Source organism: Mchenga conophoros, linkage group LG18 (genome assembly GCF_057382185.1).
Source record: "Mchenga conophoros isolate Kocher_MC1m ecotype Shallow Benthic linkage group LG18, M_conophoros_male_GT1.1, whole genome shotgun sequence".
Classification (NCBI taxonomy): domain Eukaryota; kingdom Metazoa; phylum Chordata; class Actinopteri; order Cichliformes; family Cichlidae; genus Mchenga; species Mchenga conophoros.
Genome location: NC_140543.1, coordinates 29588641 through 29658946, shown reverse-complemented (window position 1 = coordinate 29658946; position 70306 = coordinate 29588641). Strand labels below are relative to the sequence as shown.

Below are 70306 nucleotides of genomic sequence, written 5' to 3'. Positions count from 1 at the left end.
TTGCACTTTCTACACTGTTAGAGTACAATTTTGACCTTTTTGAGCAAATGCAGCATTAAAAAGCCCTAGTCAATTGCATTAATAAGCAAAATAGACAGAAACTAAAGCAGAGCCAAAAGTAAACTATACTGTCCATATACGCCATCTGTGAAACACAAACAGTTAAACCCCAAGTGAGTGTTTCTTCTCTTCAGTAACAACTTTGATTGGCAGATTCAACAAAATTTAATTTTAGTTATATAGCTCCAAATCACAACAATACTTGCCTCAAGGTGTTATATATATATTAATGTAAAAACGCTACAAGGAGCTAACCCTGAACAAGAACTTTGCAACAGTGGGAAGGAAAAACTCCCTTTTCCTTTTAACAGGAAGAAACCTTGGGCAGAACCAGGCTCAGGGAGGGGAAGACATCAGCAGTGACCGGTTTGTTGAGGAAGACATGAGAAAAGATACACAGTGGAAGAGAGTCAGAGGTTAATAATGACGATTAAATGCAAAGTGACATGTAAGTTAGTGAAGAAGAAACCATCAGTGCATCATGGGAAGCCCCAAGCACTCTAGGTCTACTGAGGTGTAACTAAAAAGGAAAGTTTTATGCCTACATTTCCATCTGAATGCTAAACTTGGTTGATATTTGTGTGTGATTATCTAGCTAGTAACTTTGCCATATGACCCCTATAATTAGTAAAAATCATTCCCTCTTTTCCAAAAATGTCACAAGTTGCATAAACACATACAGTCTGGTACATAAATAAAAAGTCACATATAATTATACACGTGTATTTTGTTGATTTATTTTATTGAGTCTAAAATACTGAGTCAAGACAAGACTATAATGTCCCAAATGTATATTGCAGGAAACAGAACATGTAGCTCTGTTCAGACGTGGTTTGGTATGGTAAAAAAGATACTGGAACAAAGACCATATGTTTTGTGTGGAAAATTAATAGAAAAATTACATTCAGTTACAAACAGTAACAATTAACAGTTCACAAAATGATCTTAGTAAGCACGTACGTCCATGGTAGCCTTGTTATGGAAAGCAATAGGAACATGTTGCAGGTCACCCATGCCCGATGGATTATCCTGTAGTTGACAGAAAGAAGAATGAGTGATCTGATTAAAAACGATCCCTGATAATTGTGTTTCTTAAAGAATGTAATAGATCAGAGATAGCCATGATAATGGGGGCTTACAGAGAATCTCTCTTTCATCTCCTTAAAGTGTCTAAGTTCAGAATCCTCCTCTAGAAAGATGATATGAATGAACAAATATGAATGCAAATTAGTAGTCAGATAAATTTAATGCATTTTTATATCATATAAATCTATATAGAGGATTTGTGGCCGATGCATGCACAGACACACACACTTCATAATTTAAAATTCAAAGGAATATGAAGTTGCCTTACTGTGCAGTATCCACAACTTTCTTGCCAATACAGCCAAGCCCACAAGGAGCAGGAGAGACGAACACACCGCTACAGACTCCAACATGTAACTAGGAAGCAGGCACAAAGCAGACTGAGCAGACAACCCACCTTCAACATCCATTAAAGTGAAGATAAAGAAGTGCTTGACATTTACCGGTGACTGCTCCAGGACTCCTTAGTGATGGGTTTGGGTGGAGGGAGGTACACAGCAGACTGACTCGGAGGAGGTGGGGATGTCACAGGCTCTGCTATTGAAGGTAAAGATATTGTAGCGCTAAAAAAATACTGTAACAACTCTGTACATATGCTGTGATAGGTGAAGAGTGTTTGCAGCGTCCTGACATCAATATTGTTGATAGGTGACTTTTAATAATCAATACCCCCAAACAAGTAGAGACTTGAGAGCTTCTGCCATCTGTCACAAACACATATTGATCTTTAAAGCTGCTTCTTCTCAATTCAGCAGCTGCAAGGTGACATGGAGAAAATGCCAAGCAATCACGCAAATACCTAAAATGCATGATTTAAAATGCTAATAGGTTATCCAAATGATAAGCTATGACCATTTATTTGTCTTGGAAATGTTGCTTTTCCTCTAACCTAAGAACACAGAGATGGTAAATATGCCTTTAAAAATGAGCATGTAAGGACTGTGAAAAATGGGAAGGGTCTTAGTATGTTTTCTTTAACTTAAAACAATGCTGTAAAATGACAGTATGTATGTTAAAATCATTCGCAACCAATGACACACAATAATGAAACAATCTCTGTTTAGCATTTTAGTTCATTCTACAGTTAGGGAGAAATTTCATGTCTACAGGCTGTATCGACCAAATATTCACTTCGAGCAATGATAAATATTATATTAGGGCATGGTTGTTTTTAATAATTTTTTTAAAAATCATATAAATATTTTTTTCCTGGTCATTTAGCTAAATGTCAAGTTTTGCTATTCAAATTAACACTAGGCTGCATTTTAGGGGTGACATGTTAGCGAGGGACTAAAATGAAAGAAATGTCAACTGTGTTACCTGTTACCATGGATAACACAGTCGACAGTCTATCATGACTTAGACTTATTGTCATATATAATTTTGTCTTGTTATTATTATGACTAAGAAATTACATGGTACATGTGATAAAAGTAGAAGAGATTTACATAACTGACATAAATATTATTATAATGTTGAGGTTTAGTGCTGAATAAATAATCACACTCTAACTAGACCTCACTACCAGATGAAATGAGCATTTGTTTTCAACATGATCTGCATTGCCTTCAGAAATACTCGTTTCAACATAGCAATGATCTCATAGTATGACTCATTTTGATGTGACGCGGTGGTTTGAAAGGATGGGCTCCAGCTGACATTTGTGTAATCTGCTCAATAACGAAGTAAGGTTGGAAAACTGAAAAGAATTGCTTTCAATCATTGCATTCACAGTGTTACAACGGCAGCATACATTATTAAACAGAGTGTTTTAAGTTGTAGGGAGATGAGGTTACCTTCACATGCTGATTTTGAGAGAAGCACTTAATATTTATAGAAACACAGAGAGAAAATAAAAAGGTTTTTATCTGAATACAGGTTTCTCTTTTCCTCTTAATGCATGCCGTCAGCTGTGTGGTTCCTGTCAGTTGTATTTCTTTTACCGCTGACTGTGTTACATATGACTTTTGTGTCATAAATCTTTTAAATGTTGGCTGAACAGAAATAAAAATATCGGGGTACATTTCTAGAGAGGGAAGTCTTACATAAGGATGTTGAATAACTCTAAACTCCCTGCGATGAAAAAAATATTCATCCTTGATGATATCAGCACACAGAAAATCCATAATGAAGCTTAAACTTCACAGTTTCAAGTCAGTTAGACAGTGAAGTTCAAAAGTGTAATTTGTTATGTATTTTATGTCCAAAAAATGAAAGGCTCTTTATCAACTTACTAGTAGAGGCGCGTGGTGTGACCTGAACCTGTACAGCTACTTGCTGCTGCCCTGCAGAACATAAATACCAGCCGGCATCTCTCATCTGCAGCTTCTTTAAGGTTACAGTGAAAGTCCCAGTTCTGTCATCGCTGATGGCCACTGAAGTATCTTCGTAACTCCCTTCAGAACCCGCCGACAGACAGGAGCTCCAGCCTCCGCTCCGACACCACTTCTTCTCACTTTCTCTGTTGGCAGGCAGTCACAGGGGAGTCAGTGAATGCTCACTGTCCACCAGCGTTTGACACCAGTGGAAGTTTCCGGACAAATTCCCACATTTACTGAAGTGTGATCAGTTCTTCTTTAAGGACAGTTCTAAGAGTTTTAAAGGATAAAATGTGGATAAAATCCTCCAAAGCAAAACCAAATACCTGAATCTTTCACTGTAAAGGCATTGAACCGTGACACTACTTCCTTCTTCCCCACTCACCATGCCGTTCTCGACTGACATACCTGCAGAAATCATGAAAATGCAACAAACTTCTTTAAAACTGTGGGTGAAGAAATGTTTATCAAACCTAATATTTCTCCATTACTCACCGTGAATAACTTTCACTTTAGTGTAAGCAACATCATCGGCCTTCCACCCGTTACCTAATTCCACACCACACAAGTACCACCCAGACTCCGTCTCTTTCAGGTTGTTCATGGTCACTGTGAACATCTCCTGGGCCGGGTCGTCAAAAATGCTCACTTTGTCTTTACTTGGATTGGTCGAGGAGGTCTCGTCAGTTCGAGCCAAGCTGGTGCAGAACTCTCTCATGCTCCCACGACACCAGTACTTGACATGGTTAGCATACTTAGGGTCATATCGACACGGGACAGTGATGGAGCCACCCTCCAGGACACTAACCTCGTTCTGAGTGGTCACCCAGCAGGGAACAACTGATAAGAAGTGGAGATCATTCAATGTTAAACACCAATTTGAAATGAAACTTTCAGTTATGACACAACCTTAATATAGCAGTTGCTCACATTGGACACCTGTTATCTATAAATGAGATGTGGGGAAATGTAGCCTTTGGCAACACTTGTACCATATTTATCGCTTCAGTTTCCTTTGTTATGAAGCACATTTCCTGCTTCAACTTCCCTCTTCATACTTCTCATTCCAAAATTGGATTATCCCTTTATAATACACAGGCTTTTGAAGGCCTGACAAAATAAACATCAAACATACTGTTTGCTAAAGGGCAAACTGTACAGACGATTGGAAGATTTGCAAAAACACAAAAGCCCTCTCCGGCTCCTTGCAAGCTTTTAACAACCTTCTAGTCTGTCTTAAACAAACGATTAATAACAGAAAAGTCATAAAATTGCAAAGAGAAGCAAAGCCTAAGGAGTATCATACATTTTAGCAAGAGTATTTGCTAAAAGCACAGCAGAGAAGTGAGGAACAGGCGGCACAGACCATAAATTATCTTTGTTTTTTCCAATTATGTGAAGCAGAAAACAGCTTGAAAGTCTTTTTTGTCTGACTTCTCTATTCAAATGCACACAGTCACAGTGAATACCTGGGATCCATGGTAACAGGCTGAGCGTGAGTATAAAGAGTCGCGGCATGTTTCCACTTCAAGTTTGACGCTTAACAAGAAAGTGTTCTCTGCTGCGCAAACACAGACTGCAGGTTCCACAGAGTGTCAAATTCCCCTTTGTCACGTGACAATTGGCTGGATCCAGATGCTCCAGATGTTAACTGCATAAATGCCAGGCAGATTTTATTGACACTGTTCACCTACTGTGGTGAACACTAAAATTTGAATAAGATTAATGTCATGCTGATGTTAAATCTATCTTCTCTGTAGGAAACCTACTCCTTGTTTCTCAGCTCATGTATAGCCTATATATAAGTATATAGGTATTTTTCATGTTTGTCTTTGTTGTGATGAGAGATGGGAAGTTTAATCCCAATCATAGCAGTTTTCTAAATAAAGCTAAAGGTAATGAACAGTTAGCTGTGCTAGCATAAAGACGAGAAAACAACCACATCATCTTGGCAATGTCGAAAGGTGATCTGGGTGGCGGCGCATTAAGTTTCACTCATATTTTTTACATATATGCAGGAATGCACGACACCTATAAAAGCAAAACATGATTTTTACACAGTTTAGTTCTTGCATGTCCTATTTTGCTTTCTGGATCCAGCTGCAAATGGATTTTGCATAAAACATCCAGCCATGTAAGGTATCATCAATCGTATTGTCTAACTAAACAGCACATTTTTGTTTCCCCTAAAGAGACTGTCATTCAAGGTTTAGGCTTGTAACTTAAAACATGACATACTTAGCCTTTTTATTTTTACAATAACGTTATTCCTCCTGACAGGCACATACTAAGCCTCTCCCTTCCATAGCTGGGGAGAATTCATTTGGCAGGCTGCAGTGAAATTACTTGATTCTGGTCCCTGAAAACCTTGGATATGGTCCAGTCTTCATTTGTCGGATTAAGCTTCAAAGCACAACCCCCTCAGACACTGAATTAACAAACAATTATTCCAATCCTTTCAATTTGCTCTGTGAAGGATGTCCCTAAAGCCCCACTTGCTCTTTTGTTGTTGCTTCTGCTACAAAACCTTTTATGGTCATCTATTTCCTGGAAAGATTTGGGATGATCTCAGAAGTGAAACTCAACTTTTTGCCCAGTTTGACCTTTCTGGAGAAATGAAACCTAACATTTCCCAAAGTTACTATTTTCAGATCCCTAACCCATATCCTTGTATTGCTTTGAAAACCGTGGCAGACTGTATGTCTTTTTGTATCTTACAAGAAATTTCAGACTGATGAACTTGATAAGAGGGCATGTTGATAAAAGGAAAACTTATTTTAATAGCTTTTCTCAGATTATTTGAAATCTTTGACTTTGCTTTTAATGTTTATGATGTCTCTTTATAATATGTCAAATGGTAAGCAGCTGTGCTTTTATATAGATGAAAACAGAATACTGTAATAATGCCTAATGCTTGTCTTTATTTTTGTGACTCTGGTATTCTTTGTGGTGTGATTGTTAGACAGGTTCAAAATGCAGACTGTAAATGACATTGTTTTCTACACATTTACTCTTCAAATGTGGTTTAGTCATTTTCGAGTAAAGTGTAAATGTACTAGTAAAAGTTTGTATTATATAACAAAACATTACAACTGAATAGTGGCCAAGGTTATTTAAAGACTAAATCTCAGTCTTATTGATTGCATACAATTACTGAAATATTGCTGTTGGTAGTGTTATACAATGAAGTTTTTGTGTGTTTGCATGTTAGGAACTGTTGTGGCAGATTTCTTTTCTGATGCATTAATCATATATGATTAATGCATTATAATATAATATAATTATAGTCATTATACTATAGCCATAATCATAATCATTATAATATAATGATTCATGATATATGACTTTAATCATATCACATTAGTAATAGCAATATCACTTTCTTACTTTAGTATAGCAAGATCACTCCTGTCACCAGTTGTATGTTATCACAAGTGGGCCCCAGGTTTTATTGCACCTTCACAGTGGACCCATTGTAGACTTGAAGATCTCCAGACACCCTGCTCAAGGGAGGTGACGGATGGTCGTAACTTAGAGTGGGAGGCGGTCAAGGATGAGCTGGACTGAAGGTATAGGGATATGTGATGTGTTGTGCAATGTTCTTTGAGAGTGTCTGTGTGAGATGTGAGGGCAGAGGCCAAATTTCAGAGATCATCCTAGTTTTTGGCTGGGATGATTCTCTCCATATTGAAATATGTTATTAAACCACTTCAAAACGCTCGCTGGGGGTGTTTGCAGGTTATTTAAAATTTCCACAATAGAACCAAGTATTCAAAGTACAATGAGCCTATGATTTTAGTCATCCAGATAATAGTGGTCTAAAGTGCTCGAGTAGATAACAGCTGGAATTAATTTAGGATCTCAATAATGTACTTCTAGCTGAAGTTCGGGACAAATCGCGTTCCTTTTCATCTCAATGCGGAACTTTAAAGTTCTACCTCATCGTCCAGCCCAGAGGCGATCATGACCAATTGGCCAATCCACCACCTTTCATTGTTTATACCATTACAAAAAACAAACAAACAAAAAACAAAAAACATCGGCCCGTAAAAATGAAAAATCACCGGGCATTTGCCCGGTATGCCCGATGGCCAGTCCAGCTGTGGACGTTCTCCCCTTTATAGTGATGGAGGAGACTAGCGAGGAGAGAATATGTAGTGGAGGAAGGCACAGAGAGAGCTAGCTCCGGGCTACAAGACAGTGCCAAACCTAAAAAGAGTGCTTGTGGTCAAAAATAAAGCTTAAACCACATCAATTGTACATTGTGTGGGTCCGGTCATTTCACAAGTGTTTTGACTGCCAAGTGTAAAGTTTAGTGGAGTGGGGATTAAGGTGTGTGTGTGTGGTGGTGAGGGGTCAGTTTGACTCGGCCACAGTTACAAAAATGAACTGTTCATATTTCGGCAAGATGTTGTGAAAATTTTCTTTCTACCAACTTAGTGGGAACAGTTTGGGGATGGTGCACGAACGAAGCAAGGTCCATAAAGACATGTATGACCGAGTTTGGTATGGAATCATTTGACAGGCCTGCACAGTCCTGACCTCAACCAGACAGAACACCTTTGGGATGAATTAGTGTGAAGACTGCAAGCAAGGCCCTCTTGTCCCATACTGGTGTCTGCCACCAGAAATGCAATTGCATTCTGGAATATTCCCATAAACACACATAGCTTCTAAAACCCTATGGATTAAGATTAAAATGACATGAGTATTACCAATTACCAAAATATAGTATGCATGAACACACACATCCACACATGTGCAATAACACTAAGTGCAATAATCTTTTCTGGCATCGTTGTATTTTTACTCAGTTGTATATAGCATTTGTATTCTATTTTTATCTTATTGTATATTTTATTCTATTTTATTCTACTGCATATAGTATTTTATTTTATTCTATTCTGTACAGTTGTGTACTGCATTTATATTTATTGTATTCTAATTTTTGCTTCATAACTTTGCACTGTCCACTTCCTGCTGTGACAAAACAAATTTCCCACGTGTGGGACTAATAAAGGTTATCTTATCTTATCTTATGAAATTCTGAAAAATATGGACACATAAAAAATCTTTAAAGATACAGTAAGTAGTTTTTTGAGTGTATTTGACAGGAACATAGTAACATTGCACAGTAATCATTAGTATTTAGTTACGTCTACCAACAAGTTGATGTATTCAAAATACATAGTAGGCGCAGATTTCTGGAAGCTGCCATGTTGCCCTGCCATCTTAAATACAGTAGCCAAGATAGACATAGCTGTTCCACCTAATCAGGTTTAATGTATGTGGCCACATATGTAGTATGCCACAGGAAGAGGAGAATATAACTTGTAGGCATTTGTGTGGCATGGGGATAATTTTTAATTTGTGTCTACATCCTCAGAGTTCAGACTTATGAAGGATCATACCGATGTTTTATTGTCAGGGAAGGGGTCACTTTCACCAAAGAAGCAAAGATACGAAGGAAAGAGACCATGCAACTGATAAAACATTTTCCTCTTCCTCCTTCCACCTCAATCCTCATTTCCTAAACGTAAGTCAGGAGTCCAACACATCAAAATTTGCATAAACATACTCATTTATTCCAGACATTTTCACAAACAATGTCAGCAGATTAGATGCAAAACCTTCCCGTCTTTAGGCAGCTGACAACAAGCTGGGTAAACAATAACAACAGGTGCTTATGTCAGCTAATGTTAATCCCTAAAATTCACACTTTACCTGTGATAAATAGTTTGATTACATTCTCACACTGTGTCTCATTAAGTGTGCAGCAATCTTAGATGCACTTCAAAGACAGTTTTACTACCGCCAGCTAACTGCAGCTAATCATCAGCGTTTACTGACTGAAGTTTAAGAAATCCTCAGCAACTCAGTTACTCTGTTATCATTCAGACAGAGTAACTGTCTGAATGATTCATTTTGGACTCCTTTCACAAAGTAAATAGATGCCGACGCATATTGACAGCTGAAGTAAACAGTGGACTGACAGCCTACACTCACTACAGATGAATGGTGGCCAGAGTTGTTTGTCTTACAACAGCCACTGTAGCTAGGATTATGCACTTGAATTAGAAGGGGGGAAAAAACAAAATTCAGTTGACTGCAGTTTTCAACCTACTTACACCTACTGGTGATATTTTTCACACTGTAACACTGTATTTCAGTTCACATGCAGGCTTTCTAGTCTACTCCAGATGTCATGCGCGATAAGAGTCCCAACCTGAACATATCTGCATGCCGAGTGATTGTTGTAGCAACAGCTAGTATACATACTTAAAATGTACGAAATTTCAACTCAATCTGAGAGTATTTATGTGACTTATCATGTTCACTCAGTCTAAAGACCTGTTTAATGCTGAATTGCAACGCTTTCATTATAAAAAGTATTTCATAAGAGTTTCATTAGGTTGCAGTGTGATGAATTTAGATGTTCAATCACAACACAGGAACGTCTCACTCAATGTGAAAAGTCCAGCTCTTATCAAACCAAAATTGAGTCACAGTCACAATCAAAGCCCCATCAAGTGACAACAGGAAGTCAACATTATTAGATAAACATGAACTGATATGCATGATGTATGCACTGTATTCTATACATGTTATACAGCAGTATTCTTTGTGCATTTATAATGTTCCACATTGGTCACATGAGGATCACTGCTGCTTGTATCTTTAATTCCACCAGGGACTGTTTATCTTCCAGTAACCTTTACCTGCCCTGTACCCATGACAGGTCCTATAATGAGAGAATGATGACACATTTATATTTAATATGTAGAGACAGGTAGATGGACTGCCTAACTGCTTGTCATAAAGTCAGCACAGGAAGAAACTCAGATCTGACCTTTAAGGTTTCTGAAACATGGCCTGATGTACTCGATTCTATTTTTCATCTCTGCATGCACCAGGAGGGGGTTTCATTTCCAGTTCAAACACCCCCACAAACTCACACGCTAGCTGAAATGTACCCTCGGGTCAGTGTTTTCTGTGACAAATATAAGCCTATATTGGCTCTGCACAGTTTAAAGCAATTTTGGTAGGAATGTGTTTGACTCAATCACTTCTCCCAGAACAAGTAATAGAAGCAAACCCTCTCTTTGCTCTGGGGGTAATGTTCTCGCTTTGCCCTCTCTTAGCAGAAATAGGGCAGCAGGGAAATGCAAGTTCCTCTGCCTTCGACTTGGAAGAAAGAAATTATGCAGTCTGTGGGAATAACAGAATAATATCTGCAAAGTGCGGAGTGGTGGGGAATATTCTCTTCCAAGTGAAAACAGATTTTACCAGGACCTACATTAAAAATGGACATGAGAAAAAGTATCTTAAGTATTCTGAGTGAAATAAATAGTCCTATGTATAAATATCAAGGGCTATGATATAAATGTGGCTTACATGTATAAATAAATATCATGTAAGCCACAGTGACAACAAGACGATTAACTGCTTATCTTGTTTCAGTGCAATCTTCTGCTGGGAAACCTTGGTCCTTGCACTCGTGTAAGGCCTACTTTGACACTGAGCCTACAGAGCCCAGGTTGTGACACTTAGAATTAAATGTAGTGTAAGAAATACTAATCCTAATAGATTCACTTCAACATTGAAAGGATTGTGTGGGAGTTATGGTCCTTCTAGTGTCGCTGTTTAAAGGTAATTGGACACTTGGATGCATTGTACCTTGAAAAGTGAAGGCAGAGAAAAGGTGGAGAGAACCCCAGGTGTCTGCAGTAAAGGTCTGTGAGGGCATCTCCAGGGAAAACACAAAGTGTCTGCAGATATCTAAGACTTAAAGCAGTCATTCACCACATGCTTTTCAATAAGAATTATTAAATATCACTTTGGATGTGGATCTCTGCAATTATTCTCAGACCCCTAAATTCTGCAGTAAAAATTGCTGCATTTTTATGGAAGACTTTTCAATACTGCCGTAAATCCACTCCAATTAAAACTGAGACTTGGCACATTAATACAGTATGCATTTCTTTATGTAGAACTGAATATGCTTAAGCTTAGATCCCGAAGTTAGAAAGAAAAAAAAGCGAGGGGAAGAAAAAGAGACATTTTGGACTGTGGCATAAAATGGAAATGCACAACTTCTAAAGATGTGAGTTCCACCACTGAGCCTGGAGTCCTTTGCCACAACCATTTGGATGTAGTTTTCTTCCCTGCTATCCTTGAAAAGAAGAAAGGATTTCTCTTTGCAATAACTAGCACTAAATGGTAATTTGAAAAGCCAGATTTGGACAGTACTACTTTTTATGAGAAGCTGCAGAAGAGGGGGGGGGGGGGGGGGGGGGATGCACAGATATATAGTGCTGTGCAAAAGTGTGGAGTCATCACTAATTTCTTTATATTTTGCAAGGAAAATGAGAAATAGGAAGCATGTGTAAATACATACGGAAATACAGCACATAATGCAAATAAGGGCCTTGTATAATCCTAACAAGCTTTAAAGTCAATATTTAGTATGACCACCTTTATTCTGCAACACAGCCTGAACTCTCTCGGGCAAGCTTTCATCTAGCAGTTCTCCGGGCTTCTTGAAGGCCATTCAAAGCTTTTCTTTGGATGTTGACTGCCTTTTGTTCTGGTGTCTATCAAAATGCTCTAACACCGCTTCAATAACATTTAGGTCTGGGCTCTTGGGAGGCCGATCCATGCTTCACGGTGTTCCATTACGTGTTTTTCCATCCAGATATGCTGTAGCGCACTGACAGCGTGTTTGTGATGAGTGAAGAATGAAGTGTTCCCAATCAGACACATTCCAGATGGTATTAGATGGTGAATCAAAATCTAATGGTATTTTCCAGCATTCATAATACCATCAAGTTTGACAAGATCCCCAACACATCTGGCTGGAATTCCACCATCAAACCATGGCATAGCCTCCATTGTGTTTTACAGATGGCTGTAGACACTCCCACACATACATACTGACCACAGGACCTGTTTACAGCCCAGTTCTTGTGTAATTGGTACACCTCAGCCTTTCCCTTTAAAATATTTGTGATGAGGCTTCAGTAAACTGTAGGTGTGCTGAGGAGACATCTCTCATATCCTATGTCAGGTCTTTCCTGAATTTTTTCCTATTTCTTAAAGACATGATTTTCAGATACAGTTCATTTGCTGTAGATAGAAGAGGCAGGCAGGAAAAGCTTTTGTCTTCCACCTGTCCAATTTCAATACATATTTTAAGGACACACTGCGCACCATGCTGAGATATACCAAGCTATTGCTTAATGCCGCTTTGATAATCACCTCGTTGGAGCAAAAATACAATTTTATGCCTGTCAAAGTTTTCTTCTGCATTTCTTAGTAGATTCTACTGAAGAAATTGGAACAAATTGTGTTTTGCAACAGGCTGCTAATAACAAATGCCTAAAGATACACTTTAAAAGTGGTTCTCTGTTCTGTATTACCTGCAGACAATGGTGCCTCATCCCTTGAGTTAGGTGCCTTTTTATGCTTGAATGATTCATAGGTCAGTGTTAAGCGGTTTGAAAAAGGAAAACCAACAACGGAAAACTTTGAAAGGGCTTCACAAAGCCAGGAGAGCTACTGCTCAAGGCCACTTGTAAAAAAAAAGAAAAAAGAAAAGAAGAAATGTAAGAAAGTGTAACAAAACAAGCACAACATAAAGCAATGAGGCATGACTCAAGACTTGTTTACAGAAATGCATCAACATAGCACTTTTTGCTATCAATCACAGACCTAGCTACTTGTTAAATCTAATTACATAAAAAAAAAAAATTATAACACACACACACACACACACACACACACACACACACACTGTTTAACAAGGCCACCATTTCAGTTGTTTTTATTTCTTTGTGTCAGTGCAAAAAAAGGGAATGCTGGACAAATGTTTACATAAAAAATGTTTCCATAAAAGTAGAAAGAAAAAAAAAAAATAGCACTGCATCGTATGTGACCAGATCCGACTTATTCGGTGAGGATGGGATAGTCCAGATCAGCGGGGAGTTTAATAACTTCTTCTCGTCGCGATCTGTAGAAAAAAAACAAACAAAAAACGCGGCGTTTGTGTGAGACAGCAAAGTTATGAAAGCAAAAAAAGAAATGACACATTGTGACCTTCCCAGCCAGCAGCAAGTCTAAAAATTTAATATCACCATTTTCTAGTAAAGCAAAAGCAATATGTGTCATCATGTAGTCCTCAGAGAAGCATCTCATCACATGTACTATCTGCTGTGCTGTTCCACAGAGAATGAAGTGACGAACTGGCAATAACGTCTAATGTGACAGAGCACCTGAAGGACAATATATCTGTTTACTTTTCACTGACAAAAACAACTCAATATCCACAGACACATATGGCAGATTTAGTCTGGATATTTTGTACAATTTCTACAGTTTCTCATCGTGGAACACTTAGACGCACTTACATGTTTGCCTCAGCCAATGAAATTCATCACAACGAGATGGAGGACGGTGTGAGCGAACAGGAAGTCGGCGAAGGCTCTCTCTGGGGAGATGGACAGAAAATCTCCTTTGTTCTGTGGGTTGATCTGGATACGAAGACACACTGAAAAACAAACAAGGGATTAAGTATCAGCATGTACCTCTTTCACTTGTCAATGCACAACTGCAGTGGGGCTACAGCGGAGTTTTTTTTCCCCATGATAATTTAATAGTTTTAATATTAGGGTTAGTTGTTTAGTAGTTAAACACCAAAAGTCAGACAGCCTAATTTTTTCAAAATTTTCAGCTCGTTACCTGTTTTTGCATTTAGATGGAAATAGGAAGCACAGATACTACGCAGTATAGCTGAAATAATTCACTGAATAGCTGATTGGTCAATGCAGACTGATAATTTCTCCATTTTTGTCATCCTAAAAACACCACACCTCCATCACATTTATAAACCAATTAAATTCTCATACTTGTTAATGTCCAACATGAGTTGTAAAGGTCAACCGATTTATCAATGGGCTTAATTTACTGACTTCTAGTAGCCATTTGAAGAGCCATTGGTTTTGGATTTCATACCTGACAATATATGAAAATCTGATATAAAGTACTGATAGGAGAAACACCCTTCAATCATGTTATGATTACTGATGTTATATAGTGTGTAGACCAGAGGGCACTCTGCAACTTCTTGTTGGCATCATGTGTGTTTGTAATGCCACAAACAACTAGCAGCTGACAGAAAAAGAAATTCGAGTTCACCAACATAAACCTCTGGTGGTTGCAGCAACGGCAGATCTTCTAATGGCTAGATATACAGATATATGAGCCTATGTATTTATGTTTTTCCAGATGGACAAAACAAACAATTTCCACTAACATATGCTAGGTGTACATATGTATTTACTTCTTTACACTCAGGTCAATCCAGCTTGAAGCTAACATGGTGAAGGGTGTTTCTCCAATCAGTATTTTTAAAAATTGTATTTATCGTCCATTACAAATGCCAATGCCGACAGCATAAATCAGTGAATTGATACTAATGGCCACTTAAGGCTGGCTCCAAAAGCAAGTCAATGCCCATCTTAAAATCCCGAATTTTACTGTATTTTTTTATTTTTTATTTTTAAACAGAATGCTGGCTGTCAGCCAGGGATACCCCTCAGCCTCTTACTAGATGCACCAATGGAATGAATTTCAAAATCCTACATCAACTTGTTCTCAAGTTATCACATTCACAATATTTTCAATTGATAAAATTGCTTCATTCTGGAGTTTTCACATTCACAAACATGGGTGCCCGCATCAGCTTTTCAGGACAAAGAGGTAAAAAGTTTACAGCACCGAACAAAAAACTTTTTTAGCTTCTATGCATGGGTTCCCCTTCACAGCAGCTAAACAGTGGGTTTTTTTTGTTATTGTTATTTCCCCCCCCCCATCTCCATCTGTATTATAAAACAATCCACCATGTTTGTGCTTTTGGTACCTTGAGCATTTTAATAAGAAACGTATGAAAACCAATTCAAAATCTCTGCACACCTGAAGGGCCGACAGTGTCGGAGGAAAAAACGTCCTCATATACAACTAAACGTAACCCTACACACTGTCTCAATTACAGATGAACTTTTATTGTTTTAATGGAATTACCTGACAAACGAGCCTATTCAAAATAGACTTGGTTTGTGGTTTGTTTTTATTTCTGATATTTTTAATTCTAATATTTTATTACTTGATTAAAATGTGCTTATTTACGCTAACAGTTTGAACCAAGCTTGCTAGTGTTGGCTAATATTTTGGCACACTATGCCATCATCCAAATAAGGTGATTGTTGGCTTTACCAAAAAAAAAAAAAAAAATATGGCAGAGGACAAACGTAATATTTTGGCTTGTATATGCAGAGCCTACAAGTCAATGGTCCAAATCACTGTGTGACCATCTAACATTTAGTCTTTGAGTCCATGGCCTTTCCATGCACCTGCGGTGGACAATCCTGAAAGGTTCAGGAATACGGGAATGTATGAAAACTGCTTAAAGCACATTTTTCTAGGTGCAAAATAAGCATCTGTGCAGCCTTGAAAATAATGAACCAATGACACCCAGAGAGCTACTCGGGAAACACGTGTATTCATTTCGTTTTAATATTAACTGAAGTCACGCTACTAGTTTAGCATAGATAGCTAACTTGTGCCTGAGTGCACGTTCTGGATCACCCCTTTTTGTAAAAAATAAAATAAAATTACCAGCGACACGTTTAATCGAATAAACACTTACCTGCGAGAATAAAAGCACCCACGCAAGAGATGAAGCCCGAGAGAAAGCTATTGAATGGAAAGGTGCCGACGAGGAGACAGTAGAGGAACTGCAGGGCTCCAGTTAACAAGATGTACAGCAGATATGCGTCCACCACTTTGAGTTTGTTGGGCGTCGTGGTGCCGTACTCGTCCAGAAACCGAGAAATAACAGATATCACTGAGTTCGACATGATTTTGGCCGTCTAATTAGCAGAAAATTACTCAGGATTTTGTTGCACGAAACCTTTTCCTCGGTCGAATAAGTGACGTGTCCCAATAAACCGGAAACGGACGTGGTGTTGCACGTTATACGTTCCGACCAAATCGGAACGAAAAGCCACAGAGTAGAGCACGGAGATGTAAAAATAAGACAGATGATTTTCTCTGCTGCTATCTTGAGTTGTAACGATATTAAGTTGTTATTTCTCTCTTTTTATGGCTTAATTTGTGACCTCAGGCTGTGTGGTGGTCAGCACAGTAGATAATAGAAAAAAGAAAAATGAAGAAAAAGATGAAAGGATATGGAGGCTGAAAGTAGAAATATTGAGAGTATCAGTACCAACCGTAGTATTGGTATTTATACTATTAAAACCCACCCCTAATCGCAACCCCCGAACGTGTGACTTTTTTTTCGTACAGTTCGAGCATCATTTCGAGAGACGATCTTTGTGTTTGATCAGCTGACGTAGGAATGTACTTGTTACAAAACATTAGAAATTAGCATACAACAGCTGAGTGTAACTTGAAAGCAGAGGAGACAGAGCGTGTTATCAAACGTGATCAGACTGAATGTAGTCACCGGAATATGCCCACCAATGGATAACCCTGCGACCATCGCACCTGTGCAGAACGATTGTGAAACAGAGTAAGTAACTTAGCTTAATGCAGCCGAATACAACCATTCACAAAACGCTGCTAGTCGCCTTTAATCAAATGTTACTTAAATCTCGGAAGACTCGCTGTATTCAGACGCGTTTTGGGCTCTGGGCGGGATGAACTGTAAGACTGTGCTGTGTCATTGTTTGTGAATCGGTCTCTAGCTTCTTTTAATGTAAAATGTAGATGTTGCCATGGTCTTTGGCACGTTCTGTGTGAAATTACTCTTGGAAACATAAAGGCAAATACTAGTATGGCAGAAAGTTATTTAACAGTTAGCTTTAAGTAACAAAGACATACAAAGTTATAGTAAAATGATGGTAAGTGTAGTCTACTGTTGACTTGTGAAGGTAGGTCTAATAAGGTAATCATAAGGTAGGTAGGACTCTATTGGAGTGTCACCTGCACTCTTGGCTAACAGGTGCGTTCTACTTGTTATTGGCTGACAACAAAAAAAGGAGGAACAGGGGTGAGTGTGACTTATCAAAATGACTCAGCAAAGATAAACTGCTTTGGTGAATAGGTGAAAAGCTCCTGGGATGTACCTGATGTAATGATGACAGAAGCAGAAACGCGATCCTGTTCTTTTTGTACCTCAGTGTAGAAAAAAAAATCTATTATTCTAAAAATGAATGCTAATGAGAATGGAGGTAACCAGGATTTACCCCACCACCATCAGTCCTACAAGTCTGACTTTGATTAACAGCATGATGAAACGTGACTCTCGGCTCTGGCTCTGTACCACTCAAGTGTCAAGTGCATTATCTATGCAACATTATTTGCATTTCAAATAGTGATAACATTGATTTTACTTGCTTGGTTTTGCATCGGAGGAATTTGTATTGTGTTTCTACTCCACTATCTAATATCCCTTCATTCTTCAAATGTCTTTCTCTCATTCTGTCCTCGTCAGGACAAGTTCAGCTTGGAGCTGGTGGCCTTCCTGGCGCCCTACCTCCATGTCCCTTTTGAAGACAACTGAATCTAAGATTCTTGCCTGTAAGGATATGTTGATATTAGCTGGGTGATTACATAACAGGAAATGATATATAACTGTTTTTGTTTAAGACTTTAACCCTAATGATTATTCCTTCTTGTCTGGTAACATCAGGTATTCAGAATGATCTATGGGCCAGATTTGTGACCCTACAAAACCAGTACCGGATATGGACTCTGACCATCACCAACAAGGCGGTTCGCAAACCTGTAGAACAAGGTTGAGATCTCAGCTCCCCTTTTCGTATTCTTTGTTTGATTATAAGCAGACATAGCTGTAAAGTATGAATTGTCATAACAATGGCGTAATACATCATTCTTTCCTGTTCCTGTGTTACCTGTAGTGCCTAAGACTCCACTGGTAATGGTTCATGGCTTTGGAGGAGGGGTGGGTCTGTGGATCAGGAACCTAGACGCCCTGAGCCGGTCAAGGCCCGTCTACGCGTTTGACCTCCTTGGTTTTGGCAGGAGTTCCAGGCCTCCCTTCCCTTCAGATGCTGCCGAGGCAGAGGAGCAGTTTGTGGACTCCATTGAACAGTGGAGGCAGTCTGTAGGCCTGGAGAACATGATTCTGCTGGGACACAGCCTGGGGGGTTACCTGGCAACCTCGTATGCCATTCAGTATCCATCTAGGTAAGAAAGCTGATGAAATACGCAGTCCATCATCTGTGGTCAGAATTACCTGTGGCTTACATTAGTCACTAGTATTTGAATTACGTGCGTCACATGTGTCATGTTGAATATTAACCAGGCGTGGCCATAGCAACATAATAAACCTGTTATGTTATTAAAGGCTGGATGTAGCTTAATGGTACTGTATAGATATGAACAGTATACAAATCATCTTATATTACTGTCCTCAAGAAAGCAACAGTTTCCAAAGTATAATCTGACTGTCCACTTTATTAGGTACACCTCTTCAGCTTCTTGTTAATAGAACTCTAATGAGCCAATCACATGGCAGCAAATCACCGCATTCAGGTATGCAGACGTGGTCAAGATAATGCGCGGAACCTCAAAATGGCAAAGAAAGATGATTTAAGTGACTTTGAATGTGGCATGGTTGGTCCAAATTGGCAGCAGTAAATTTATTAGATAAAGCTACTTCTGGGAATTTTTTTCCTCTGGGGTTAACAGAGAATGGTCCAAAAAAGAGAGAATATCCAGCGAGCGGCACTTCTCTGGGAGAAAATGCCTCGTTGATGCCAGAGGTCAGAGGAGAACAGCCAGACTGCTTTGAGTTGTTGGAAGGTCACAGTAACTAAATAAACAGTTGTTACAAAATATCCAGAAGAGCATCTTCACACAGGCTCACCAAAATTGGACAGGATAAAAGACGGGAAAATTGTTTGTTGAGATTCGGTGTTAGGGTCAGAATCTGACATAAACAACATGAAAGCTTGGGGTCGTTCTCCTTTGTGTCAGAAGTTCAGGCTGCTGCTGGTGTTCTAATGATGTTGGGGATATTTTCTGGGCAGGCTTTGGGCGTTTAGTGTCAATTAAGCAACCATCCAACACTCTGTCGACCATGTCCATCAATTTATAGTCACAGTGTGTCCTCTTTGTGATGAATGCCTCCACCTGGATAACCCACTATGTCAGACATCAATATAAATGACATTTATTTTTTTTAGCAAATTAAGCTTAAATCTGCACTGACTAATATTTGTTGTGCTAACAGCGGGTCACGTTACTGTCTGTAATGTGAAAACTATCACCAGCCTCATCAGCTTCCCTTTGTTTTTACAGCCTGTTATTGTGTTAAAGCTTGAAACTGTACTGTGTTGCTTCAGTCTCAGCCATCAGTTATTTCTACTGTAATGTTTCATTTTTACCAACTCGTGACTTTTTTCTATAAATGAGCTGGCAACTCATACTAATACATCGTGCTGTATGTTATCGTGATTATATTCTGCTTTCTTTTTCACAGAGTATCACACCTTATCCTGGTAGATCCCTGGGGTTTTCCGGAGCGACCCAAGGTCCAGAACCAGCAGGGCCAGGGGACAGATGTGGTGAAGAGGCCGTCCCCTCCCCGCTGGGTGAAGGCTATCCTAGCAGTCGTTACCCTCTTCAACCCACTTGCTGTGATTAGAGCAGCGGGACCGTTGGGTAAGAAGTGCGAACATCGTTCTGCTGCTGCGCTGTGGCACGCGTAATGTTGCGACCTCCTTCTCACAACGTGTTCTGCATCCAGGTCCGGGCTTGGTGAACAGATTCCGTCCTGATTTCAAAAGGAAGTTTGAAGATCTGTTTGATGACGACACCATGACCCAGTACATCTACCACTGTAACGCACAAACACCAAGGTATGTGAAGAAACACCCACCCCCCTCCATATTAAAAATGCGATTCTGATTAGAGAGAAGTGACAACCTTCTCTTTCTCTTCCTCCATCCAAGTGGAGAGGTGGGTTTTAGGGCCATGACGGAGTCCTTGGGTTGGGCTAAGAGGCCGATGCTGGATCGGGTTCATCAGCTGCCCGCCTCCATGCCCGTCACTCTGCTGTATGGAGCACAGTCCTGGGTGGACAGCTCATCCGGATACAAAATGGCTCAGATTAGGAACCACTCCAACACCAGAGTGCTGGTAAGTAGAGACACACACATTTGCATCCATAGAAACACAAAGACAAGCATATGAGTCTAATTCAGCTTAATGTTATGTTAATATAATTAAAATCAACTTTGCTGTACATTCCTGCTGACTGCTCCTATCTGCTCCTCTTTGCAGCTGATAAATGAAGCCTCCCACCACGTGTACGCAGATCAACCAGGGGAGTTCAACAGAGTTGTTGAAAATATTTGTAAATCTGTGAACTGACATGTTTTTGGACTGAACTTGTTAAGAAAAAGTGGCGATGGTCTTAACACCGGCACTTTTGCATGTGAAGTATGCTGGGTGGGTTTGCATATTGAAATGCCATGATTTTGATTGTAGTTTCTTTATTATTATTATTATTATTGTAACAAGTTGTTGTTATTATTATTCCAGTAAAACTCTTATATTTGTTAGAAGGGGTTTTTAGTGTTATTTACATTTATTTTTGACATTTTCATGAAGAGCATTAACCGAACTGCCAGTGCCGAAATATACTGGGTTGTCATATTCCTTTAACACTCAGTGGAACACGCACACGGCTATGGATGTGTTATTTATTACCCATCAGCCACATGATTCCCGGTTCACACTTCAATATGTGCCTGACAATTTTTCTTTAATCCCTGCTCTTAATGTCTTCCTCATGTATCAATCAGCTGTATTTTGTAAAATGAAACCAGTAAAAGCTTATTTAAACTACCTACGAGTGATGCACTTTATTGCCCCACCAGCAGGGGGCAGTGACAGCTGGCATATTTTTTAGGTTTTATACTCTCAGTGGGTTTTGCCCATCAGTGGCACTGTATAACGGTTAGCATTGTTCCCTCACGGCAGGGGTGTACCCACCACCTACCCAGTGAATGCTGGGATAGGCTACACCCTATCCACCCCTGTCTGCGACTCCAAATGGACAAATTGATGAATGGATATGAATTATAAATATCAAATGAGAAAGTCACTTAAAAATATATATTTACCAATTGTTAGAACAGCTGTTTAAAACTGTAAAACTTACAAGTATATAGATTTAAATTAACCTGTAAAGTAAATGTAGCATAAAAATAAATGCAACTGAAGAAAAAAAGTATATTTGGTAAAAGTTCCATAACACTTGTGATAAATCAGAAGTTGATTAAGTAAAAATACAGTTTTATATATATATTTTTGTACCGTGTTTGAAGGTGGTAATAAGAAAAAATGTAACATCAAAAGTATAACAAATTATAAATCTAAACACAAAACTTGATTAACAGCTATAAAAGGTAACTTTTTTACATTTACTTTTCTTACTTTACACTGAAAAAAATGTTTTGTTCAATTTACTCAATTTTTTTATGACAAGTGGTTGCACGAAATAAATTTGTTTGAATCCAGAAATATTTTTTAAGTACACTGAATTTAATTTAAGCGAGTAAAACCAACATATATTTTTAAGCTACTTTAACTTAACTGTTGTGGATACGTCTTAGTCAAATATTATTAGTAAGTCCAACTAAGGTCGTGTTAAATGTACCAGAATAATTTGTTTCCTTTACACTTATGTCCCAAACTTATATTCAAATCAATCAAATTGTTAATTTCTCTCTATTTCAATTAAGTTAAGTTTACTTAAAAAAATATTGCTTACCCTGATTTGTAGTTTTTAAAAACATCAATAATGAAAACTACAACATTCTTTCACATCATTTATTAATGCAAAATTTGTTGCAAACAGAATAAGAATCCACATCTCTAAGGGAAATTGCTGCAATTTGTATAATACAAATTACAAAACTTTTGCCTATGAACTAGTAGCTTTAAAAAGCTGTATTCAAACAAAACAGAAACAACAGACAAGAGAAATGTTAACCAATGTTTCTCTTCCTCTAAAAAAGAAAAAAAACAAACAAACTCCTTACATAAAAGAATAAAACACTACCAGCAGTATAATGTATCACAATTAGAAACTGATGCATCCACAAACTAACCAGTTTCAGACTTGCTGTTCTGCGATCCATATTTAGAAATTGCATTTTAATAAGGTAATTAGACTTAAAATTAAACTTGTGTTTTCCTTACTGCTTATTGACCACTGTCTTTCCATTCTAGTCCTTCCTTGAAGATTCTGAATGTTTTACATATTTTCTGACCTAACATACTCGCTTCAAAACAATTAATAGTCTTTAAAGTGTTACCAGTGTGCTGCAGTGTGGTAATCATGAATGGTTTTTTTTGTTTTTTTTATCCGGTTGAGTTAACACTGATTATACGCAGGGCAGCAGCTATAACTGAATAATTACAAAGTTGCTCTTCAAGCTACTCAAATGTACCACACGTGAAACATTCATTATTGAAAGTTAAAATGTTCAATCGAAACATAACACAGAACAAATGATGGTTGTACAAGAGTTTCACTCCTATTCACAAGAGCACCAGTCATTGGTAATTTACATAACAGCATTCTCTTGATGTGTTATTTTAGAAATCTTCCTATCCAGTAGCAATTTTGTTCTTCAGCCCAAAGACTTTGGGGGAGAGCTTTTCACCATCGAATCCCATCAACACTTTCTAAATGAATTCATAATAGTCCTTCAATTCCTTGGGGAAGGCTAGGTTTAGTGCATAGATTACTCCAAGCATCAATGCACAAGCTTGGGCCAGAGATCCAATGTTGTCCATGACTATCTCCCCTTCAACAAATATTCCAATGTCATCATAATGTCCATTTTGTCCATCCTCCCTGTTGATGACATAAATGCCCATGGTGTGCTTCTTCAGGTCTCTCTGGATATCATCTCCTTCAATGTCCTAAACATTTAATAAAAAGGTAAAAGAAAAAACAATTAACTCTACAATTAAATTCCAATCTAGTCGTTTGTGTGTGTGTGTGTGTGTGTGTGTGTGTGTGTGTGTGTAATACACACACACACAGATATCTATCTAAAAAGTGTGTGTATAGATGACTTGCTTACAATGACTTAAATGACTTACAAAGAACTCCCGAATAAGGCTTCCGTCCTCTTCACCAAGGTAGAGGCAAAGTGCCCTGAGAACTGCTTCCCTTTTCACTTTAACATGACTTTCAGCCTGTTTAAAGAGAGTTGCTGATTAAACCAATTTGGAAAAAAGAACAATGTCTGACATTCGCAATAAGTAAATTTTATCATATGTCAGTTCAAACATAGTAAATAAAATTTATATATGAAATTTCAAAATTTAGATTGCTTGGCTGGTCACCTAAAACGGCTTATTGGACTCACCAGTGACCTGAAGGTCATCTCCAGTTGAAGTGTTGTAATACACTGGAATTCAGCATTTACCTGTATCACACACACACACACACACACACACACACACACACACACACACACACACACACACACACACACACAGAGAAAAAAAGAAGACTGGTGCTTAATCATTGGTATGATTATTTTGTTATTTCTTCATTAAATGCTACAATGCAATTGCCATCACTTCATAAAGCATGATTATCATATGGGTTAGTATACAGTGCATGAAGGATGTTACTACTGTTAATCAAAGAAGAAATGAATGGCATCAGTCCATTTAACGGGTTTAAAGGGTTTTAAAAAGCAGATATTTGTCTGTTTCAGGTGGTTGGCAACACATTTTCCTGTGCTCTTTGTCCACTGGTGGGAGTGTCTCACCTGTGAGGTCAGCGGGGCAGAACTCTGCCATCAGCAACAGAGAGCAGAGAAAATTTAGATGTGCAACTAAAAACATGCTTGCCATGTAAGCCCCAAACATCTCTGAAATTGCTCTGCAAACTTCAGAGTACTTATACTTCAGGAGTCCTGTGGGTACCGTAAAGACTCATGTATGCAAACAAACCACATTTTTTTTGCAATCTGATCCTTTTTCTCTTGGCTGTTTCCTTCAGGGATCACCACAGTGATCCACCTCCATCTAACCCTATGCTCTGCATCCTCTTAACTCACAAGAACTAAATTCCTGTTTTTCATTTCACTTTCGCAAGTTTTTTTTTTCTTTTGTCCTGGATAAAAGAAATTTAATCATATATATTAATTGATATTAATTAATATCAATATTAATAATCACAAGAACCCTTAAGATGAGATAGATAAACTTGTCCCTGCAATACTGTGACAAATACTGTTGTGATAAATATGTAAGGAATTTGCATGTACTTACCAAAATAACACCATCTTCTTGAATAAACAGTAACACATAAGGGGAAGAAAATCTGCCAGAAAAGGAAGACAAATAAAAAAAATAAACTTTAGAAAGACAAACAATTACCGTTTCCAAGCCATTAGTGCATTACTTCATGATACTCCCTTGTAACAAAACAAATCTTACTTGTGCCTCTGTGCAAACTACAGATGGCACGATACCACTTTTTTATGTCCGATACCGATATCATAAATTTGATTATCTGCCGATATGAATCCGATATAGTGTATTTTATAATAAATAAAACTGTTTTTATAAATATTTTGCTGCATTTTGTATAAGTTCATACTCAGTTTTAAAAACAAAACATTAAAGCTATTCTGTTATACCTGTATGCAAAAAATACACTGCACCCAAAATATTTTATACTTCAGCAATACTGATCAACCTAAAAAACTTACACCATCCTCCTTATTCAGGTATTCTAAACAGTACATAGAAATATTAAACTAACTAATAGGACTGCCAACTCCCAGCAAAAATATTAGGAAACCACCCCGCACCCTTCGCCTGATAATGCTTAATTGACGTAATCTACTTTAATGCACAGAAATCAATTATTTTTCTATAATAATTTGATTCAACATTTTTCTTCAATACAGTTGCAGACAGCGCAGACAGCGTACCTTCCCAAAGGAAAAAGTGCTATATGTACTACTATTACTAGGGCATATATTAGACTTAATATTTACTACATACAATAATGGATCTCTATACATTTAACCAGATCACCACTTTGGTAGTAAGATTTAGAATAATTATTTATTAAAAGCTAGACATTTTAAATGAGAATAAGAAAGAAATTATGTCTTTGTGTCTCCCTTTCCCTGTTAATGCCCTACCTGGCCCCCTGGCAAAACTTTGCTAGATCCACCCCTGCACAGTTACCAGATGTCAGCTACATAGAAAAGGATCCTGGTGTTATTTGTCTCTCATAAACAGTTCATAACTTCCCTTCAACTCATTCATGTGACCTAAAATGTAAACCTGTTTCTTCATTACCTGTTCAGCTCTAATGATTCAGTAAAAACTTCTCCTGGTTTCACCTTCATGTTTCCTTCTCACCACATATCCAAACTATCATGACCAGCAGCTATTACGGCTGTGGCTCCAGAAAACATAAGCGGATACTAGAAGTAATATTAAAAAAATTCTAGCAACAGCTGATCAAGCTTAAACGTGCTGCTGTTGTTTATCTGCCGTTTTCCTCTTTCTAGCGCAAACTGGGTGACTAACAAATGAGAGAGACTAGCGACAGAAAAGCCGATCACCTGATAATCGATCAGTTTCATGATTGAAGTAGCAACAGGAGAGGGAGGGGGGAGAATGAGGGAAGAAGTTTTAGCTGTTCAGCATGAAGACACCGAATAACTCCAGCTTTGTGTCTTTTTTCCATTCTAGCTGAAGTATAAAACAAATCGCTTCCTTTCCCCCACAATACAAAACTCCGACAGCCAGTCCAGCTGTGGCTCCATACATCGGTTGTTAAGCTCAACATGAAAATACTATGCAAACATAAAGAGATGAACTTACACACTTGCTTTACTTCTGTGTTAGTTTTCTCTGAGATTAAATGCAGCGGTTTGGAAGCACGTAGCGAGGCTTTAAATGCTAAACCAGACCGCTGACAGGTCTTGCACTCAACAGCTCTATCAAGTGAAGCAACTTCTTTTCTGAGTTAATTTCAGTCCTGACAAACCTCACTCTCAGTGCCTTTTGATCTCACATTTTTGGCAACCACTGAGTTATTCTCCTCCACAGTTTACAACCATTATTTTTTTTCTGCACAAAAGACGTTGTGCAACGCCAATCCTACTTATTTCCTACTGCACCCCTGACTGTGCAGGTGCGTTCAGAAGCCCCCTCCCCCGCCCGACTATTCCTTAATGCCAATGTTGTGGCGGGAGGGACGATTTCTCAACTTAAAACTGCAGGCGACTGTACAGTGAACTTTACAGCTAACTACAGAGAAATTGCCTCGTTCCATAATTTGTTAGTACAAAGTGTGCCACAAGAACTAAGCTAAAAACATATGACATTTTAACGCATCAATACAATTACTCTTTTAATAGAGCAGTAGCTAATAGAGCACATAGCTAGCTTAAGTCAAATTCATGACAAAGTTCAGAGGTGTACAACTACTTAGACTTCTTTCTCCATGTGCACACGTCTTAAAGAGTCAACATGCTTTGACTGAGGTAAAAAAATAAAACAAAAACGACCGTAAAAGGTTCACTTACCGAAGCTAGACCACCTTTATATGAAGTTGTGCGATTAACTTGAGCCCGCTTGCAGCACACAAAGAGTCCGCTTCTTCAGTCCGCGTGCAAAATGGTGGCCTGTCCTAACGCATGCGCAAAATGGCCCAGCAGGAGGCTATGAAAAACATACTTAAGCATTTTGAGCTACATTTAATTAACTAAAATTAATTGGATTAAAACGCAGGGAATGTATTCTGGAGTTACTCGAATTATATATGTAGACAGGAATTACTCATTTGAATTGAAAAGATATACCAAAATATAATATGCTATATTTAAAAGGAGACAATATCACTTCTTTCAGTGTACTTTTAAAAATCTTAAACTTTTAATTTTATGTGATAAGTTATAAAAATTGTGCCTGAATGCAGAACTATAAAACATAAAATTAAAAAAATAACATTGTATTAATGTGAAAGGTAATATTACATCATCAAATCTGTGATAAAGTAAACAGTAAAACTGTTATTCCATCTCTTTTTGGCATACTATAATTACTGGGACATTATACGCTATATTTAACATTCAGATGAATTTTAAAACCTGAGTTTTTAAAATGTGTCAAATTCCACTTCAAACTGTCCGACAAGCCCACCGTCACAATGCTTGATGAACTGGAATTCAGGAAATACGTGAGTTCATAGCACTGCAAGGAATATGATCTGACATCTTTCTCTGATGGCTTCAATGACAGCGATTACTTCCTTTATGAACTCGTACATTTTCTAATGCCTTGAATGTGAAAGAGAGCTACAAATTAGAGCTGTTAAACGAGTCGAGTGGCATAAAGGGCGCAGTATTTCTCTGTAAAAAATGCTAAAACTATGAGCCACTGCCTTAGCACAGTCAGCTTTAAGTACCTGGGAATACATTACTCATCCTGATTGGTGAAACGCAGTAAAGGTGTGTCACCCACCATAATTTGTAAGGCTGAAATTAGTCACTCTCTTTTTTTTGCGCCATAAAACATTGTTCAATTGCAAAAGTGGAAAGTTTCCTGTTTCCTCTGAGAGGCTTACATCGGCTTTAACCAGCACAGGCTTGTTTAATAAAGAGCTGCAACATCATTTTAGTGTGACTTTTATTAAAGACACAGCACAGATGATAGAAAACCCAAAACATTCCAAGTAGATAAATGGTCTCGTTTCGGATATGCAGACATTTGAGGGGTTTGGGTTTTTAATAAAGGCGGACTTTTCATTTCATTTGACAGTTGAAATAAGTGGTAATCTGTGTCCTTGCAGACGACATCATTTTCTGTTTTCTGAATTGGTACATTTAAACGTTACATTTGCCAAAGTCAGCATCGTTCCCTTTCCAAGCACGTCACAGTTCCCTCCCTTCATATAAGCCATGTGAGGTTCATTTTGTCAGACAACAGTTTTCACATTATGACTAGCAACATATATAGTATTTACATTAGCTCAATGTTGCCTGACTTTCTGCACCTTCACAGGTTTTTTTCAGTGTCTTCAAATGGACTTGTTTTAGAAGTCTAAGGATACAAACCCTTGTTAGTCAAAAAGCACCTTGTCACACGTCTATTACAATTCTTCCACAGCAAGACACAAGTGTGAATTTCTGTTATTTAAAATGTAAAAATAGTAGTAATACTGATAATGCTACAGTAAATCATCTATTAATAGTTTTATGAATATCAAAAATTAAACATTTTCTGCAATAAAAAACAAACAGTATAGCTCAAGATATGGGAACTTAGCACACTTAATATGATGAGGCATTGTCAGTTGATATTTTATAAGAAATAAGTGTTGTGCGAGAAGCTGATCATTGTGGTGCCTTTCATTGTTCAAGAACAACAATGTCAGCCACTCCATGCACTTGTGAGAGCTGTTCACAGTCGAGGGACGCCACCAGCTTCCTGGGTCCAGGTTGGGAGGGGATGAAGTGCTCTGTCAGCGTCACTTTGGAGTGGGCGCCGACGTCACTGAGAGGGGCAGGATGAAATGAAACGTTAGTCTCGACACAAAAATGTTAGTGGAAGAGAAAGGGAGGCAAAAAAGAGAAAGACTTGTTCTTACCCCACGACCACCTCATGGCCCTCCTGAAGGCCCAGGCCCTCCACTCTGAACACCACTCCCTTCAGTGTAGATGGCAGGGGGTTGGTGAAAGTAATCTTGGCAGCCATCTCTTTACCAACAACGGCGTCTCCAATAGGCTGCCAGAGAAAGAGTTAAATTAGTCAAGAGGGATACCTTTAATAGAAATAAATGTTATGCATGTTGTGTTAAAATAATGCTCACTGTATGAATAAGGGGGGGAAAATTAAATCTTACTGTGATGGTGATGTCAGGTGTGCGAAGCCTGAAAGTTGTCTGGTTAGCTAGCACTTGCTTCGTTTCAGTGACTCTTCCACACAGGGTTAGCATGAAGGCTGCTTGATCCACCAGCTGGCTCTGGTATTGTTGGTAGGTCAGGACCCAGTCAATGGTTTTCTCTATGTGATGGGAAAAAAAGCAAATTTTGTTGTTGTTTTCAATTTAAATGATGCTTAGACATTTTGGAACAGCAGCTAGCTGCTAGTTAGCTTGGCTCAAGTAACTTCCCACAGGACGAGCTAGCCTAGCCTAAGCACAATGTAAAGGTTTCAGAAAATAAGTTTGATTTTCCACTTCAGGTTTCAGTTTGATTAAAAATGATCCTGTCCCCAATTTTCTTCATGACTGTGCATTTCCAAAACTCTTGTTACCTTATCTTTTTTCACATCTAAACAAAGAGCTGCAGTTATGAGTAATAAAATGACTGTTGCTTGATTTAGTATCACACAGTTTTATCTTCTTAGCCTTTATTTACTTTAACACTTTTTAGATTAAAATATTTGTTTAACAAACTAATTTAATTAAACATGACATAAAATGTTAGTATTTCACATCTTCTACCTTTCATTTATGAATAAAGTTTTCCAGACCTTTAGTAACTTGTTTTTTTTTGTGATGCGAGAGCAGCAAGAGCTAAAAGATGGAAGTTTTGTCCTATTATTTTAAAGCCTTGAGTTTAGCATTTTAGCTTTCACCCTTGGGTTTGTTTGAAACCAGTCTTGATAAGCAAGAGAAAATCCAAACAAAAGGTAGCAATTGTTAATCACAGAGGTGAGGCTCTCCTAATCGCGCCAAAACGTATCATCTTTTTTACTCTAACTGGGCCTAGATGTTGCTAATTTCACATCAAATTGTACTGAAGAGGTTTTGACAATAACGACTAAGACCAAAACCCTACATAGATAGTGCAGCTTCATAATTGAGCTCGAAATCCAACCTTCATTAGGCGAAAGCTCCACAGGCATCTGCTCCTTCTTGATGGTTCCCTTCAGCACTCCAGTGTAGTACATGACAGCCACCTGGCTGTGGATTGTTGCCTGGCGGGGCTGTGAGCTTAGATTCTTCACCAGAATTTTCAACTGGGCATCAGCACCCACCCTGGGTCCCTCGCCATCCACCTTTACCTCCACTGACACATCTTCTGCCACTGGTGTGGAATAGACATCTGGCTTGCTGCCATAGCGACTTGCAGTCTCTACTGCAATGCGTTCTTCTTCTGAATCTAGTAGAGGGAGGAGAATGTAAGTGCACCTCATTCTGTCAGAGGTTTCAGGATTTACTGACATATGCAAGAGATATGGTGCAAAGTCTTTCCAATGAAAACAAACAGAGAGCTATATTTAAAGAATTGTGGAGAGCAGGTGAACAGTTGATGAGGGTTGAATAAGTTCAACAAAATGATCTATAGAGAATGACAGGACTAAATCACTGCTTATTAAGATATTTCCAGGTGGTGCAGAAATGATTCTGTCTGTTTCTGGAACATCAGTCTAAGGTAGACTTACAATTAGACAAGTAAAAAATAGCTGCCAGTACCTTCTTCATGTTTGTACAAGGATGTGATATCTGCCCGCTTATCAGAGCCCACCGCTTTGGTGCTGATGCAGTGGCCGACAGCTTTCTTTTCACTGTAGATCTGTTTAAATGTGCCGTCCAGGTTTCTCTGCCAGTAAATTTTGTCACTGTTGACCTGCCAGAAAAATACCAATAAACACAATAAGCTCAAACAGAACAGGTTACCCTTTTTACATATGATTACGTGATTCATCTTTTGCTGACGGTTCAAGCTGCAAAGACCACTTCTGAAATTCTTACATATCTATATCTAGTACATGCAAAACAACAAAGAGTTCAAGAACACGCACTCACCTCAGCAAAGACAAACGGCGTGTCATGTTTAAGGTAGACATGGCCAGAGCGGATGGCGTTCACAGAAGCAGGGCCACAGCGGAAGGTGCCCTGGCTAGTTTCCTGGGGAGTGGCGTCTACGGCCTGCCAGCCTCCATTACCTGGAGGTAAGTCTGGTCTGGCCATCCAGCAGTCATTCCATACGTGGAAATTCCTACAGTTAGACAGAGTTTAGGTATTTTGAATTTAAGTAAATTAAACTGTTCCTTTTAGGTTAATATAATAATACAATTAGCATGTAGTTAGCTTAGCTTAGCATAAAGCAGTTAGCTTGTTTATATGCCACAATTTTACACTTTAATTTTTTGTATAAAATGCAAAGTGTTCATTAGAGACTTTTGGTGGCATTTGTAGATATATTTTACTGACTTTAAACATAGCTGGCAATTTTTGTAGAAGTGAAACACATCTTAACAATTTAATAGGAATTAAGGATATGGGTTTAGTTTTTGTTACATTAGCTACATTCACAACATGTGCCCTGTTCCACAGTTATAGTGAACGGGTGTTCAGGCAGTTATAGGGATATGGAAAATGCAGACAGAATGTCTAAGGGCTCTTGTAGGATACCAGTAATACAGCATAAAAGAACACATAGATACAAGACAAGCCTATGCACTTTTAAAAGAAATTTCAACTTGGGGATTTTCAAGAACATTTTAGAACATTTCTTTAGCATAGGTTTAGATGATTTTCATGGCAGAATGCCATTCTACGTAAAGCTCTATATCTTACCAAACAGAGTCTCTATTGAGATAGTCAATTGGCTCCAAATTCTCATTAAGGTATACATCTGTAGTAAGGGATACGTCGGTATCATGTGCTGACTGGAAGTTGGTCACACTGCGGGAAGGAATGCCAAGGCAGCGCAGCACTAAAACCAAAGACACAGATATAAATAGATCAATTAAAATTTATTTCTGCAAGGCCATTTGATACTTGAGTTAGATTTTCAGATGGTAATACTTTAGGCAGCAAGGAATTTCATTATTCTGGTTGAATGAAAGCAACACATGTGGCTCTATCTGTGACAAATATAGATGGTATGTTAAGAATGCCAATGCAAGGTATTTGGAGTGCATAAAAGCTATGACTTGCTGTCAGGGGCAATATTATGTGCTAGGGTCAGCTAGCTATCATGCAAGCTTCCCTGGATGCACACACAGTGAATATGAAGTGCTCTATGACAGAGTTACTGTGAGAGCTAATGCAAAGACACAGACTGACAAAAAGCCATGATTATAATAAATTTGTGGATTTGTAATTAAATTGACATCCACACCAAGACCCACTCTTGGGTATTCTTTGCAGCTTTTTTACACACACAAGCCGAACATACAGTACAATCCATTCGCATGCCTTCTAAGGCTTGCGACTGCCTACTAAAGTTTAAGGTTTCACCACAGACACACTCTTAACTTTCTCTCAGCCATCCAGCACCCTTCCTTTTTAATGTTTTTTTCCTCATAATCACCTGTTGTAGTGATCCCAGAGAAGACCCAGCACTGTCCATATGACACAGGCGTTCCATTGGTCGAGTGGTATTTCCTCAGGATCTCCACGCTGCTGCTCCACGCCGTAGGTGAGACTCCATCAGAGTAATCACCTGACCAGTTTCCAACTAGAACACCGTAGTCATCCTGAGCATTTATCTAAAAAGGACACAGTGACACGGTCATTGCATTTCCTGTATTTTTTTCCTACTTTTTCTAGAAAAAACATCTTTCTTTTGTATATTAGCTCACCATGGCAGATATGACCCTGACCACGTTGACCGGATCCCCTCGACCAGATGGCGGCATTTCACTCTTCTCCATGATAAACAGACATGCTTCCAGGATTCCCTCATGAAACTACAATGAAGAAAAAAATTCACTATGAAACCAAAGTTTGGAGAATTGTCCTGTGAACACTGAATACTGTAAAAAAAAAATGAAAACATTTTGTTTTTAAACAGAAATTACCAGCTGCTGAAAAACACAATGAAAATATAGGTACTGGGAACAGTTTAAAATAATTCCATCTTCAGCAGGAACAAACAGGGTAAGTGCCACAGGGTCATAATCGTGTAATGATAGCTTAGAAACCAAGCTTGCTCTTCATAGCTTGTACCTGTCCGAAATTCCACGTGCGAGCACCGATTTGTTTCTCCGTTCCGTAGTAAATCCTCCCAGTGTCATTCAGCACATACTCCTTCCTCTCCTCCTCGTTATCTAGGAACACGCTGTCCTCTAGAAACACAGGAATTTGCTCTTATTTAGCTTCATGTCACTGAAAATGTAATCCTCCAAGAACAGGCTTTCAATAATGCATGCACAGTTAAGTACATTTATGTGGTTATCCCTGACGTTCAGTCTAATTAAACCAGGGAATACAAGGAAACCCTTTTTTTAAGTAGATGTTTTAAATTTCTTTTAATGAACGGAAACATTCGAGCTCCCCCCCTGTTTGTGAAAATGACCTAAAATCCCTGCTTTATTCACCTCCTTTGTGACTGAACAACTCAAGAATGTGTTTTTTTCTTACTTATCATGTGAAAAAAGTTCCCAAGGCCAGGAAATGGTTAAGAAACACAATGACTGCATAGATCTTGCAGTGAGGCCCACACTCACTTATGGGAAAAAGTCTGGTTTTGGTGACCTCAGCACTCCAGACTTGGGCGTGTGCCCCTCACCCGAATCTATGTGTTTCTTTTTCCATCCCTTTTTATCTGTTACTGTCACCACCTTGAAAATGCCCATGGGTGGGGACGAGGAACGGGACAAAGAGAAAGAAAGGAAAAGCAGTAAAAGTAACAGACTGTTTGAGATGGACATAAGAAAATGCAAGTGGAAGGAAGAGATTTAACAAAGTACGGGGGGCATAGGAGAGGAAGAGGGGAAGTTATGCTTGGGTGGGAAAAGAAGAGGAGGAGGAGGAGAGAGAGAGTGAAGCATAACATATTGTCTCGAGATTTTAAGGGATGAAGCTGATAGTATCTGGCAGCTGTGATAATTGTGGTTTTCATATCTTGCTAAAAAAATTCCTGGAATGTGGGAAGAAATAGATTCATAGAGGAAGATGTTAGGGAGGAGGTCCAAGAGTCAGAGTGAAGGTCAGGTCAGCAGATAGCAAGAAAGGTACAAAACAGGGAGGGAGAGGCATAAAAACGGGAAGGAAATACACACGGAGGCAGTAAAAGCAAGGGAGAGGACAGGTTGTCACCAGCTGTAAGGATTTCTGCGAGCTCGCCCCATGGCGCTTCATACAGTAATTGTAGGATTTTGACTTTTATGAGTGTGAGGGAGAGATTGGTCTAGGGAAGAGGAGATTGAAAGAGGGAAAAGGAGATTGGGCATGCCGCCAAAAGCAGCAACCCCATAATGAAAGACACACAGGCTTTTTATCACAACCAGGTCCACTGTTTTTTCTTTTCTTTTCTCTTTTATTTTGCTGCATTGCAAATGTGCTTTTTTCTGTCGAATATCAAAGAAAAAAAATAGAAGTTTGGGTCTAAGATAAGACACTCTACAGTTGAATTTCTTAGTGGAGCTTTGAATAGGGTTAAGATTAGCAGATAGAAGCAAGGGCCAGGCTTCACATAACTTATATCAAGGTAAAAAAGCTAAATTAGACATTTGGTCCCTCTTGCTGGCCACTGGCAAGAAGACGATAATAATTCAATTCAATTGTAGTTATATAGTGCTAAATTGGAACAAAAGTCACCTCAATGTGTTTTATATTGTAAGGTAAAGACCATACAATAATAATATATGAGCAAGCACTTTGGCAACAGTGGGAAGGAAAAACTCTCTTTTAACAGGAAGAAACCTCCTGCAGAACCGGGCACAGGGAGGGGCAGCCATCTGTCCTGACTGGTTTGGGGCGAGGGGAGGGAGACATGACTCTGATTATGGAATTTTTAACTGAGGGTTTAATTTGGAAGACATGAAAACTCAGTAACCATGCTGCTTTCACCAGCCCAGAGAAGCTTTACCCACTATGCCTGACAAGTTAGCACAAGTGCTGACCCCTGTCTTTCTAAGAATCACACACTCGCAATGCTGTCTGAAGCTCAGCATGTCCATCATGCTGAGCTTCTGTGCCATTGTGAGCTTTCTGTAGAGGCATTTTTTTTCCTTTTTTCTCTTTGAAAGAGGAAAAGCCCCTCTAGCTGTTGAACCCTTCAAAGAAAAATGTTTTCTGCAGGAGTGAAAGACTACATTGTAAGTCTAACCCTCTAGGAAACTATGAAAGAAAGTTTTTAAAAAAAGTCAATAACAGACAATTTTTTATTTCAATGAGTGCCCAATAAGTGGCTGAAGAATGTCTTATTGTACCAAGAATTCATATCAAACCAGTTCTACTGAAAAAAGCACAGTACACAAGATTGAATATCACATGAATAAAGCCACATAAAGAGAATTTGAAATATGCACAAAAAATACTCCTTCAAATAAATGGTAATGTATTATCCAAATTAGGAAATAACATAAAATCATTAGGTGACAGTTTCATCCCCTAAAAGCATTACAACTATCTGCTGTTATATTTAGACTGAACCTCACTAGTCCAGATTATTTGATGCTGGCCAAAGTTATGACACAGATAACTGGTGTGGTAATCCTCCAGGTGGTGTGGTCCTTCATCGTTATTTGTCATCCATCCATCCATCCATCTGTTCATCCATCCATCCACCCACCCACCAATGTCACTGGGGCAGCAGTCTCAAGAGAGATGCCCAGACCTCCCTCTCTACCTCTGCCAGCTCTTGTGGAGGGGGCTTTCCAAGCCAGTCGACACACTTAATGTCTCCAGTGTTTCCCAGGACACCAGGGACAGACGGCCAACTTCTGGAGCTTTATTAGTAACCGAAGCACCTAAAAGGGTTTTTCTTTTCTTTCAGCCATCTCCATTACTTATAGTCCACCCTGGCTTCATTTCCATTGTAGTCTGTGCTACGTGCAGCATTTTTTCAGCTTTTTCTGAATGTATTTTTCTCTGCTGTGCCTCTGTTCTGTAGAAATGTTCCCAATTTCCTTGTTTGTTTTCTTAAGTCATGGTGCTTTCAGCTCTTTGAACAGCAGGCATTTAGGCATACACAATTAGCAATCATATCTGCATATCGAATGACCCCGCTAAAGGTCTCCCTCATCTTACACCCAAACGGTTTTGATCTCCAATGCAGGTGAAAGTCATGCTCTCACTTGTGGCTAAACCAAATACGGCAGAAGTTTTGGTCCAAGCCGGGGGAGTTGCATAACAGACCACAGTCACATAGACACACATAGTCACGCTGTTGCTATTCATGGGCAACAACACACTCGTGGACTGACTTGGCCTCTATCACCCAAGTGTAATATTATACCAGAGCTGCTCTAGGAGATTAAATGGCTATACAGGCATCCATTTTATCTGAGTATTCGCAGTTAGACAGATGGAATCTGCTGCTCCCAGAAAAATATTGACTTTTTCAGATACTCAATTCTACCTAAAGCCTAACATAAATCCAGATAGTAAGTAATTCATTTCTGGAATGCTATGTAAGGTCACACGTCTTCTCTTTTTTTATTTTTCCAATCATCTGTGAGTCGTCTTCTTTCCTTCCTGTCTTCCACATTCCCTGGCTTCAATCCACCCACACCCACCCCCGCCTTCCCTGTTCCCATTGGTGCCAGCTTACCTTCACACCAAGGGTTGAAGAGCATGACAATGTTCTTGCTGGAGGTGTAAGTAGTTGTGGCGTCGCCTTTGAGCGAAGAAGTTGTCACAGTGAGCTCGTAAAGGCCGATCACAGCGTTGGCTGGAGAGTTGATGGACAGCTTGATCTTATTGCCGTTCTGCTCTACAATTTTGGCCTCCCAGCGTTCATCTTCCAGGTGCTTCACCAGCGGAATGATGACATGGGTCCCTTTGGATACCAAGGGCAGGGAACCTACACCAAACAGATACATAACCATATTATTCCCTTTTTTTTTTAAATTTATTTGTATATTTCTACTCAAACTACTAATAGTCAAAGCACTTGTTTAATAATTGAAATCCTTCTAAATGTTGCAGAGATATTAACTAAGGTTGAAGATGTTGAAGATGTTACAGCGAGTCAGAGAATCCAGGCTTAGTGTTGTGCTTGTTAACATGAACAGGTAAAAATGGAGGCTGAAGCCGGACTGTTCATCACTGATCTATCACATGCTGAAGTTCGGGCTGCTGGGCTGGGGTTAGCATTCACTCTTTATCATCACCCTAGGTTCTTGGCTTGTGTTAGCATGCTATCTGTGCAGATGCTTGCAAAGAGCTGAAGTTGCATTATAGTATTACGTAGTTATTTCCGTTCTGGACGCAGTATGCACTTTACCATCATGCTCCTGTCAGTTTATGCAATAAAGATAAAAGTAACGTCCATAGCTCCACCATTTTCCTCCTCTTGACAAGAACTGAAATCAGCTCAATGTAGCATGTTTTTTCTTTTTTTTTCTGTCTGGGTTGTGCAAATAACGAAAAAGCTTTGTAATGCAAGTGACAATAAACTTGTAATTACTGGATTGTGTAAATGTAATACGATAGAGCAACATGTTACTTTGGAAAGCGTTACATTCAACACTGATTGCGATGACAAAGGATTTCAAAAATAGTTGTAAACAACTGCAACTTCTTTGCTAAAATGCTGCCACCTTGTGGCAGAGGTTCTTTTCAAATACACTTTATGAAGAGTTATGAAGAGTTTTTACAAAAAGTACATTTAAATTCATATTCATGGCATTCAATGTTTTAAAGACAGTCAGAGAATTTGTCTTTTAAATGTAAAACTTGAGTCAGGACACAGTCAGGTGTATTTGAGTGTACTGTGTGTGTATGAGTGCATGCACATAACCTTGTCAAGGATGTGGTAAAATATCTTTGCTTTATGTTTTTGAATGAAAATTTAACCTGCACAGCTCCAAAAAGTGTTTTCCTGTTTTCGCTTATTTGTAATTATAAGCTAACCTTGAAGATTTTGATCAAATAAGGCAGCAGCAACAACAGCAAAGAGACCTCCTTACAAAATCTGGTTTCAAACCTTTTCACATCACAGTAATTTTATGTTATTTCCAGTGTATGGCAACCATTCCAAACTGTAAACCACATGTGTATGATAGTCTTTGGCCCAGCTATGTGTGGGTTCCAAGAGTAAACACTAGCGTGGGCCTGGAAAGCCTCCAAAACTCCAGGATGTGCACATCTCCACAGAAAGCGTGCACATTTGTGTGAGTGATTATTTAGCTTTAATGTTCCTTTAAATGTGTTTTTCTCATGGACTAGCAAATCCATTAGTTAGATTAAAACCCTCTGGATGTTCTCCTCCGAGCTGCTTGCTTTGTGCAACCCTGCTGGACGACCATTCGTCCAAACAGAAATACGGAGTTTACCAAGAAACCATTGTTCTCCATTTGACCGCATCCAGGACACCCCTCCCTTCCTCTCTCACCTCTGAATACGTTTTTTTTAGCATACTTTTTTTTAAAGCATGAAAATGATGAAAAACAGTGTCTCTTTTCTGCTCAAAACAACAGCTTTGAAAGCTTTACTGATAAAAATCACTGCTTTTGGAGCAACACTTCGAGCCTGTTCCCTGCCCACTGATGGCAGCCAGTCTGCTGAATGTGGAGAGCTCAGACACTTTGTTTCTTTTTTCCTCCCCTCTCCCCATGAAGCTATCACAGCAGAAGGAGCAAATCACTTCTGGGTGGTGATGTATTGCCAGAGTGTGTAGCGTGAGGTCTGTAAATACCAGAGGGAGGTGTCCAGTGTACCGAGGCCTGGAAACTGTTAAGACTGCGGGCTGCTGGGTGGAATCCAGAACTTGTTGTGCAGCCATGAGCTGCTGCTGAAATCAAATGTGCTAGCTATGCACAACATTTGGACCGTATTTCCCATGATTTGAGCAGTCGCTGGTTTCTTTCTTGTGTTTGCAAATGAAGCTAATTTTGGTTAAAAGGCAATCCAACAATTTTAAACGCAAAAAAACGTTTACAAATAGTTAGTGGCACTTTTCCTATGAAAAATCGAAAGCAGCGTTTTATTGAATGACTTACCTTCCAGTAACGTCAGCGTTAAATGTTATCTCCCACATGCAATGTTTCCCACATACACTTAATTACAATGTGCATCTGTTACTTTTAAAACTGTCTTTTAAATGGCTAAAAAAAACTATTGATCATACTCATTGTTACAATTTTTAATTTATTTTTCTTCATATTTTGGTTTTAAAAAGATGGACACTGTCCAGCCACTGGCTTCATACCTGTTTTCAGCTCCAGGTACAGCTTGTCAGTGTCAGTACTGAAGGGCCTGTTGAGCTCAACCTCTATCTGGAAGGTCTGGCCTCTGCGAAGGATCAGCTCATCCCGGTGATACAGGTCAGTGTGATGCTCCTGTCTGTTCTGACCTGCCTTGGAACTCAATAGGTCCACCGAACACACTGACAGCTTCCCTTCTAACAGGAGAGGAGTGAATATCAGATTTGATGCCAAAGACAATGTCATGTTTTCACACAGTTTAAAATAAGTGTCGTTACCATCTGTTTCCTTTGCCTCTCCGTTCTCGGGCTTCGGCTTGGGGGGATCTACGATGGCGGCAGGGGTTGGGAGTTTGGTGAATTCCACCTTATCTGTGACATCATATGAGGTGGCGTTTGGGTGCTTACAGCAGCACGGGCACATCTTTCTGAGCCACCATAGACAGCCCCCCTCCTCCCGCTTCTTCTCACCCTCATTCTGGATGGTCAGCTCCACCCTTGTGGGTGGGGCTGCTCCGGGGAATCGCCCAATCTCTGATGTAGTTCTTACTGTTAACCGCTCACCTGGCATTCTGGAAAACACATGAAAAAATGTTAACTGTAATTCTAAAGAGAAGAATTTTGGGTACCGATTATATGCACTATTCTCTGGTCTTTTAATTCACTAAAATTCAATTTTCATTCAGTTTTTTTTTTTTTATCGGCCAGTTCCCAACATATATATAGTAAAGTAAAGACCCCACAATAATAGAAAGAAATGAGATTAATTAAGTACACATACAGTTAATATTTTATGCCAATTAACTGCTCACAAGTAATGAGAGGCCACAGGCAGTCCAATTTATTTCATATCTTTGTAATAAAAACAATGCGATGGACTAAATGAACAGTTTCCTTGTTTCTTAGTTTCATTAATTACTACATTCCTGACATGGACTCTACTCAGCTGCAAGTCCTTCCCGAACAATTTCGGGGAATTTCGCCATTCTTCCTTCTTAGGTGCTCTGCGTGAGCAAACATAACTGCTTCGAGCAGCTGGATTCAATCTGCTGCGCCTCAGCTGCTGGAGAGCAGTGTAGCTGCTGTGCTTGTGATGTCTTTTTGCGTGCACATTGACTGCAAGCGCAAGTGGACAGGGTCGTGCACCTTACGAGCATTTATCATACTGTCACATCCCCACCCTCATACACTGCACTAATAATCACAGCGGAATGAGATCGTTAGTCTCTTTGAGGATTGGCCTGACCTTCCTCGCTCGTTCTTGTGTTTACTAGAATGCAAATCTGAGGGAGGAGACGGTTTTCCCTCAGTCCTTCTTTTGGTTTTACCATCTGCATCTTCTCTCTATCAAAACAAAATCACAAGCTGTGTGTGACATGCAACTTTGCAAATGTGAAAGCTATTTTGTTTTTCAAAAACAAACCATCAGTGAAGTTTTGTTAGCACATGTAAACTGTAATGAGCTGCAGTGATGCACATTGTTGGGAGAAAACAGTGTTGTTAATGAAACGTTAATAGCAGACACGTGGTTTATAGAGCAATACAATTTAAATAGCCATGAACATATATGTATGTGCATGTGTGTGCTTGTTACCAGTTCTTACTGGTGAATGGACTGGTTCTTATATAGCTCTTTTCTACTCTACTTGAGCATGTGGCTTTCACCCATTCATTTATTAATTCATCAAAAGCACGTTATTTCTACGTCTGAGTGCTTTTTGATCTAACATTAGCATACACAGTCAGAAATGTGGTTGTTCAGTATGTTGCCCAAGGATACTTTAGCATACCGACCTGTGCAACCAGGGACTGAACCGCTAATCTTCCGGTTACTAGATGATCGGCTCTACCTTCTGATTCACAACCACCTAAACATGAGCTGCCGTCAGCAGAACATGAGCATCTTTACTTCTAGGCAATGTTGATACTTTTGAACTTAAGCATGAACTGTACTGTAGTTAACTAATAATATGCTCCTTAGCTTTGGGGGTAACCCTAAGTTTCCCTATAAACAAGATACAAGGTAACATTTAGGGCTTACTTTGGAGATCATTTCTAGTTATAGTGAGTGAACTGTGATTGGACAGTTACCACACATTCAATCATTTCTGTACATAACTTCAGCATACCAGTTTACAGGTACAGGTTTGACCGGCGAAGTAAAAAAGCATTACAGGAATGTTTAGATGATAACGCAGACAGATGGGAGCTGCTGATCCAGTGTGGCTGAGCTGATTTTCAAGGGTAACTATTTGCATGTCACGACACAGGGTGGAAAGGGCAGAGGTCAAAGGGCAGACAACAGCTGAGGAAGAGGGAGGGGCGCCTCATAGCCTCAAAGCTTTTAAAATCAATGCATGTGTGCACCATCTGTGTGTCGGTCACGTTTTGTATTTTTTAACTCTGTGGCTTCCTGAGTTCATCTGAATCCTGACGGAAAATGATAAAGCTGTATGTTTTTCACACAGTGACCTCACCCAAAGCTCAAGTCGATACTGTTAGGCTCACTGAATCTAAAAAAAAAGGAAGCGAGGCAGAAAAACAAACACCCTCCATATGAGCTATTACAGGATCTTTTGAAACATAACTAAGTAAACAAGCAACTTACAAGTGTTTTTTGTCCTTTTTAAAATGAAGCCTTATCTTCCTCTTGCACCAACGTGGTCTAAAATTGGCCAATTAGAGACATCCACTGAACCCCCTAGAACCATGAAAAGTCATTTCACAAGCCTAATTTTTTGGCAGCCTTTCTCTTCCCTTGCTCACACTCTAATGCACAAACTTAAAATGATCTATACTGTAATACAGCCATCAGCCAAGCTTGAAATGAAGTATTCTTCATCTCGTCCTCCCTTTGCTACTCTCACTACCACTCATATCACTTTCTTCCATTGTACTTTGCTCTGTATCTCCGCAGTCCTGCACTTTTCTTCCAGTTTTTGTTAGCATGGCTGGTATGCCTACTAGGTTCTGATATGCCCCCTACAAATTTAACTTTATCTTTTCTACAGTAAAACCAGCTTCAACTGGCTTGTTTGTCCAGTGAGTTTGGTCCCATGTAAAACTGACTGATTATTAAACTGTCGCAACAAATCCCTGGAGTTCCAGTGTAATTTTTTTTAAGTACATAGAGATATTGCTTAAATCCTATACACTACACATCGTCTAGGTCATTGAGAAAAGAAAGGGATGAGCTGCAGCAGCTGGCTGCCAACCAAAAAAGCTGAAGCCATGAAAATACCTGAACTAATTGACTGTGTTTGTTTGATTTTAAATGAACGTAGAAAACGTTTAAACAACAAAAAACGTCTTAGAGTTTGGAAGGTGGGGTCACCAGACATGTTCTTTCTACTGGACACAAATTAGATGAGGTGGCTAATTGTAATGATGAACATAGCCCTCAAATTCGAGCTTTCCTAACTTGTTTTTCCCCGTGGAGAAAGATCCAGTAAGAGTTTAACTGTAACAAAACCAAGAAAGAATGCGCACAACTTTACGCCTGTGCCTGACTTCAACATCTGTCTTAAGAAAACAAAATGCGAGTGGTTGAAAAACTTACTTTCTCTGTATGGATTCTTCTTTGGATCAACGATGAGACCTGGATGTCGTCGTGAGTAGCTATCTCTCAGCCTGTGAGAACTTTTGGAAACTTTTCGTCTTAATGCGCTCCGTTCGTGGATCAGAATTTTAAGGGTGTCCTGGAATGTCCTGCGCGGTACTTAAAGCTGACACACACACCTCTGTTTCACACCGCTTAGCACCACCGCCCCGCCCTTGTTTGAAGTTTCCCACTCCCAACAGAAGCTGCAGCTGACGTTTGTGCACGATGCGTCAGAGAGCGTAGAGTGGGACAAGGCGGAGGACCCAAAGTTTCGTTGTGCAACACTTAGCAAAACTTTATCGATGGAGGGAAGGTGACAGACAGTGAAGAGGAGAGATAAGGACGGCATGCCTGAAGAACTATTTTTTGTGTTTGCTTTATACGGCGCATACAATAGGACCAAAAATAACAAAAATGGTAATGGTAAATGGCCTGTATTTATATAGCGCTTTTACTAGTCCCTAAGGACCCCAAAGCGCTTTACATATCCAGTCATCCACCCATTCACACACACATTCACACACTGGTGATGGCAAGCTACATTGTAGCCACAGCCACCCTGGGGCGCACTGACATCTCATGGATGTTTTCAGTTATGAACTCAGGAGTTCAAGAAAGTGCTGATTTAGCCAAACTTCCCTTTTTTCTCTTCTCCTTTTCTTGATTGCTGTACAGGAAAACCTCAAAGTCAAACCCATTCTGACCTCTGACCGCGCAAAGTTTGAACTTCATAATAACCAAGGCATAAGTTCATCCCGGGATAATTGAACACCTATTCGAGGTTTTATGACTCATAGGCCAATGCAAGCAAGCAGAGTGAATAACTGAAGTTGCATCAGCAGCTTTGTGGCTTGGCAGAATAGAATTATGAAGTCATACCAGATCGTGGTGATGATGACACAGACAGCCCGATAAATATCAAAACCTGCCCTCCTGTACCAATCAGCATTAGATGGTTGCTTAATCAGCTACATCTAGAGGAGAGAAATGCTCTCACAGGCTACAGTAAGGCATTACAAATTACTATTACTTAGAATTAGGGCTGCCATAAGCAAGCAAAATATTTAGGTGATGTTAAATGTAAATGTTGGTCTTATTATTATCAATATATCCTTTAAACATGTTTCCGGATGAAATTGCAGATGCATAAGTTTAACCTTTTAAAAATGTGGTGCATATGTTGATGTATACAGTTTGATATTCTTGTAGCTCAATCCACGTTTAGGCGATAAAGTATATCACTTTTTTTTCATTTCACTGTGTTCTATAGCTACAATTTCACCTGACATGCTGTGTACTGTATTTAAATTTAAAGCAGTAACAGACATTACAAGTTACTATAGCAATGCCGGGGGTTTTCCTAGGCATGACAATTAAGTCACTTGGTTCCCCTCTTTTATAATGGGAGAACCTCTGTAGTATTCCAGATCTTTGGAATTTTTGTGACAAATATGAGCCACTAAGAACAGCTATTTTCATACTTTCCATGTTCACAGTCAAAACATTCAGCCATGCTGGAAATCATTAGGACACATCTGTCCCCGGACCACACGTGTTGCCAAGTTTCATTGCAGCTAATCTAATTGTCAGTGAACATGTGAGCTTGTGGGGATACAAGAAGTAAAGTCTGGGTTTTACCTTAGGAAGAGTATCCTGATGTTGGTTTACAAAGTTTTAAAATTTTGGTGTGAACCTTCGTAATTCTTTATTTTTTAAAGATATTCAAGAGTGAACTTAAGTGTTGGACTAAATGTACCTTCGGCAAAGGTACAAGTTAGGTGCCAGCATGGCTGAGTAACAATGAGTTAAGGCATGTTTTTGCACTGTATGCCTGAGCGAAAACTTTCAATCTGTCAGTCCAAGAGGGGAAAAAACGTAGAAAAGAAAAAACAGCATTGACCATTCTGGAGGTGGTAGATTTAATAGTACTTTATCTTCTGTCACAGGACGCAGGCATATTGGGTCAAGCAGTCTGGGTTGGGGTTGAAGAGAGAAGGCCTGCAAAATGCATCAGCAAAGACACAGTAAACAGCACAGCCACAAGTCCGGAACATGAGTTTAACATTTAGTTAGGGACTTAATGGAACACAGAAATGTATTCATAAATGTCTAATCTAAGAGAGAGGGCTGTTATTATTTGAACCATTTGATGCAGAAATTAAAGGCCTAATGCATTTTTTTTACAATATAATTAGAAATAGCAGCTAAGAACCATAGATTTTTGTCATGATTTGTATTTTGAAAAGTGCAGAGGGTTTACCAGTCTTATTCTTGATTCTGTTGGCTTGGCACTACCATGATAAATGGCTCAGACAACATTTGCGGCTTCTGCAGAGCGGTGGGCGTGAGAGGAAACATAAAGGTGACTTGGGTTCGCTGAGTATCTGAGTATAACAGATGGGACTGGGCCCTTGTTCTTATATTGTACTTGGGAAACTAAACACCCAGCAGCAGGCCAAAGGAAACTTCCTGGCTGTGAGAGACATAACTTATTAGGAGTTGGAAGAAACCTTTTATTTGTGTGTTATATACATTTTTTATTAAGAACAAAAAGTGAAAAACATTGGCTGTCATTTATTGTATATCATTTTACAATTGGATTTTTTTTTTCTCAGCAAACACACAGCAGGTTACTGTCGGACTGACCCTGTGTCTGTGAGAATATTTTTGGTATGTGTTGTATTGGTGTGTCTTTGTTAAAAAGTAACCAAGTTCCACTGACTTTTTTCAGTGGCGAGAGGATTAAAAAAAGCACAGAGAGCCAAAGCACACATTATGAGTTTAACATAAGAAGAAAGGGAAAATAAAAAAAGACCATGTTATGCTAAAGGAATGCTTAAGGCAGTTCTTTTATCTGTGGGCTGGATAGCTTTTTTTTGCATAAAGACTGGAAGACAAGTGGAAGAGGAGAAGTAAAGCATTTTGAATAAAAAAAGAATATAAAACTAAAAAAAAATCAAAACCCCTCATTAAACATTTGTAATGAAGAAGCAATCAGTTGCCATTTGCCTCTTTTTATTTTCTCTGTATTCAGTCTTTATTTAGGAAATTATGTAATTAATTAGATAATTTGTCTCTTATGTGTTAATTCATAGACATAGATGATGTTGTGTAGAAGTAGCCTGGAAACAGATCAGTTTAGCATAATAAGGGGAGTTTAAAATAATAGAGGGCTAGCTAAAAACAAGAAAATCAATTAATAAAATAAAGTAAGTAAAAAAATATTTCTAGAATGTTTCACATAAATTTCTTTAAAAAAGCTACATTGTATTACTAAGCTAATTTTTTATTTTTTTATTTTTACCTTCGGGATAGATTATCTTGATCTGTTCTAAGTTCTGAAGCTAAGTGTCTTATTTAGCAACCAGACAAAGTTGTTTGTTGGCTAGAAATAGAACCACTCAAGCTCAGGAAAAGAATGTTTTATACACTTTATTCCTTTAAAAGCTTAAGAAGATAGACGTGGATTTAGCTCTAGGGTGGAGAAATAAATCCATTGCAAAAGTTTTCTCTGTAATATTAATCCTGCATCCTATCTGATCTGATTACATCTTCAACTCGTGATGGATTTTTACGTTTAATCACTCATTTCGCAACCTTTACTTTGAAAGTGTACGTGCTCAGTTTCTGGGTTGCATCACACTTTTTCAACTTTTACTGCTCGGCATTTAGGTAACAAGTGTTTGCAGACAAGTCAGGACCTTCCATGCAAACTTAAGGTGACTGCAGCAATCTGCCATTGACCAAAGCGATCATAAGGCGTTTTCTTTCTTTTTTTTGGTACAGCCTCTTTGCAACCCATTGACTGGCAACAACCTCCAGGAACCATTTATCAACCAGTTTGGAAATACACATCTTTCCCTTTGCAACTGGTGATTGTATCATGTTCAGTATGTTGAGCTATTTGCTGGAAGTCTTTGTGCAAACACAGCTATTGCCTCTTGGTGGCATTTAAAAACAACAGAGGTCTGAGGCACTTGATTTCACTTTTAAGCCCCTTAGGCTGGATCCATCTTTTATGCTGTCTATGAGCACTCCTTGGGCTCAGTGGAGAACTTGTTTACCAAATGCTTTTATGGACACAACCCTTGTACTTTATTTGGTAGGGAGTTTGAAAAACACACCTTTTGAACAAGCTAGCTGTACCCCTTTTTATGTTAGGCTTGTTGCCATCACCAGCATCTAAACTAGTTTACTCATAGTGTGACTCCACCTCATCCACCCATCTTTAATAAAGAATTCAACCCTGAGATAGAGATGTTTCATTAAGCGTGACACAAACGTCATACCTAAAGCCTGGTAAATGGGAGTGGAGGATTTAACATTCAAAGTTCTGCTGTTGCCCCGATTAACATGACTCAACAAGATTCAGCGCATGACATCAACAGCTGTCTGTTTTATAGTGATGTGATGAAATCTGTCTATGCTGCACGCCTGCATAGACGGGATTGTCTTTTTTCATAATTGAAGCATTCCTTCACAGTTTGCCATGTTCAAGCTGATTCATGCACTGCTGCAGTTGCTCTGGAGATGAATACAAACAGACAGAGCCGACAGGAACTCTGCTGGAGAACAAACAATATCTCTGTTCTCCTGCGTCCCCGCTATCAGTTCTTTGTTCCCACAATTTAAAATGAGCAAATCCAGAGAAAGTAAGATTCTCTTTCATGCATGATTCAGCTCTCCGAGTTAAAGGCAGAGATATGTGCTTTCTGATAGCAAGTACCCTTTTTCAGGGACTTATCTAAATCGAGAGTGGATCACAGAGTGTGTTCTATAGTATACAGATTGCAAAACTGACCGGACATTGTCTGTCTAAAACTTTATGGTTGTATATACTGCTTGAGCTCTTTTCAAGTGGAACTAGACTAATTGGAATGCAATCAAACCTGTAGTTAGGCTGTACAGGCTGAGTGGTAAAGAGATTTAGATCTGGTTGTTGCTTAGAGCTAAATGCTAATGTAAGCAAGCTATCAAGCACAGGCTGCTCAAAAAAAAACCTTTTCATTAATCCCTTTAGGGTAATTGTTGCTCCAGATTGTGGAAAGTGAAAATTGTATAGCTTAAGCACGAAGGATGTAATGTAATGTCCTGTAATGTTCAGCGGAGCCTTTAGTCTATCTCATCCTCTGGGTGGGATAATGATGCCCCTCTAGCAAACCAAACACTATTTAAAAGGTGGGAGACATAAATGGTAGAGAGAAGTTTTGACAGTATCCTCCACTGCACGACTGTGTAGTGATTGTCCAGCTCTACCCACAGGACTGAGACAGCTTTCTGAACGTATTTGTTTAGTCTCCTTGTATTGTGCAGCTTTAGCCTCAATGGCCAATTAAATGGAAGCAGATTCTACATACTGATAAGAAGGAATGTGAATATTATTTAGGACTTTTTTTTTATCAATTCTGTTTATATGTCCAGTTATTAACAGAGTTATTGATTCCTGATCTATTTTTGTGTAGAAAAAAAGCCCTGTGGAGGTTTCAACTTTTACTATCTGAATCTTAACACAGTGCAGCAACAAAGTAGACTAAAGGTTTGGATGTAAGCCTTTTATCTATTGGACAATTTGCATTTACTCATCATGACTAAAACTACAATGTTATATTACGATGAACTAGGACTGAAAAAGGAACACGGAATTGCAAAGCCTGCAGTTCCTCTGATGGCCACTTGAGGCTAGCTCTGAAAACAAACCCCACCCCATGACTGAAGTTTAAAGGTTGGCACAGAACAATGGTTTTGGCCCTGTTGGTAATTTCCTCCTTCTTAAGAACTGTACAACACATGTATTTCTGAAATAACCTTTGTATTTAGGTTTTTTTAAGCTTAATGTTAGGGGTGTTAGCCAAGCCAAAACAGGCTAGCTGATGTTAGGTAGGCATCACCAGAGCTTAGTTGTGACTGAGCTATTTATGATCTGATAAATAAATTGGCCTGTTTCGAGGTTTTATAAGGGAAATTACAGTTTTATTAGTGTATTTATTAGCTTGTTAGCAGTAATTAGCAGTTGTGGACAAGCACTTATGAGTGCGATTTGATAATCCAGATTGATCGCGTCAGCTAAATGACTTTTCACCGTCCGGTTTAAATATGGTCATTTCCATCTTTTGTATACAGTCTATGGATAGGACATAATTTTGACAAATCTTTTGCACTTGCTGGCTGACTGTGTCATGGCTCTGAATGGCTAAAAATCTGTAAATAGTCTCCTTTCTGCTACAGCTGCCTGTGGGTTTTTTATTTGTTTCCTCTGCATGCATCATTTACCTGTGAAAAGTAGAACCTGCATTTCTCATCTGAAAGCACAATATTTCGACTTACATCACCTCTAACAGCACTCCCAGCCATTTACTGCATCCACAGATGCGTCACCTAGCCAGAAGAAGCACGCTGGCGTCAGAAGGATAAGTAATTGTTGTTACTTGAGACTGGCTCCAACAGCACTCTCCCATAAATACTGTTTAAAGTCTAGTATAAAAATGGTTTGGGATTTCTAGCTGAATTTTTCATTCTTAACAATTGTACAAGGTATCATCTTTCTTTCTTTTCTTTTTTCTTTTTTTGTCAATATAGCATCAATTTGGATTTTGTTGACATTTTGTTGAAGTTAAGGGTGTGGCAGCTTTGACAAACAGGCAAGCTGAGACAGTAAGCTATAGCCGATCTCTGCCTCCTGTACATCCACTCAGTAATCTGGACCATGCTTGTTCCTTTCTGAAAATTTCATTAATGGAATTGCTAATCCAGCATAACAATGTGAACTGAAAAGTATGCACTTGTCCATAATGTCACAAATCTTCTAAATCTCCCCAGCAGCTGATTATGTTTCTTTCTATTTTCTGTATGGATTGGCTGGCATTTCTAATACCACACATCTCTAAATGCTTCTCTTTACCAACATCTCCTTGTGTGAGATCATTTTTCTTAGATACAACACATGGAAGGAGAACAGGACTGGTACTGATTGGCTCGATAGAAAGATCGAGCTGTGTCAAAGGTAGAAATACACTAAAAAGTGAAGAGAGTGTGTTAGGAAAAATGTGCTTTGAATAAATGAAGAAAACGAGAGAGACAGAAGTTCAGAGGATTAATAAGGAGGAAGAGAGGGTAGCTGTGAAGAGGATGAAGAGTGGAAAGGCGGGTGGTCCAGATGTCATGGAGATGCCTCAGAGAGAGGACATTTGAACAGAATTTAACACAGTTCTGGAGCGTGAGGGGATGCCTGAGAAATGCAGAAGAAGTGAAGTGGCATTGATTTTCAAGAACAAAGGTCCAGAGCTGTAGTAACTACAGAGGGATAACGTTGATGAGTCAAACCGTGAAGCTACGCTGTTGAAGCTAGGTTAAGGGGAGAGGTGATGATCAGCGAGCAGCAGTGTTGATGAAGAAGTATAGAGAAGTTCACAAGTTACACTGTTTCATTGTGGATCTAGAGAAATGTGATAGGATGTCAACAGGAAGGAACTGTGGAACTGAGGAAGTCAGGAGGGGTAGATTGGTAAGTGAGGATGGAGACTTTGGGATGATGAAGACGAAGCTGACAGGCAGGAGGAAAACAGGAACACCGCAGAGAAGGTTCACGGAGGGTTCATGCAGAGGGTTGGTGTGACGGAAGAGGAAGCTGGGGATAGAGTGAGATGGAGACAGATGACAAAATCTTAACTTACATCACCTCTGATTCATTTAATTGTGCAACATTTACTGTAGCCACGGATATGTCATTTTTTGTAGTTTCAGATGAATGGGCTTTTGTTTTTCCGTTACACTACAGTCAAGTCCCAGCAGAAATCCAGAATGTTCTGCCCTGAGCAATAAAGCCACTAACCCATGAACAAACAGTTATTAGGAAACAATGCCCCCACCTTTTCCATCTGCTGCCCTCAGGGAGAAGGTACAGGTCTATACAGGCCAGAACATCCAGACTGGCCAACAGCCTGTATCCACAGGCTGTGAGGCTCCTGAACTCTCTGCCCCCCTCTCACGGACAATAACCATATCCAACTTCTTAATAGCAATGAACTGGTCTGCATTGGTGCATCATATCTTTATTCTCTTCCCCCTCCTGCCCCCCCCCCCCTCTTTCTTAAATAGATAACTATCATATCTGATATCATATCTCACAGTACAATAATATTGAATGGGTTGCATTGTTGTATTTTGTCATGTTTCTCAGGTCTTTGTCTGAATTTCTACGAACATTATTGCTAAGGATTGTCTTATTGCATTGGAGTCACACTGGGTTAAATATGTACACTTGGGTTTTAAGGGGTATTTATTATTTTCTTCTTTTTTGGGGGTTGTATGGAAGCCCCAAACGCAATTTCATTGTTCTTGACAATGACAATAAATAAATAAATACTAAATACTAAATACAAATGCAAAAAAGGTGGGATGCAGTAAAACTGCATTTTGACTGATTTGGTTAGAGCTCTCTCTTCACTTGTGGAATGTATCTATTAACCTTGAAATAACCATGTGTTGATGATAACTGTGATATTAAGAAAAAAAAGGTACTATGTTGATTTTGTCCTTTATTTTATTTTTATTTTATTTTATGCCTTTAGGCAAACCTTTTCAGTAGCTCTTGTAACACATTTGAGCTCAATCTGCCCAAAAAATAAATTTTTGTTTTTATTTTTAAATCAACGTCATATCATTTTTGTGTAATTATGACGCCAAATTGTGATATTATGGCATTGCTACCATGAAAAAAGCACGTTTTTTGTTTGAGAATTATGAGGTTTAATTTGATAACCTTGCTGCCAGTTAAAAATCCCAAGAACATTAAAAGTGGCTTCCTATTTTATGCCCAACGAGACTGTTCTGTTTTGTGGGTTGGGATGGTGTAAGATGTCGACATTTGATTATCACAGGTTTTTTTTTAATTGACTCATATGCCTGTTGGGCACACCTCTGAACCCCCATCGAGAGGTCGTCCCGAATCAGCCTTTCAGGAAAGTAGCTATGCTGCCCTCTGCTGGTGTCAACCAATAAGGACATTGAAGAAAAGACAGCGACGTGCTAGTTACGGTAAATACAACCAGTTTTTATTTAGGCTACATAAATAAAGCCTTTTCGAGCATGGTGAACTATTTATTTATGTATTTGTTTATTTCTTTATCCATTCATAAATCTTTAAGGAAACTGTAATAATATTTGTCCGCGTGCTGTTACGTCATCATCACGCGTCAACGGCACAGTGCTTCTGTCTGACTTCTCTCACACGTGAGTAAAACGTTGCTTTACAGAAACGATATTAATATACACATTTTTCCGCAGAGTAACTTAGCAGTGTGGTTTAGTCATTCTTTAACATTTTGGGAAACCATCGTTTTTTTTTATTTTGGCAACGTTTTCGAGAGTTTGTGTTGTTGTTTGGAGTGCAGCACGTTAGCATGGACAGTCCCTGTGCCTGTTTGCATGTTTTAGTCGAACTCCTTCTAAAATAATGACAGCTTTATTTGTAGCCACTTTAACATTATGCCAATATTACCTTTTACCTGTAACAGCTTTTTAAAGTACAATCTTGATCCGTATATGTTGCTAGGAAAGTGCAAAATAGGTGCAGCTATTTATTGAAACTTGCAAATATGCACGGAAAGAGAGTATATAGAGCAAAAAAACAGTGTGTGCAATGCTAATGGGTTTGAAAGTCAGTATTCGGTATTCTTTATTCCAGCCTGGACCCTGTTAGGCAAGCTCCCTTCTCTCCTTACTTCCTTCTGATATGCTGACAACGATTTGAACCAAACATTTTTATTAATCACTCCAAAAGTCCTGTTCCTGCTGATCTTTAGTCCCATTCTTGAGTAATATGGTATTCCTCAGTCTGTTCTCCCTGTTTCCCTTCCTTAAGATTTTTTTTTCTAGCCACTCTTTCACTGAAACCATTTCCGATGAGGCTTCAGCATAATCATCATCCATCTCTCAGGTTCTTTGCATAAGTGTTCTTTCCGATTTCTGAAAGACATGACTTTCAGATACTGTTAGCTTGCTGTAGGTAGCTTTTTAGACCTCCCAATGCTTCTTTTGTCCTTAAAATGTTCCCTAAATAGTTTTTTATTAGATTTTCTTCGGAGAATCACTTGTTTTTTCTTTGGAAATCACCTTTTCGCCGCACAGATACCATTTTATGCTGGTCAAATTGCGTTATCTTTAGAAGCTGATAACAAAATGTAACCAGTGTAAAACTGATTCTCTGCTAAGTTGTCTTTTATGTTTAGACACAGCGTTGGTTCAACCCTTAAGTTAGGTATTTTTTGTTTTGTTTTTAATGCTTGAATAACTCTGAAAATGGTGAGGTATGAGGACAAATGATTACATAAGCAGCCAGTGTCCAAAGAAAACTTTGGAAGACCTTCAAAGAGCCTGAAGCCCAAAGAGCCTTCGCTCAAGAGCTCTTTAGAAATCACAAGAACATCTGGGTCTGTGGAAGCAAAATATAAAGAAATGAGGGTTTGATCAAGACTTGTGCACAGTACTATATATCTATTGAAGTATAATAATCTGTCTTACTGGTAGCAAACATGCAGCAGTGTAATGAGATATGTTATGTAGTTAATTGGTTCAAATCTGCTTTAGAAACTAGCTTTATATTTCACTTGTATCCTCGTGGTTAAAGGTTCAAGATATGCTGTCAAAAGCAGAAGACAAGAAGCCACAGAAAGGGGGAGGAAAGAAGAGGAGGCATCCCGGAGAAGATGGAGGAGGAGAGAGGAAGAGGAGAGAAAGTCCAAAAGGAGAGAAGGGTCAGGGTGGCAAGAAGCGCTTGGACGCCCTCAGTGTGGGCTATTTCCGCCGTGTCGGAGAAAGGCTCAGTGAAGGCTTTGAAGATGATGAGGAGAGAGGTGAGAAAGGTCTTTTTTTCTGGGGATCTGAGTAAAGCACAGGACTGGAACTTTAAATAAGGGGTGCAGCAGAAGGTCACATTACACAGCACCATGTGCAGCCATGATTCATGAACTTTATCTTTTGAACTTGGCTGCCATAGGGAACAGAAAATCACAGACTAGTGATATGTGGAGCATCCTCTGCCGGCTTTGCTTGGATGAGGTCTGCTGAAGCAGACTTAGACTGTAGAGAAGAAACACATAAGCTGACAATTCATTAAATGCATTTTTTTTCCAAGGTGTACATTTACTTATTCCATCTTCATAAATCGAATCATTTTTTCACATTTCTTGAACTGCGGGATATTGATCTGGTCGGTCAAGTATCAGAGGGGGCTGTTAATCAGTTTCAGCTGCTTTGGTGTTAATGGCATTAACAACAGGTGCACTAGAGGGGAAACAATGAGACAAGCCCCGAAACAGGAATGTCTGTTTCGGGGTGACATTTTTCACTAGTTTTGCTTTTGGCTAGGGTCAGGTAACATGAGGTGATACATGGGCCCTACAGAGGTTGCACAGGTAGCCCAACTCCTACAGGATGTCACATCAATACGTACCATTGCCAGAAGGTTTGCTGTGTCTCCCAGCACAGTCTCAGGAGCATGGAGTAGATTTCATGCGACAGGCAGTTACTCTAGGAGACAGGGCCATAGAAGGTCCTTAAACTATCAGCAGGACCGATACCTGCTTCTTTGTGCAAGGAGGAACAGGTTGAGCACTGCCAGAGCTACAAAATGTAATTAATTATTTTTTTGAGCTGTTTATGTATAGTAGATTGAATATTTGTGAGTTTTGAGCACAGCACATAATCTGTGCACTGTACATACATCAGTTTGGCTGCTTTTCCCTTCAAGGTTGTGTCCTTAAAGTGGCGTCAGCATTCATGCTACATTTACGCTGGCTCACTTCTCGGAAGTTTTTTTAACCACTTCTACTTAAATTTTTTTTGGAGAAGAGGTTCAGGTTACAGGGAGCCAAATCTTTGTGTAAGTACTATCTTGGCTGGCCCAAAACCTCCTGTGTTTCCAGTGTACTCTTTACTCAGGATGGCACGCACCTCGACTGTTTATGCCAAATGTCCTGTCTCAGAATGTCACAGCCGAACTCCTCTGAACTCTGCTCCTCGCCACATTAGTTTGCTTTTTATTGGTTGATCTCACCTGGTTTATATCACCAGGATGTCCAAAAGAGGAAAACAGGAAGTTGAGCCCCACGTGGAGCAAGAACAACTAAAGACAGCTCAAACTCCCCCGATTCACGGTACACTGGTGCCATGAATCAGGGCCCAAAACAAGAGAGGTTTGATTATTTAAATAACAAACTAGAAGATAATTGGTGGTGGGTTCAATAAGTTAATTAAATGTGTTTTCACACAAAGCTTGGTCCAGACTGTGAAGGTCGCTCAGAAGCTGTGTTCTTGTGCTTTCTGACTGATTAATTTCTGCATTCCCACAAACGACCATCTGTTGGAGGAATTAGCTGACCACCATTGGCGAACATCTTCAGCTCTGCTCTGCCACAGAGCCGATGGTGAATGCGACACATAAATCACCTCCAGCCTTTCCAGTTGCTTATGTAGCGAAGCAGATGGCAGGTTTATTTACTAGCATTAGATCTGCTGTCACGTGTATATATAATGAAGAAAAAGAGGAGAAAGAAGAGAGAAGCCTGAATTGAAAAATGGTTTCAATCTGTGATTGATCGCCCTGTCCGTTTTATTTATTTTAATCTCTATTTAATACAGTACCCACCACTACTTCATACCAAAGATGCCCACTCTGTTTTATGCTAATTAATTCATTGTGTTGACAAGTGATGTGTTAGTACGCAAAGTTGGTACTTTGTGTGTTTCTGGAGCAAAATCCTCCATTAAGTAATTGCTTTAAGAAAAACTGCCTGGAGCTGGATATAACCGTCTCTTGCACTGACCTCGACTTATTCACGTCATGCACTGATCTTAAATGACTGCTCATTGCATGTCCATTGCATCATTTTACCTTAAACATAACAAACAGCTTCCTCTCCCTCCTTCCATTATATTTCTGCTTTTAACTCCAGCAGCTTTCTTCTCTGTTTATACTCACCCCGTCTTTCACAGAGATGTTTGTGGAGAATGTCCTCACAGAAGTAAAAGGTAAAGCGGCCTTGGTGGCGACAGATCGGACCGGAAGCATCACTCTGCAGCGGCTGCTCCCGCTGTCCAGCCCCCAGCAGGTCGGGGAGGTGCTGGCTGAACTGGGTGGAGAATCGGGCTCAGAGTTTAAGGCGGTTTCTTGTGACCGGTGTGGAGGCCATGTTGTGGAGAGCGCAGTCAGACAGATGTCCAGGTGGATGGGTAAGTTCACACAAGTGTAAGTTTGCTTTACAAGTGAAATATCAATTCAGCTTCAGTTTAGTTTTATTTACACAGCTGTAAATTACAAAATCATTAACTTCAAAGTGATTTATATGGTAAGGTACCTACAATAATTCAGAGAAACCCCATCAATCAGATGACCCCCTATGAGTGAGCACTACTTTACTTTACTTTAAAAACTCTTTTTTTAAAGGGAAAAACCTCCAGTCAAACCAGGCTAAGGGAGGGTCGGCCATTTCCAGTGATCGGTTGGGAGTGAGGCGAGGGGGGGAGGGAAATGAACTGTGGAAGCTGGAAGAAGGATAAGAGTGATAAGAAGGGAAAACATTCCCATTTTCTACTGTGACAGAGAACAGCTGCGGTTGAGAAAATCGCACCAACCTAACTCCTGGTAGGACTCTGTCCTTTTTAGAGTCTTCAGAGAAGGAATCCTCTCCGCCCACAGAGGAGGAGGGAGAAGAAAGCTGTGGCCTGTTGGAGGCTCAGGTGTTGTCTTTCAGTCAGGTGGTGAGGGACAACGCTGCCGAGTTCATCAGACATGTTCACGGCTCACACGTGGTCCGCACGCTTTTACACGTGCTGGGAGGCTGCCTCGGACCACCTCGCACCGAAACCCGTCCAGGTAAATGCACGCAGACACACACTCACGCTGGTATGAAAAAAATGACGATTTTTAGTGGATACTTTTTCCCATTTAATTAGTTAAACAAAACACTCAAAACAACTACCCCTGAGGGTTATAGTTGTAGGGCGTCGTATTGAAAAAAATAAAAAGTGTGTTGCACTACTCTCTCTCTGCTCGTTCATGTCATATATTACACTTGATTTGGTTTCTTGAATATATTTTTTTAAGGTCAACTTTGATCTTGGGTGCAAACAGTGAAGGTCTGGATCAAATCCTTAGCCAACCTAGGTGCTCACGCCCCCTCATTGCTGTCTATTTCCATAAAAAATTGTGGGTAATATAAAATCTTTGCTGCTTTTCACACTTGGTGTGACCTTGACCTTGAGCTGATTTTCACAAAATTGAATCAGCTCGAGCTGTTATTGGTACCAACCATCACACAAACTTCAATACAAGAGCAGTAAATTTAGGTCAAAGTAATGAGTGATGTCACAAACTAACCACCTCCTATCATCAGTTTAAATTTGCTCTTTACATAAATACATTTATATGCATATGGAACTGTACCTACTGCAGCCCACCCGCAGTACATTAACGGCCTACCGTGGGGCTCCAGCCCTCACTTTGGGAATCCCTGTACTAAAATATGCAGCAACAGAGAACCGTGTGTGGTTGTTAGACCTCCAACAATGAGAAGCAACTTTATGCTGTTTTCTGAGCAGTTTTTGAGTTCCACAGCAGGATGCTCCTGTCTTTTTTTCAGGCCATGTTAAGTGGGAAAACAAACAAGCCGAAAAATATAAATGACTAAACTAACCGAGCACTCAAAGCACTTTTTATTATTCACCCTGTTAAACGCACATTTGTACAAGCGCTTTTTTCTGTGCCTAAACACCTTTTCTTAACATTCACACACACTCACCCTCCAGCAGATATGCATGCAGACTGGAGGAGCCAGAGATCAAACCGGATCAGATATTCTGGATAATCCTCTGGTCTGACTTCTAGATCATAATGATCATAATTTAGAAACAGGACTTCGTGTTTAAGATGTTCACATATGTCCTGCCAAAGGCCTGTTTTCCCATAGATTCTATAGAAACAGTCTTTTTGTAACCCAGGTACCCCTGTTAGCCAATAAAAGAATGGAGATTGAAAGCACTTAGCTGTTGGTAGGATTGTGTTTTCAGGCCTGGAAGCTACATCCATTATTTCACCCATAGATGAGTAGAATAAGCCGGCATCCATGTTTTTTTGGGTTTTTTTTGTGATCTTTACGTTTTGTCCAATTAGCAGCACATAAAGTATGCGGAGTTAACCTCTAGATGTTCCACTTTGCAAGATACCCATGCAGGCACAGGCTGTTATCACTGTAATCCGCTGACACCAAAGAACACGTGAAATACGATTATTCTCTGCCAGCTTCTGTAGCGATCCAGCTTGCTTTATTTGTTAGCTTTAGAGATAATGAGATCCCCAGGAAGCACAAGTCAAAAAGAATCTAAATACACATGCATAATGCGTGTATGCTAAGAGCTGACTGAGTTATGACTCAGAGAAAAAGTGCAAATTATGATACAAATTGCAGCAATTGGCTGAGAAGGCATGTAGAGTAGCTTAATTGGCAACACTGGCACTAGCTGACATTTGCTATACAGAGAAAGAGCTTTCGGTTCACCCTACGAAAAAAAAGCAATTTCTCCCATTTGGCCCGATGTCTCACTTCAGTTTCTTTTTCTGCAAGATGTAACAGAAGAAAAATACAGCTCTTGATCTGCTGGCTTTGTCAGTGCGCTTTTCTTTTGAGACTATGTCAGGCCCTTTATGCCAAGAGGTATATTCTTCTTCTTCTTCTTCTTCTTCTTCTTCGTGTTTTCTCTGTTCATATTCTTGTTTTTAACCAGGAGGAAAAGAGCGAAGCATCCCTCCTCAGCTGACAGACTTTGAGATTCCCACTTCCTTCTGGTACGAGCTTAAAGATCTTACAGAGACCTTGATGGAAAACATTAATTGTAAGTCATCTTTCATAAAATAATTGGTGGTTTTATTATTATGTTGGAATTTAACTGTTGTTGTATGATAGATGTTTTAAGTAGGTCATTAAAAAAAGAAAGCAGCAGTGTTGCCTCCCTCTTCCTGTGCTCTCCTGACTCTTGTAACATTTTTCTGGGAATCTGAAAACCATAGAAGCTGTTTTTGAATGCAGGCGAGGATTCGGAGTAAAGTCAAAGGGGAATTGCCTAAAGGCAGTCTTGAACAGAACGCTGACCAGCATGTGTTTAGAATTTATGTGCTCAATTCAAATTCTTGCAGTCGTAATATCAAAACAAAATGAAATGGGCAGTAAATAAAGTGAGGGCAAATGCACACGCTGCAGAGAAGCCTAAGTGGCTTTTAGTAGAGCTCTGTGTCAGAAAGAAATGCTGTTTAGTCCACAGTTTTTCCATTAGTTAACGTGCACACACACACACACACACACACACACACACACACACACAGTCTCTGATTGAAACTATAGGCTTTAAACTGTAAGCCCTTAATCTGACAGAGCAATGGTGGAATCTGGCACAGCAGACGCAGTTTAGCAGGCCTTGTAACATAAATTGTATTAAAATGAGATATTAAATGCAGTGTGGCTCCAATGCACGTTCAGTTTTCTGCATTTGGTGAATTTAAATTTTTTTTTATGTCAGTGTGAGTTGAGTGATCAGAATTTTTTATTTGTCTATAATTTGAGGGAGTTGCAGTCGAAAGTTTGAACACATATTCACAATTTTCTGTCATTTATTTCACAATTTTCTGTCATTTGGCAAAAAACCCAAAGGTGGATAATTAAACATAACATGTATGGAATTGTGTAGTAAACATTATGTGTAACTTCCTTTAGACTTCAGCATTTCCCTTTAAATGTATTTCCTATGTTCCAGCTATCATACCAGGCTAACAAATATAGCTGGTGTCAACAAATACAACATCTATAATGGCTAAACAATAAAAACATAAACTATAGCTCAGTGCAAAATGACATTTATGTATCTCCCGAAAATCTGGGAAGGGTTATAAGGCCATTTCCAAGCAATTTAGAGTCCATCGCTCTGCAGGGAGAAGGATTATTCACAAGTGGAAAACATTCAAGGCATTCTTCCCAGGAGAGGATTCCCAGCAAATTCACCCCAAGTTTAGACTGCAATGCTCAAAGGAACTGCGAAAAAACAAAACGGACAACAAAACCCAGGAGCTACATTTCAGACACGACAGGCCACAGTTAAGATGTTAAATGTTAACATTCATGAGTGCACAGGTAGAAAAAGACTGAACAAGTACGGCTTGTTTGGAAGGATTGCCAAGACACAAAGCCTGTTAAAAGAACAGGAGGTGCCCACCAGGAGTGGGTTTTTTTTTCTTTCTTTTGCAGCCTGCAGCTTTTTTTAAATCTGCAGTTCTTCGAATGACCACTTGAGGCTGTACCCAGCTGTGGATTCAATCCATCCTTTCTTTTCCAGGATAATTGCTTAATAGCTGCGATTAAATAAACCCTCCTACATTAATTAAATTAGTCTGGTACAAAAAGCAATTTTATTTTCTAATTCTTCTCCTTCATAACTGTATGGAATTAGGTTTATTCTTATTCATTCATTTACCCATTGGGATATTTTAAAGAGAAATTATGAAAAAACTTCAGATGAGTGCTTGCTTCCAATTTCTTTTGACTGGTACTATTTCTTTAAAAATGTGGCCTCGATCACATTTTGCAGTTGTAGTGAAAGAAGAGTGTTTCAGTCTTATGATGGTCTCTCCTCTGGGTGGACCTACTTGTGGAAATGCTGCAAACATGCAACAGTGAATATTGTGTATTTTGTTAAGGCCGTTAGTACATAACACCTGCTTGTGTATGCAGTTTTACTCTTGTACTGCTGGTGGCAGTCACGCACTTGCAAAGACAGGGAAGACTACTACTACACAGTATTAAAGTATTCACACACAGTGTGTTTCAGTGTGGAAGCATCTTTTGTTTTGTTCATGATAGGGCACCTTTGTACTGGCAGGAAGTCTCAACGGTGCTTCTTCTCTTTGTAGTAAGTGTGACTGACGCTGTTGCCAGCGCAGTGTTCCAGACCATGCTGACTGTGTGTCACAGAAAACGGCCCAAACTCTGCAAACAGCTCCTCCGGCGCATCATGGAATACCTGACGAGTCGCAGCGCTGCTCCTGGAGTTAGGTAAGAGGCCAAAGTTTGCGTTTGTGAACCACTGAGTGTTTTTTCTTTCTTTATTTTAAGAATGTTGTGTTGTGTGACTTTTATTTCCCCGTAGTCCGCTTCTAGTCTTTCTGAAGGACCAGGCCTCCAGTCGCCTCATAGAGACCATCATACAGCTGTCCCACAAGCCACTTCTCCGCGGGCTCTACAAGAACCATCTCAAGGGCCAGCTGGTTGACCTCGCCCTCCATCCCATCGCCAACTTTCCCATCCAGAGGCTAACAGCAGCATCTGCCAAATACAAACTGGTAGGTCACACCTTGTGATTGAGAACGTGGGAGGAGTGATTTGCTGGAAATTTTCTCACCGGCTTCCTGGTGTCGTTCCTTTTTCCACAGTTCCTGAGAATATTTGATGAGCTGGTCCAGGGAGTGGAGGCAATCTTGGCCGCAGGTCACATGGGTGTGATAGTTCAGCTGGCAGAGAGCTGCGCAGAAAGTGAAGAGAGGCAGGACGAGATGATGCAATGCCTCCTCAATGTAAGCTTAAAAGAGGGTTTGTTGTTGAAGTGCAGGCCCACGTGGGCCCTGAGTGATTAGAACAACCTTTTTTTCATTTATCCCTGTGTTATGATTGGTGTTGATGGAGCATAACAACTACTTCATGTTTGATTTGTGGATAATGAAGCCCTGTCGATGTGTTGCCTCCCAGGCTTTCCACTGCGCTGAGCCTGGCTCTAGACACGTCGCCTGCCTCCCTCTCTTCATGTCTCTGCTCACCTATGAGGTGTACTATCACTCTGACACCGCAGAGGGCAACATAAGCACGGAGGTAAACTGCTGGGAGGAAAAACATTTGTTTGATTGTAATTGTAGTGTTGGCGTTTCAGCTGGACTAACAGTGCAGCGCTTCACCAAAATACATGTTTCATCAGTTGTCAGGGTTTTTTCTAGATCCCACTGACCTCCATATGTTACCACGGATCCCGGCTGGTCCAGGCACTGGCTAAATTCAAGGAGCGCTCACTCCTCCTCAGCAGCCTGCGCACTCTGAGCCCTTCGGACCTGCTCAGTATGGCTACTGACCCCGCAGGCAGCCACGTCCTCCAGGCCCTAATCACCACATCCAGTGACAAGGGCAGGGGGAAGATCCTAAAGAGACTTGAGGTACGTGATACTTACAGAAAGCAAAATTACTTCAAGTATTACATGTGTAAGTTTTAATGATCATTCTCTTTCCGTATCACGCTCTTTGTTGTTTCAGGGTCAGTACGTCCAGATGGCCTGCTCCAGGTTGGGCAGCCGGGTACTCGAAGCCGTGTGGAACAGCTCTTCAGTCGGTCAGAGGCAAAGTATCGCACAGGAACTAGGTAATAATGACAAACATTCTCTCTCAGAATCCCACTTTTCCTGTGACTCACTTCCCTATTCATGACTTCTGTTCCTGTCTCTCCTCCCCTTCTCAGTTCCAAGTGAAAGCCAGCTGAGGGCAGATCAGTTTGCTCGTCACGTGTGGGCCAAATTTGCTCTCTCCCACTTTGCACACAGAAGAGCCCACTGGCAGGAAATTCAGACGGGCGAGTCCAAGAAGCGGAAGCTTTTCAGTGACATTCTTGAATGACAAGTGCATATTTGTGAAGAATTGTTTTGTTGTGATTTTCTTTTTGATGTAAATAAAAAAAAAATATCTGAAAATATCTGTGTGTGTGCTGAATTAAAGTTTAGTTTTACCCAATGTATGCTATGGATTGTATGAATCAGCCTGACCTGTAGGGGGCACTGTAGGAACATGTATCATTTTAGACTTCATCCCATGGATGAGGTCTTCAGTTAACTAGAGCAACATTAGTTTAAATGTGTGAGCACGCAAGGCCCTTTTTAACATATTTTTAGTGTGTTGCTGAATAGTTACTGAATCCCCCTTATTTACACATTAACTAGGCACACACATAATAAACATGTAAAAGGGGTTTTGTTAGATTGGGGATGCAACAAAGAAAAGGAGTCAGATTCAAAGCATTTGTTAAAAAGCACCACCACCCACCAGTGAGTCTGACAATGAAATACATCTTAATCTTGAGCTCATCTAAATGTCATCTTTCCTCAGGATTCTTTCATGGAAATGCAAACAAATTCAGGCAGTTAGAAAATTGCTCAGTGCCTCAGCAGCGGGCAGGTTTTGTTGTTGGAGACACTTTTATTGATCATAAATTGATTTGAAGGAGGAAAGTCTTTATTTGGGAAGAGCTTCTCTTCTGAGAAGAATCACAGGGCTGGGAAGAGCAACCAGAAGAGAACCAGAGACTAAAGTACTCAAAATGCTGTCTATACAGTAGTGGGTGTGTTAAAAGCTGTTAATCCTTGTGGAATACCCCCACCCATCTTTCACTTGTCCTTTTAATCCATTTTATGAAACAAAGACTCAAAATACAGATGATAAAAATGGGCTAATTATTAAGGTGTTTCCAAAAGTAACCCAGTAAAGGAACTTGACTAAGATTTATGGCAGACTGATTTGGTATATCCAGATATTTTGATAGATCCTGTATACGTCCATTTAGCAATCTAGGGTTGCACACGTATATATATTTTGAGATGTGTATATTTGACTTCACAAATACATAAGTCACTTGAACCAAAGAGAGTGATATTACCAGCAGTGAAGAATCAGAATCAGAATTAGAATCAGAATGGGGTTTATTGCCAAATGTTGAGCAGGTTTACAACATTAGGAAATTGCTGCGGTGCTTCAGTGCAAACATGGTGTCATAAATAACACTTAAATAGACATGGAAAAAATAAAAGTAGGGATAAGAATTAAAAGTGCTACGTGGAAAGATATGTGCATGAGATATACATGAGATATATACATGAGAGTAAGAATTAAAAGTGCTACGTTGAAAGATATATACATGAGTGCAGGTGGTGATCAGTGCCAAACATGGAATGATACAGTGAACACAGCGTAGGGTCATGTGTTAGTGGCGGGGACAGTCATATGGTTATTGTTCATGTGTCCAACAGCAGAGGGGAAGAAACTGTTCTTATGGCGAGAGGTTCTGGTGCGGATGGACCGGAGCCTCCTGCCTGAGGGGAGCAGGTCAAATAGATTGTGTCCAGGGTGAGAAGGGTCAGCTGAGATCCGAGCTGCACGCCGCAATGTCCTGGAGGTGTACAGGTCCTGCAAAGATGGGAGTCTGCAGCCAATCACCTTCTCAGCAGAGCGCACAACACGCTGCAGTCTCTGTTTGTCCCTGATAGTGATATAGACCTGGTTATATCATTAATGTGTATATTCTTTGTGCTCTTGTTAGCTTCTATGTTACTTTTTCCAACAGGCTAACATGTGTCGTATAACATCAAGCGAACTGTATTTTCAGATACTGTAGCAAAATGCTTTTTCAAAAATAAAACTATAAGAAAACTATTTTGCTTACTTAGCAAAAAAATACACAAAAATAACTAGCTAAGGTAATAGAGAAAACACTAGGAACCACAAATGCTAATAGTAGTGCTGCATTCATAGAGAGTATAAAACCATAAATAGTTTAAGAAAAAAGATGCTAGTACTGAAGAAAAATTAAGCTAGCACTAGCATTAAGTATTAGCATAATTAGCATTAAGCGCCTCAAACCTGCATTTTATTTGGCCACCAGATGGCGATAGCTGTGGTTGTAAAAAGACTTCTGGTCCTATAGAAGTATATGAGAAAACTTGAGGTTACTCTATTCCGTAACCCCTGTTCTCTGATAATATGAGTGAGTTGTCTCACTATGGGGAACGCTCTCTCAGCGTTGTCCTCAGAAGCCTCCATATCATTACTCCAGCCAGTATTGGCTGGCAGTTGTGACGCTTGCGTCAGGGAGGGGCCACCCTCCTCCTTATAAAAGGGTGTGACGCAGCGTCACCCGTCATTGACCCGTGCTGGAATAAGCCAATTGGATCGCCTCAACAATCCAGTGGGAAATGCGTTGTTTGCTAACGGGCTTGCCAAGATGTGGTTTAGCCCACACGATTCCTCAAATACCCTCCACTTGTTCTCATACAATGATCTTGTGGAGGGGGCTCTAGCACTCTGAATAGTGGCTATAACCCCCTGGGGGAGTCCTGCCGTACTCAGATTCAACCTCTCATGGGCCAAGCCCACAGGGCAAGGCGCTCGGGGTGAGGGTGAAAAATCTCCCCCCTGGCTTGGGAGACTAGGTCTCGTCGGAGAGGGAGAGGCCAAGGTTCGCTCCACAAGAGGGGCATAATCTCCGCTAACCAATGGGACCTCATCCACCTTGGGGCAATCAATATCATTGTTAGCCCTCTCTCTCTCACTCTGGATAGAGTGGGAGAAATTAAGGCCAATGGAGGGAACGCGCATAAGCAGAGCATGTGGCCAGTTGTGAGCTAATGCGTCTACCCCTAGCGGAGCCTCCTGGTCCCTCAGGGAGAAATACAGTGGACACTGAGCGTTCTCCCTCGAGGCAAACAGATTAACCTGTGGCTGGCCAAAGCGGGTCCAGATTTGGGTCACCACATGTGGGTGCAGGGTCCAGTCCCCCTACTGCGGGTTTCCCCTGGACATTAAGTCTGCTCCCAAGTTCAGAGCTCCTGGAATGTGAGTAGCTCTCAGTGACAACAGATTGATGCTGCTCCACATTATCAGTCTGCGAGCCAGCATGTGCAAAGGACGGGAACGTAACCCGCCCTGTCTGTTCATTTACGCCACAACAGTGGTGTTGTCTGTTCTGATCAGAACATGGTGGTTTCTCAACAGGGGAAGGAAGTGTCTCAGTGCTGGAAATGCTGCTAGCAATTCTAGCCAATTTATGTGAGCATCCCTCTGTTGTGAGTCCCAGCTGCCGCTCACTGCTCTGCCCTCGTGAGTGGCACCCCAGCCCGTGAGACTCGCGTCCACGGTCACCACCTTTCTGGCTGTGACAGCCCCCAGTGACACCCCCTGAGTGAGAAATGTGGGATTTCTCCAACAGTGGAGTGCTGCAGCGCAGTCTGCTGTCACTCTGATATGGCGGTGGGTATGGCACTTTCGATTCAGTCTCAGTGATGCAACCCATCGCTGAAATTCCCTCATATGCAGTCTGCCTAGTGGAATGACCGCCAGTGAAGACGCCATTAATCCCAGCATCTGCAGACATTTTCTGAATGGGAGATATCTTCCCAACTGAAAAATGCCGGCATGTGATAGCATTTTTTTTACTTTGTCCACAGAGAGACACGCTCTGTACGAGGCGGAGTTTAGAGCTATTCCTATGAAAGAGATGGCCTGAGCTGGCTGCAGGACACTCTTTTGGTAGTTTATGGTGAAACCCAGAGCCATCAGATGATCCACTGTCAACCTGGTGTGCTCTCTTCCCATTATTTCTGACTCTGATAGCAGCAGCCAATCATCTATGTATGTTGCTATGCGATGCCCCGCCTCTTCAGTGGGGCTATGGCTGCCTCTGTGCATTTCACAAATACCCGAGGGCTCAGTGAGAGACCAAACGGCAGGACCTGGTACTCATACATTCTGCCCTGAAACGCAAAGCGCAGGAATTTTCTGTGAGGCGGGTAAATAGGGATGTGAAAATATACGTCCTTCAGGTCTATTGATGTAAACCAATCGCCTGGGCGCACTGCATGCAGCAGGGTGGTGGTCGTCAACATCCTGAATTTGTATGACCTCAGATGCTGATTCAGAGCCCGTAGGTCCAATATCGGACACAGTCCCCCGCCCTTCTTGGGCACGAGAAAATACTTTGAGTAAAAGCCGCATTGGCTCTGCTCCTGGGGTATTTCTCGTACTCCTCCCTTTGATAGCAAGGTAGTTATTTCTTCTTGCAGGATCCTGGCTGATTCGCCTTTTGCAAGAGAGAAAATCACTCTGTGAAATCTGGGAGGGGTGGTTGCGAATTGCAAACGATAACCTCGCTCTAATGTCCTCACAACCCATTCTGGCGCAGCGAGAGCTCACCATTTCTCTATTCTTGCTGACAGCGGCCCCAAAGACAGGCGCTCCACAGTAGACGGAGCTCTGGCTCCCTCTTGTGGCGGAAACTGGTCCTTCGGGCCAGACCCGACTGCACATGCACGGGCTTGCTTGACCAGCGCTTATGGGGCCGGACACCACTGAGGGAATCAACCCCGGTGGTGTCTGGGTGCGTGGGGGCATTATGTTTTTCAACATACTTTCTGTGTTTTTCACACATTTTTCCCGTGACCTTGGCAACATGCCTGGATGCAACGGGTGAGTTTTTAATAAACAGTGTGTTTTGTGAGACTGACATGCTTGATTCAGCTGAACAATGTCTCGTCGTCTCTTTGTTGAAATGCGCTCTGTGGGATCCAACTCGAGTCCCAGGAGTTGAAAGGTGGAGGCAGAACACACTTCTCCGAACGGGCTCCGGAACTGAGCCCTGGAGTGAACTTGGAGCCCGGGCTGGTCCGGCTCCAATCTCCCCGTGGGGGATGTTAGGCAGTCCACTTCTTCTTGCGGTCTGACTGCTTGGCTGGTGATGGGGCACCCTGAGCGGCAGCAGGCGGGACATGTTTCCTGGGCCAGTGGGTCTTAGGGTTCTGCAATCCTAGGGGACCCTGGACCGCGAACTGCGGGGCTGGGCGGCCAGGGATTTTAAACGTCGGCATGCCGGCTGGAGACCTGAGCGAACGTGCGGCGACCTGGTGGAGGCGGGGGCGCAGCCTGGGTCTTCCTAGGGAGACACAGCTGCAGGGCCTCTCCCTCTTTCTTTTCTCTCGCAACATCTTTGCATGGTGGCAACGGCGGTCCCGAAAAGGCCAGCGGGGTCGATGCTTTCGTCCAGAATGTCACGTTTTTCTCTGTCCGAAAGCCCCGACAAGTTCAGCCATCTTGCCCTCTCCTGTAGGACGATGATGCTGAGGGCTCTGCCCGCCGCTTGTACTGCTGCTCTAGTGAGGTGGAGACACTGGTCCGTAAGTACGCCCAGCTCTTCCCACAGCTCGCTAGCATCCGGGTTTGCAGCAGCCTGGTCCTGGAGCTTCGCCGAGTAGGCTAGCAGGAGCGATGAGGCGTTCAATGCCCTCGCGGTGGTGGCAACCGATTTATACGCCTTGTCAGCCAGGGAGGACTGCAAGCGTTCGGCCTTGGAGGGCAGGGACAGACCAGATGACATGGAAAGTTTCTGGTTTGGGTGGAGATGAGAAGCCACCAGATTCTCCACTGTGGGAATTTGGTAGATGCCCTTCTCCTTCATTCCAGCGCAGTCAAACACCGCTGCTCCCTGCACGGGGTTGGGTGACAAAAATGGCTTTGCCCAGCAGCGTGTGACCTCGTCCACGCATTCGGGGAAAAGCGGCAGTACCTGCTTAGTAGTGCGCTTTGCTTTGGGGAGCATTTTACCCCTCGTACCGTGAGGTCGAGGTCTCCATTGTCACCGCGGGCCATGGGATTGTCAGCTTTTCAGCTGCCCGTTTTGCAACGTCAAATAGCTCCATGCCGCGGGACTGTGTGCCGGGGTTATCACAATCGGCTCCTTGTGTCACAGAATGCCGACCAGAGGGGGCAAAGAAAACGTCGTCATCCTCGTCCGAGACGAGATGTTCCGACGCTCCCTCAGAGGATTCGCTGAGTAGCTCGTCATTAGCCTCGAGGGAATCAGACAACATAGCTTCGCAGCTGACCTCGGCATCATCCACCAGCGGGAGGACGATATCCATCTCGTCGACCCAGCTGGTGCCTGGTATGGCGGAATCAGTGTGCTCCATTGGTGGGCCGATTGGAGAAGACATTGGGTCCTTCTTCGACAGGCTAGCCTGGCGGGCTAGCCTTCGGCGAATGCTTTTAGGGTGAAGCGAGCGCAGTGTTCGCATATACCCGGTGTCGAAATAGCCGGGCGTGTTGCAGCCCGAGGCACATCACACACGCGTCATGTGTATCTGAACCTGAGATTTTGCAACCGCAGGGGCAAATTCTGGGCAGCGGTTTGCAGTCTGCCATATTAAGGAAGCTTGGTGTAGCTAGCTTGGAATGGCTGGACGGCTAACGCTGATTTTTTTTTTTCTTCTCTCGGTCGGGTAGCTATGGTGAGTTAGTATGACCTAGATAGTGTGGTGGCTAGCGCTTGTGCTACTTGGCTTGGTGACCGTGTGTAGCAAAGACAGTTAGCTTGGTCAGCTAACTGTTGTGCTAGGTGCGTGGTGGCAGCTGACACACTCTCCGACCTGGCTCTGTGGTGAAGAGCAGGTGACTCAAAACGCAAGCCGTGCTGGCGCCCAGTGACCAAGGTGTTAGCTTGTTCGTGTGGACAGTTAAGCTAGCACTCGCGTTCACAGTCAGGAGAGATGAGGTTTCTAAGAAGCGAGAAGAGGAAATTGAATGATGGGTGACGCTGCGTCACACCCTTTTATAGGGATGCAAGCATCACGACTGCCAGCCAATACTGGCTGGAGTAATGATATAGAGGCTTCTGAGGACAACGCTGAGAGAGCTTTCCCCATAGTGAGACACCGAAACGAATGTTTGAAAGAGAACAGGTTTCTGTAAACAGTTTCCTTTTGATTTTACCCTGTCACTCATTTTGGGTCATATGAAATAAAAAGTTGATTTTATTTAATCAACGTTGGCCATACTGTGGTATGAAACCGCATGCTCATTGGCTAATGACCTGTCAATCCCAAGCCGTTAGCCAATGAACACGTGGTTTCACAGTCAGAGCAGCCCTTTTCATCACATCCATTTCTTTTGCAACCAAAATGGAGATGGTGGAAACCCTCACGTTCACATCGGGACTCCAGAAATCAAAATCAAATCAAATCAAATCAAATCAAATCACTTTTATTGTCACATCACATGTGCAGGTACATTGGTACAGTACATGTGAGTGAAATTCTTGTGTGCGAGCTTCACAAGCAACAGAGTTGTGCAAAATACAATAATGTAAACAAGCAAAATACAAGAATGGCTACATCTGAAACTAATAAATATATGTACAATATATAATAGTATATGCATTTCTGGATGTGTATACTAAATATTTTCCTACGTGTG

General features: G+C 40.5%; 6 protein-coding genes across 7 annotated transcripts; 2 read left to right on the top strand and 4 right to left on the bottom strand.

The window, feature by feature from the left end:
* Positions 1 to 785: 785 nt before the first annotated feature.
* pigr (polymeric immunoglobulin receptor) lies at positions 786 to 5076 on the bottom strand. Of its 2 annotated transcripts, none has more exons than XM_085254876.1 (8): positions 4934 to 5076; positions 3960 to 4304; positions 3791 to 3872; positions 3381 to 3607; positions 1590 to 1683; positions 1415 to 1503; positions 1200 to 1249; positions 786 to 1089 (listed from the first exon to the last, which is right to left on the bottom strand). In XM_085254876.1, the coding sequence occupies exons 1-8, from the start codon at positions 4980 to 4982 to the stop codon at positions 1006 to 1008; spliced, it is 1020 nt and encodes a 339-aa protein (XP_085111002.1). In that variant the 5' UTR covers positions 4983 to 5076; the 3' UTR covers positions 786 to 1005. The 2 variants fall into 2 exon arrangements, with proteins under 2 accessions (XP_085111002.1, XP_085111003.1); XM_085254877.1 differs by having other exon boundaries at positions 1590 to 1680.
* Positions 5077 to 13270: 8194 nt separating this feature from the next.
* Positions 13271 to 16484, bottom strand: dad1 (defender against cell death 1). Its single transcript, XM_085254478.1, has 3 exons — positions 16168 to 16484; positions 13871 to 14010; positions 13271 to 13473 (listed from the first exon to the last, which is right to left on the bottom strand). Exons 1-2 carry the CDS (start codon positions 16376 to 16378, stop codon positions 13880 to 13882), a joined length of 342 nt encoding a protein of 113 aa, XP_085110604.1. The 5' UTR covers positions 16379 to 16484; the 3' UTR covers positions 13271 to 13473; positions 13871 to 13879.
* Positions 16485 to 16499: 15 nt separating this feature from the next.
* abhd4 (abhydrolase domain containing 4, N-acyl phospholipase B) lies at positions 16500 to 21357 on the top strand. Its single transcript, XM_085254477.1, has 8 exons — positions 16500 to 17052; positions 17977 to 18062; positions 18175 to 18279; positions 18404 to 18692; positions 19990 to 20171; positions 20257 to 20368; positions 20462 to 20648; positions 20793 to 21357. Exons 1-8 carry the CDS (start codon positions 17003 to 17005, stop codon positions 20880 to 20882), a joined length of 1101 nt encoding a protein of 366 aa, XP_085110603.1. The 5' UTR covers positions 16500 to 17002; the 3' UTR covers positions 20883 to 21357.
* A 975-nt stretch (positions 21358 to 22332) lies between these two features.
* On the bottom strand, positions 22333 to 27211 carry LOC146554157 (uncharacterized). Its single transcript, XM_085255161.1, has 5 exons — positions 27098 to 27211; positions 24816 to 24867; positions 23900 to 23959; positions 23631 to 23726; positions 22333 to 23447 (listed from the first exon to the last, which is right to left on the bottom strand). Exons 3-5 carry the CDS (start codon positions 23915 to 23917, stop codon positions 23208 to 23210), a joined length of 354 nt encoding a protein of 117 aa, XP_085111287.1. The 5' UTR covers positions 23918 to 23959; positions 24816 to 24867; positions 27098 to 27211; the 3' UTR covers positions 22333 to 23207.
* A 971-nt stretch (positions 27212 to 28182) lies between these two features.
* On the bottom strand, positions 28183 to 43400 carry tgm1l1 (transglutaminase 1 like 1). Its single transcript, XM_085254688.1, has 14 exons — positions 43182 to 43400; positions 39902 to 40194; positions 39629 to 39820; positions 37028 to 37279; positions 33478 to 33596; positions 33111 to 33218; positions 32840 to 33017; positions 32101 to 32239; positions 31327 to 31519; positions 30994 to 31147; positions 30395 to 30679; positions 29416 to 29576; positions 29161 to 29297; positions 28183 to 29066 (listed from the first exon to the last, which is right to left on the bottom strand). The coding sequence occupies exons 2-14, from the start codon at positions 40191 to 40193 to the stop codon at positions 28922 to 28924; spliced, it is 2355 nt and encodes a 784-aa protein (XP_085110814.1). The 5' UTR covers position 40194; positions 43182 to 43400; the 3' UTR covers positions 28183 to 28921.
* An 8962-nt stretch (positions 43401 to 52362) lies between these two features.
* nop9 (NOP9 nucleolar protein) lies at positions 52363 to 62981 on the top strand. Its single transcript, XM_085255025.1, has 12 exons — positions 52363 to 52451; positions 53848 to 54073; positions 56214 to 56450; positions 56884 to 57093; positions 59001 to 59108; positions 61174 to 61315; positions 61410 to 61602; positions 61693 to 61833; positions 62006 to 62125; positions 62248 to 62460; positions 62558 to 62663; positions 62760 to 62981. Exons 2-12 carry the CDS (start codon positions 53857 to 53859, stop codon positions 62912 to 62914), a joined length of 1842 nt encoding a protein of 613 aa, XP_085111151.1. The 5' UTR covers positions 52363 to 52451; positions 53848 to 53856; the 3' UTR covers positions 62915 to 62981.
* Positions 62982 to 70306: the final 7325 nt, after the last annotated feature.

Coding starts and splice junctions, on each gene's coding strand:
- nop9 (XM_085255025.1), top strand. CDS start 53,857: ATGCTGTCAAAAGCAGAAGACAAGAAGCCACAGAAAGGGGGAGGAAAG. Junction 61,603..61,692: donor CATCTGCCAAATACAAACTG/GTAGGTCACACC, acceptor CTTTTTCCACAG/TTCCTGAGAATATTTGATGA. Junction 62,461..62,557: donor AGATCCTAAAGAGACTTGAG/GTACGTGATACT, acceptor TTGTTGTTTCAG/GGTCAGTACGTCCAGATGGC.
- abhd4 (XM_085254477.1), top strand. CDS start 17,003: ATGGATAACCCTGCGACCATCGCACCTGTGCAGAACGATTGTGAAACA. Junction 18,063..18,174: donor TGAATCTAAGATTCTTGCCT/GTAAGGATATGT, acceptor TGGTAACATCAG/GTATTCAGAATGATCTATGG. Junction 18,280..18,403: donor TCGCAAACCTGTAGAACAAG/GTTGAGATCTCA, acceptor TGTTACCTGTAG/TGCCTAAGACTCCACTGGTA.
- tgm1l1 (XM_085254688.1), bottom strand. CDS start 40,193: ATGCCAGGTGAGCGGTTAACAGTAAGAACTACATCAGAGATTGGGCGA. Junction 31,520..32,100: donor CTCAATAGAGACTCTGTTTG/GTAAGATATAGA, acceptor GTCTAACTGTAG/GAATTTCCACGTATGGAATG. Junction 29,577..30,394: donor GGAGCTTTCGCCTAATGAAG/GTTGGATTTCGA, acceptor CCCATCACATAG/AGAAAACCATTGACTGGGTC.
- dad1 (XM_085254478.1), bottom strand. CDS start 16,378: ATGTCGAACTCAGTGATATCTGTTATTTCTCGGTTTCTGGACGAGTAC. Junction 14,011..16,167: donor GGGTGCTTTTATTCTCGCAG/GTAAGTGTTTAT, acceptor TTTGTTTTTCAG/TGTGTCTTCGTATCCAGATC.
- LOC146554157 (XM_085255161.1), bottom strand. Junction 23,448..23,630: donor GCCTTATTCGGGAGTTCTTT/GTAAGTCATTTA, acceptor TTAAATGTTTAG/GACATTGAAGGAGATGATAT.
- pigr (XM_085254876.1), bottom strand. CDS start 4,982: ATGCCGCGACTCTTTATACTCACGCTCAGCCTGTTACCATGGATCCCA. Junction 4,305..4,933: donor CCTGTTACCATGGATCCCAG/GTATTCACTGTG, acceptor ACTTCTTATCAG/TTGTTCCCTGCTGGGTGACC. Junction 1,504..1,589: donor GAGTCCTGGAGCAGTCACCG/GTAAATGTCAAG, acceptor CCTGCTTCCTAG/TTACATGTTGGAGTCTGTAG.